The 67291-nt window shown below is 56.9% G+C and overlaps 5 protein-coding genes across 6 annotated transcripts; 4 read left to right on the top strand and 1 right to left on the bottom strand.

The window, feature by feature from the left end:
* The first annotated feature begins 4304 nt into the window (after positions 1-4304).
* On the top strand, positions 4305-8070 carry DMRTC2 (DMRT like family C2). Its single transcript, XM_068993249.1, has 8 exons — positions 4305-4528; positions 4617-4771; positions 5054-5130; positions 5430-5610; positions 5766-5892; positions 6657-6717; positions 6866-7037; positions 7958-8070. Exons 1-8 carry the CDS (start codon positions 4305-4307, stop codon positions 8068-8070), a joined length of 1110 nt encoding a protein of 369 aa, XP_068849350.1.
* A 5543-nt stretch (positions 8071-13613) lies between these two features.
* RPS19 (ribosomal protein S19) lies at positions 13614-21205 on the top strand. Its single transcript, XM_068993258.1, has 6 exons — positions 13614-13673; positions 14149-14219; positions 14469-14569; positions 19540-19723; positions 20242-20296; positions 21142-21205. The coding sequence occupies exons 2-6, from the start codon at positions 14149-14151 to the stop codon at positions 21166-21168; spliced, it is 438 nt and encodes a 145-aa protein (XP_068849359.1). The 5' UTR covers positions 13614-13673; the 3' UTR covers positions 21169-21205.
* A 6941-nt stretch (positions 21206-28146) lies between these two features.
* On the top strand, positions 28147-31432 carry CD79A (CD79a molecule). Of its 2 annotated transcripts, none has more exons than XM_068993256.1 (5): positions 28147-28222; positions 29604-29785; positions 30107-30244; positions 31135-31203; positions 31319-31432. In XM_068993256.1, exons 1-5 carry the CDS (start codon positions 28147-28149, stop codon positions 31430-31432), a joined length of 579 nt encoding a protein of 192 aa, XP_068849357.1. The 2 variants fall into 2 exon arrangements, with proteins under 2 accessions (XP_068849357.1, XP_068849356.1); XM_068993255.1 differs by having other exon boundaries at positions 29604-29903; positions 30126-30244.
* Positions 31433-32973: 1541 nt separating this feature from the next.
* Positions 32974-53494, top strand: ARHGEF1 (Rho guanine nucleotide exchange factor 1). Its single transcript, XM_068993222.1, has 30 exons — positions 32974-33046; positions 37609-37651; positions 37746-37829; positions 38681-38794; positions 40913-41011; positions 41278-41320; positions 41558-41804; positions 42452-42481; positions 42757-42856; positions 43011-43119; positions 43189-43218; positions 43457-43594; positions 44521-44626; positions 46490-46657; positions 46910-47055; positions 48850-48996; positions 49293-49375; positions 49600-49725; positions 49814-49928; positions 50054-50154; positions 50245-50322; positions 50532-50607; positions 50707-50874; positions 51381-51468; positions 51615-51701; positions 52044-52111; positions 52202-52288; positions 52662-52825; positions 52910-53012; positions 53266-53494. The coding sequence occupies exons 2-29, from the start codon at positions 37622-37624 to the stop codon at positions 52991-52993; spliced, it is 2916 nt and encodes a 971-aa protein (XP_068849323.1). The 5' UTR covers positions 32974-33046; positions 37609-37621; the 3' UTR covers positions 52994-53012; positions 53266-53494.
* A 957-nt stretch (positions 53495-54451) lies between these two features.
* Positions 54452-59280, bottom strand: ERFL (ETS repressor factor like). Its single transcript, XM_068993247.1, has 5 exons — positions 59214-59280; positions 56027-56261; positions 55518-55713; positions 55307-55424; positions 54452-54900 (listed from the first exon to the last, which is right to left on the bottom strand). Exons 1-5 carry the CDS (start codon positions 59278-59280, stop codon positions 54452-54454), a joined length of 1065 nt encoding a protein of 354 aa, XP_068849348.1.
* Positions 59281-67291: the final 8011 nt, after the last annotated feature.

Raw genomic sequence — 67291 nt, 5'->3', positions numbered from 1 at the left:
TTTGCCTGTTACTCCAGGTGTTTCTTGACTTCCTACTTTTGCATTCCAGTCCCCTATAATGAAAAGGACATCTTTTTGGGGTGTTAGTTTTAAAAGCTCTTGTAGGTCTTCATAGAACTGTTCAACTTAAGCTTCTTCAGCATTACTGGTTGGGGCATAGGCTTGGATCACCGTGATATTGAATGGTTTGCCTTGGAAATGAACAGAGATCATTCTGTCATTTTTGAGACTTCGTTCAAGTACTGCATTTCGGACTCTTTGTTTGACCATAATGGCTACTCCATTTCTTCTAAGGGATTCCTGCCCACAGTAGTAGACATAATGGTCATCTAAGTTAAATTCACCCATTCCAGTCCATACAGCATCGGACCTTGCTTCCATCACCAGTCACATCCACAACTGGGTGTTGTTTTTGCTTTGGCTCCACCCCTTCATTCTTTCTGGAGTTATTTCTCCACTGATCTCCAGTAGCATATTGGGCACCTACTGACCTGGGGAGTTCCTCTTTCAGTATCCTATCATTTTGCCTTGAGCAGCAGCCGCTTGGGCACAGGAGGGATGACAGGAGCTACTCCATGTTCAAGGTCAGGAGGGGCAACCGTGAGGAGATACCCCTCATCCAAGGTAAGGAGCAGTGGCTGCACTTTGCTGGAGCAGCCATGAAGAGATACCCCACATCCAAGGTAAGAGAAACCCAAGTAAGATGGTAGGTGTTGCAAGAGGGCATCAGAAGGCAGATACACTGAAACCACAATCAAGGAAACTAGCCAATCTAATCACATGGACCACAGCGTTGTCTATCAATGAAATTAAGCCATGCCTTGTGGGGCCACCCAAGACAGATGGGTCATGGTGGAGAGGTCTGACAGAATGTGGTTCACTGGAGAAGGGAATGGAAAACCACTTCAGTGTTCTTGCCTTGAGAACCCCATGAACAGTATGAAATTAGGTTTACAAATAGCTATTTATGGTATGTCCTAGGTACACAAAACAGAGATTTCCACCTTCAACTACAAAAGAACACATAAAAGGATGTGGTAGTATGGTGGGAATAGTGAGCTGAAGGCAACATGGGCATCCCTCCCCAAGACCAAGTGAACACGTAACACACAGGGGATGCATACCATGGAATATCATGCACTAGTTAGAAGCAACTGGTTAGCTGTACACATCACATGCACATGGATGGATCATAAAAACACTGTGTTGATTATTTTTAATAATAAACAGCTCAATGTCACTCGCATAAGTTAAAACATCGTGCATATAAAACACTGCACATCCAAGAACACACAAACAGACTAAAAGAGATATGCATGTGCCATCTGAAATGAGCACCTGTGGGACAGTTAGGGAATAAAAGTGGGGAACTGGGGATTACTGGAAATTAATAAAATGCTGTAGGTAGTACAAAGTTCTTAAGACTTTGAACTCAAAGACAGACCAAGGTTGGAATCTTTACCTCTCCACTGACTAGCTGTGTGATCTTATGCCTCCTATTGAACTCATTTATAAAACATATTAAAAATATATCTCATAGACTCATTATTAAGATTATTAGCATAAAGTGCCAGGCAAGTGCTAAGCTCTCCAAAATGTTGCCTGCCTGTTCCCCATCTCTCTCTCTCTCTCCACTATCTAAAAGATCAAGGTCAATCTCTTTAGCTGGCATTCAAGCCTCCCACATACAGGCCACCCTTCATCCCTCAGACGGTCCCCAAAGAACCTTTCCAATTTTGTCTAGTACTGCTCCCCTGCACAGCAGTCCAGATAGGGGTCATTTCTGCCATACTTTTCTGACCAGAATACCTGACACAGAGGATCTTTAACCCAGAAATCTGCAGCAAACCAAGAAGCCAACACCAGCAGAAAAGATGGGGCACGGAAAGGGGGAATGAAGGCAGACAAAGGATCAAAGGAGTTGGACTGAGCAGGGGACAGGGCACACACCTGCCTGGAATGCAAAACCACAGGCCCCAGCAATCTGGGTACAAGCACGGACACAACCAGAAAAGACCGGAATAAAATCCTCAAGAGAAAAGGGTTGAAGTAGTGATCAGAGGAGACACCATTCCTACAAGAGAAACCACACTGAAAAGGAGGAGCAAATTAATGGAACGGAAACTTGCAGGGAAAGAGAGGGCGAGCAGCAGCGAGAGCACACTCGGGAATGGCAGAAAAAATGAGAAGTTGGGCACAGAGATCGGGTTCTGGGGTGGGGAGGAGACTATCTGAGAGGCTCAAAGACAGAAAAGGAGACAGGGCAGGATGCATAGAGAAAAGGGGACAACACAGAGGATGGGGTGGGGAAACAGTGAGATGGGTCTAATAGAGATGCACAGAGAAGGCTACAATTACAGAGTGGAGGCCAGAGAATGGGGTGAAACCCGGGAGGAAGATGAACACAGAGGGTGCAAAGTGTTAAAAATCACAGAAGTATCTCGGGAACCAAAGACAGGGATAGGAGGGGAAGGGGGACAGTCTATGAGGGGATGAGGCATATGGAAAGAGGGTTTCAAAAATCAGCAGGATGAACAGGCAAAAAGAGAGACTCCAGAGAAGGAAAACGTCAAATTTAGGGAAATCAGCACGGACACAGCCAATAAGAGACACAAGGAAAGGGCCACAACGTTAGAAGGTGGGACCTGGGAGGGAAACAAGGATATCACAGGTAGGGGAACATAAAAGGAGAAATGTAAATCGTGAGTTGGGGTAGTGGGAGAGAAGTGAAAAAACACACGGGTGTCCACGCAGTGAAAAGCCGCTCAAGTCAAATCCTGGCCACCAAATGCTCCAGAGGCGGGGCGGTGCCGCTCAGGCCGGAGGACGAGACTGCGCATGCGCCGATGTGTCCAGGTCAACGTTCGCGGGAGGGCGGGCCAGGCGGCCGTTCCTGAGGGCGGGGCCAGCCTTGTACTGGAAGCGGTACTCGACGCCCCATTGGCCACCTCTCCCAAAAGGGGAAGAACAATTTGGGAAAGGCAAATCACAAGGAGAAGGGATAAGTGCGAGACTCAACTCGACGCGCTATTGGCTGGATTGATAGTCCAGCGCGAGGAGAAGCGGACCGGAGGTAAAGGGGTGGGCTGTCAGTGCAAGATCTTGAAGCGCATTGGTCGGTCTCCTCGGGGCAGGACTCGCCGCTTGAAGTTCATTGGTCCTTTAGAGAAGGGGCGGGAAAAGTGGCGCGAGCGCAGCCGTTCCTCACGCCACTGCCTCACCGCCTCCTTTCGCCTCCTCCAGATTGACTCTAACTCTGTTCCAGGCTGTGGTAACTCCGGACTGACGAGACTAACACGACCCCGCCCCTCCGTGTCTCTTCCCCTCCCTCTCTTGCTCTGGACTCCCCGCCCCAGGCATCCTCTCGCCTCCCCGCTCGCTCTCCTCGCGCCCCCTTTGCCCTTCCCCCGCCCCGCGGACCCTGGGCGCGCTCCCCGAGCCCCGCCCCCTCCCTAAGACCCTGGAGTGGACCCGGTGTTTGTGGGGGACAGCTCCAGAATGGGCTGCGCGCGAGGAACAGCTGAGTGGGGCGGTGGGGTGGTGGGGCGGGAGTGGCTCGAGACTACTTGTTGGGAGTCGGTGAAGGCGCGTGATGGCCGGGCGCAGCGACTTGCCCGGGTTTGCGTTAGTTTGGAAGGAGTGTGGGTGCAAGAGAGGAATTTGGGCCGTGGGGAGGGGGGTCTTTGGGCCTAGATCAGGGCCTGGCACGTGGAAGGGGCTCAGTAAACCTTTGCTGAGGAAATGAAGTAATTCTTGAAAGTGGGACAAGGGATTCTTAAGAATGATATATTTACTGGGGTGCAGGGGGGTCTGATTAAAAGAGCTGCAGGGAGAAGTTGAATTGTACGGCATACATGAGGGTTAAGGATTGAAAGGGGAGCATGAAAGCATGTGTGGGAATTGGATAACTGAAGGGGGGAAGGATGATAATTGTGGAAGAGGATCCCAGGAAAATCATGGGAATGGGGCGGTGATGGGGAGTGTAAGAACTGTTGCAGGGGGCGTTAGAGTGCCTGAGTGTGCCCCAAACTGGTATTTGTGCTTGGGAAGGTACAGATAAGCAGAGAATAATGTTTGGATCGAAAGATACATAAGAAAGGAAAGAGGAGAGAGGTTCTTGGAGAGGAGGATGCCCCAGGAAGGGTGAAGAAGGGAGAGAGCCAGGGGAGAATCAAGGGTGACAGCTGAGTCCCGGGATGGGCAAAGTTGGAAAACCCTTCAGGTGTGGTCTCCCAGAGGCAAGAAGGATAGTCAGGACAGGACCCACGTGACCACCCTGACCCTCCACTCCTGCCCCTAGATCCATGGACCCCAATGAAATGCCTGCTGTCCACCACTGCCCTTCAGACTCTGCCACAGGGGTTGAAACCAGAGCCCCCCAGGGCATGGAACTTATCCCCAGGAGAGCTGTCAGTCGCTCTCCAACCTGTGCCCGTTGCCGCAACCACGGTGTCACTGCCCACCTCAAGGGCCACAAGCGCTTGTGCCTCTTTCAGGCATGCGAGTGTCACAAATGTGTCCTCATCTTGTAAGTATGAGATCCAGAGAAGGGAGAGGATGGGCCTCATCTAAAAGGTGGCTGACTTGACTTTTGACTCACCACTCCCCCTTTTTAGGGAGCGCCGAAGGGTCATGGCTGCCCAGGTGGCCTTGCGTAGGCAGCAGGAGGCACAGTTAAAGAGGCACCTAGCCCAGGGACTCATGAGAGGGGCAGCTCCTCCCAAAGCTCCCAGCCGTGTCAAGAAGGGAGTCATTCGACCAGGGGTCCACTGTAAGTGTCACTGGCTGTGGCCAGAGGAATTTAGGCAGGAAAAGCCTAAGTAGGGAAAAGAAGCCCAGTCTTGCCACTGAATTGATGCATAATCTTGGGCAAGGAGTTTCTGTTCTCTGGGCCTCTCCCTCCCCAACTGTAAAATGTGATTAAGTGTTGGAAGGAATGTAATGAGATCAGGGGCTAGAAATGGGACAGAGGGAGATAAAAATTCAATTTGGGGCTGGAGTGGGAGGCACTCAGGAGAAAGAGCTCCCCAAAGCTCTCCCTGGTCCCTCACAGCTGGAAAGGAGAACATAGCACCCCAGCCTCAGACTCCCCATCATGTAGTTCCACTGGCACTGACACCTCCTGGAAAGGTAAGGAAGGCCTGTGCCAGCCCCACTGGCACACGGTCCCCCTGGGCCCTGAGGGAGTGACTCCTGTCCTAGCCCCTGTGCAGACCCCTTCCTTTGTGCCCTCAACACCTGGGTTCTAGGTCCAGCCCTGACTTGCTACGTAATCTTGGGCAAATCACTTCTATTCTATGGGCAAAATGATAGGGTGGGATTTTGCAGCCCTTCAAGCTGTGAAGTTTTGGGGTCCCAATTCTATCCTAGAACATTCCTTCTCCAGCCTTCAGCTTGACTCCAACCTGTGCTCCCTGCCCTTGCAGGAGAACTCTCGGGGCCCTCTGCTGCTCAGTCGTCCCCCAGAAGCCTTGCCCTTGCCCTGGACTCCAGTGCCTCCAGGCCCTTGGGCCCCTGGGCACTGGCTACCTCCAGGCCTTTCCATGCCAACCCCAGTGGTGTGCCGCTTGCTGTGCCAAGAACCTGCTGTCCCACTGCATCCTTTCCCTGGTAAGATGAATTCAACGTTAGTTCAACCGATGTTTGAATGGCTGTGTACCACTGTGTCAGAAAGAGAAGAGTGAAAGGATACAGGGTAGGAAAAGGCGAGACAGAAGCCATGACCTCTGAACACTGTGTACTCTGCACTCTCTTTTCCTTATTAGGTTTTGACCCTGGCACTGTCCTCCGGCTGCCCACTCATGGGCCTCTCCCAGCCCGCACAGGATCTCACCCAATACTGACAGCTTCTCTTTCTGGAGAATCCCAAGGGCCTTCTACCCTGCCCCGCACGTGAGTAGGGAGAAAAATACATGTGTTTATAATGTGCCTAACCCTGTGCTGGACACCATAGTAGATGATGAAGAAAAAAATCTCAGACTGTTGTGTGAGGCAGAGCTCTCCTAACTGTCTAGCTTTGAATCTTTGTACAAGTATCTTTACTTCACTGAGCCTATTTCCTGTTAGTAAATCAGAGACAGTACTACCTCTTGGTAATAATAAGAATTAGCAGTAATATATGGAATACACTTAGCACAAGCCCTGGCCTTAAACGAATAGTGGCTATTAAATCTGCTTAAACAGATAGGGTTGAACTGCCTGCTGACGTGAGGGGTCGGGGGACATGATGGTAAGAACTTCAGAGGCCTAGGAGAGAGGCCAGAGGCCATTAGACAGAGTTTCCTAAAGGTTGGCCAAGCTCCTCAAGTTCCGTGGGGATTAAGGAACTAGGAGGGAAGAAAATCAGACACTGGTAGGGCAGGAACAATCATTCAAATCCCTGTAGGTGTTTTGTCCATTGTTTTTTAAACTGACACCAATTACTTCCCATAATCCTTACAGTAGCTCTGGGAGTAAGAAGCTATAAGATGTTTCCATTTTACAGGAAAAAAAAGCAGGGCAGACAGAGAGAGGGACTTGCCCAAAGCCACAAAACCTAATGACCACAGGCACTCAGAATCGCAGATCAGAACACAGCAAAATCCTGTTCCTCTTTTCATGTATACATGTCTGTCAATGAGTTTAATCCTCCTGGCATCTTTTCTCCTTATTTCCAGATGCTCAACTCTGATACTCCAGCCCTGTGGCACCCCAGACCCTCTTCTGCTACAGCCACAGGTCCTGAAAAAGAAGTGGGATCCAGGACCCTGGGAGGAAGTTCAGCTTGGGGAAGGGAAGAGTAGGGAATAATGAAGTAACCAGGGACAGGGAGCCTCTGGAGGGTGGGTAGAAGTAGGGATTCCCAGTCTGCGTCTCTCCTTTGCAGGCCCCCGGACCCTCTCGCCTGACCTGGACCTCTGCCTCATCAGAGCGGCAGCTGCAGCGGGAGGCAGCTGAGGCTCTTGTGGGACTGAAAGATTCATCTCAGGCTCCCCGCCTGACTCCTGGCCCTGCCAACCCTGCCTGGATCTCCCTGCTCCATCCTTGTGGCCCACCAGGTAACCTGTTCTCTAAAACGAAAGGATGGGAAAGGCATGACTGAGAAACGGAGGTGCTGGAACAAGCAGGGACTAACCAAGGAAATCAGGAGGTCAGCAAGTTGAAGATCCCAGGCCCCACGCTTTTTCAACCTAGCCCCTTAGATTAAAGTTGAGAGTTAGTCAGTGAATTTATTTTTTTGTGTGCTCAAAAGCAAATGTCCAGTGCCCTGATATCAAGAAAAGTGAGGCCCTGAAAGAGGCCTGAGAGCATATAGCAAGTCAGTGGGCAAAGCCTGGTCTCCTCACTCCAGCCCAGGGCTTCTCTGGACCCACAGTGCCTGCTGAAGTCGAGAGGGACTGAGGAGGTATCAAGAGTCTGGCCTGGACCCTTGATAATTGCTTTTAAAGAGTTTCCTATTTGGCAACTTGCCTTTAAAGCATCCTATTTGGAAAACCTGGATGCTTTCACAAAGTTTAGTGATAAACTTGGAGAGATCTAGAAGAATCTTGAGGCATGAGAAACACCTATGGGGAAAGAGAAGGCTGAGATTTCTCCTGTCCAAAATGATGGGTTGGGCATGCAATGCAGGTGAGGAAGCTAGCCTGAAGGAACTGCTGAGACAGAAGCAGGTGAGTCTGGAAGGGCTTCTGATCATGGAGGTAAACAACCAACCATACATGAAGGGGAACAAGGGAATATTTCTGAGCTAGGCAGGGATGTATTCAGAGACTCTGAGCTTTAGAAAGATAAGTATGGTGGCTGTGATGGAGGGGTTGGATGAGGCAAGACTAGAAGTGGTAAAGTCAGTGAGGAGGAAGTGTTTGCTATAATCCAGGTGAACAAAGATGGGCCTGGATTAGATGAGGTAAAAAGGGAGGGTTTGCTGGGAGGGGAGATGGGTGTGACCTGGTCTTGCACTCTTCCTTCCTTCCTGTAGCTCCTGCTGGAGGAAGAGGATTCCAACCTGTTGGGCCCTCTCTCCGGCCCAGCCCAACCCCTTCTGTGGCTCTGCATATTGGGCGACTGGGGTCCATTTCCCTCCTAAGCTAGAAGCCCAGAGGTGGAGGCCCCGGGGGTAGAGGGCAGCAGCCTGTAGGCATTGCATATTTGGTTACTTTACTCACAGATTTCTGCATGGAATTTAATGTAATATGCTTCAGGCTCTTTTAAAGCTCTCAGATGCTTTGTTAGCTTTTGGTTCCTTTTGTAGCATGGCCATTTCCTTGGCCAAAGGTGGATATTCTCTTACCTTCTTTGGGTCCTGGGACCTTTTTAAATCCCCAACAAAGTTGTGCAGTTCAAGCTAACCAGTATCTAAATAGACTTCCGCATGAGTTCATGTTCCAGGGTATTCATTTGACATGTGATCCTGTATATACCTGTGCACTCATGTCTGCCTCCATGCATGTGAAAACAGAAGAGTATTTTCGTTTTGTGTCTTGGTTTGTGTGAGTAAGCAAGAAATAAACCAGTATTGTATTAAGCCACTGAGATGTGGGAGTTGTTTTTTTACCACAGCTTAACCTAGATAGCATAAAAAGCAGAGACATTACTTTGCCAACAAAGGTCCGTCTAGTCAAGGCTATGGTTTTTCCAGTGGTCATGTATGGATGTGAGTTGGACTGGGAAGAAGGCTGAGTGCAGAAGAATTGATGCTTTTGAACTGTGGTGTTGGAGAAGACTCTTGAGAGTCCCTTGGACTGGAAAGAGATCCAACCAGTCCATCCTAAAGGAGATCAGTCCTGGGTGTTCATTGGAAGGACTGATGCTGAGGCTGAAACGCCGATACTTTGGCCACCTCATGCGAAGAGTTGACTCATTGGAAAAGACTCTGATGCTGGGAGGGATTGGGGGCAGGAGGAGAAGGGGACAACAGAGGATGAGATGGCTGGATGGCTTCACCGACTCGATGGACATGAGTTTGCGTGAACTCCGGGAGTTGGTCATGGACAGGGAGGCCTGGTGTGCTGCGATTCATGGGGTCGCAAAGAGTCGGACACGGCTGAGCGACTGAACTGAACCTAGTCTATGCTGAGTGACAGAAAGGACTTGTTCACTTCACTCCTCAAAATGAAAGTCAGTTACTCAGTAACTACCACAAGTAACTACAAACTTGGATTTCTTTGTATGGCCAGGTAAGAAAGAGTGGTAGGGAAACACAGTAGGTGATTCACTGATTGAATAATTAAGTGACTGCTCTGTGCCAAGCATAGACAGTTTCCAGCTGTTCAGAGGGCCACAGGCTGAAATACCTACAGGGCCAAACAGATCATATAAATGAGTAAAGAAGGCCAGAGGAGCCCTGGCAAACTGAGAATGCGTGCCCCACCTAAGGGGGCAGATTCCTTTTGGCCCTAGTGAATTGTTGCCAGGCAGGAATGTGGGCTCAGTACTGCCATATCTTCTGATTTTTCAAGAGAAGCTGGAAAACTAGCTTTCTGTTTTACATTTCTTAATTTTCAAATGCTGGCTCAGTTTTTCTTTAAATCCTGTGCTGTGCTTAAATCCTATGTAGGTCAAACAAAACATACCTTCAGGCCAGCTTTGGTCAATGGAATGCCAATTTAATGCTCATCTGCTGTTGTTTAGTCGCTGTGTCGTGTCTGACTCTCTGTGACCTCGTGGACTCTAGCCTGCCACGCTCCTCTGTCCGTGGGATTTTCCCCGACAAGAATACTGAAGTGGGTTGCTATTTCTTTCTCCAGGGAATCTTCCCAACCATGGGATCAAACCCACGTCTCCTGCATTGCAGGTGGATTCTTTACCGCTGAGCCACCAGGGAAGCCCCAGTGCTGATCTAACATAATATTTTTATAATGGGGAGACTGAGACCAATCAGAACAGGAGTAATCAAGCTAGTCTTTATAAAAGGTTTTTCCTGAACTCGGGAGGTTCATGTATCTAAGATTTGAAGGACCTATAACAGGATGGTGACAATTATTTATTGAGTACTCACTGTATGTAATTCCCACATATCCTCACAGCAACTCTATAAGCTATGCACGATTACTCTGATTTTACAAATAAAGGAACAAGCTTAAAGAGACAAAGTGACTAGTCCAAGTATTTCAGGAGAAATTTGTAGGCAAATACTGAAGAAAGTTTCCTTTTCCTTGCCAGGCCCAAATCACTTGTGCTTAGTTGCTCAGTCGTGTCCAACTCTTTGTGACCCCATGTAAGCCGCTAGGCTCCTCTGTCCATGGGGATTCTCCAGGCAGGAATACTAGAGTGGGTTGCCATGCCCTCCTCCATGGGAATTTCCCAACCCAGGAATCAAACCTGGGTCTTCTGCATTGCAGGCGGATAAATCGATTAATAGATAATTTTTATAATACATAGAGTGAAAGGAGACAGACAGACATCCCAAGGGTTTTTCAAAAAGTCTTTGCTTTTGCATTCAAGATAGCAGTAAGTAATAATATCTTACTCACGTTTGTTTCTTAGTCCTCTGCAAGTTTTTCTTCTTGAACTGTTACAAGTATATGGAGACCTATTGAGCTATTCCAAAAATATGAAGATTTGGAGACCCCCATACCCATTCCCACTCTTAGAAGGGCCAAACAGAAAGTTCATGCCTGGGAGGAGAATTCTGCCTGGGCACTGATTCTGTTTCCTAATGTTACCTACACACTTCTTTTTATTCAAGATAATTGATGGTGATGGCATCCAATTACAACTTGCTATTTTCCAGTTTGGGGTCTTGAGAAGATGAGCTGCTTCTAATTCTAACAGATTACAGAGCAACAAATCTCAGGACTAGGACTCAGTGCAGGATAACCAAAGGATAATCTAAGTCGGTTCACACCTTCCTTCCCTGACCTTGTTTTAACTCAGATGTATGATTGCCCCTTAACAGACCTGCCTAAGCCTTGTGCCACGCTCTCTCGGTGACAAATAGCCAAGCTCCATAATCAAGGGAGAGGGAAGCATTGCAACATGCAACATGGCTAAGACCCTCCTGTTCAGGACTGACCAAAGGTCCCCAGTTCACCAAGCTCACACAGCTGGGAACAGTAAAAGAGAAAGTATAATTTGAGGTTAAAGGATGACATGAGAAAAGGGAGGGAAAAAAAAAAAGTGATGAAGACTGGAGAAAGGAGCTGGGGGCAGGCCACTCCTTATGGACCCATTTCTCTGTGGCCCATCTCCCCTTCTTGTCAGACTTGGCAGGACCTTTTACACTCCTGGCTAGATCTAGTTTGTCAAATTGTCAAGGCACCCCCATTGCTTCCCCAACCACTTCCCCAGGGAGAGAGGTGGAGGCTCTGCAGAGCGCAGGTGTGGGGGGAAAGGCAGGTTTACAGATTGTTCATGCTCCTACATGGCTGAAGCACCCTTCACCTGCAGTTGTGGGGAGCCAATGGGCTCTTGGCCTCTGACAGCCTTTGGAGATTAAAGCTAATAGACTGTGAGTACTGTTTCGTATGTTACTCCCTTTCCCAGCACCCATTACCAGGTGAGGAAAGGTGTTGCCCAGGTCCAACAGGGTACTGAGTAAATCATTCTCTTCTAAGCTTCCTTCATGTACCATCCTCATTCATGTTCTGCAGAAATCACCAATGAGTTTCCAGATTTGAAGCATCATCCTGCTCCTCTCCAAACAGACACCCATGTTTCACTTCAGGAGCTCCTTTTACATTCTGCCCTTTGGGATTCCACACTCTCTTTCACTCAGCCCTGTGTGAACCTGGTCCACTCCAGACTATGCTCCTTGACCAGTGTAGCACCATCATACCACCCACCCCTATCCAGTTTCTCTACTCAAATCCTCATTGCCTGATCCACGAGACCTCATCCTGCATCCCTGTCACATTGAGTGGCTGGCTCTGCAGCCGCCAGCGTATATTCACATAGACAGTTCTATAACCCGTGCCCTACATAGACCCTCATCCTTTTCATCTGACTTAATATCTCTAATAAGCCCCTTAGACTTCCTTACATTCCTCAGGGGCCCTTGGCCCCTACTTTACAAGCCTAATCACCTTAAGCTGGGCCTGTCCAACCACGTCTTCCACCCTAACAGAGCTTGCATTCAACTCCTCTCTGGCCACTCAGCATAAATGACTAAACACGTTGTCTTGATTCCTTAGGAATTTTTTTTTCTCTACAAAGTTAATGTACTGTAACATGGCTTCTCCCCTCTCCACGACATGAACAACTTCCCACCCTCAAACCATTTTTTGAGTTTTTTTCTTTCAAGCAGTTTTTAGGTTCATAGCAAAATTGAGCAGAAAAGTAAGAGCTTCCATATTCCCCTCGCTCCCCAAAGCCTTCCCTTCTATCAGCATCACACATCAGAGTAGTACGTTTGTTAGAATTGCTGAGTCTACGCTGACACATCGTAGTTTACATTACGATTCATATTTCAATATTTTCTCCTCACAGCAAGTCAGCAACTTCATCAAACCACAGGTGTGTCCTCTGTGTTCTTGGACTTTAGCCGAATTAACCTAGATAATGCATGTAACACACTATACATGTTTACCTGTTCTTTGCAGAGTGAAAGTGAAGTCGCTCAGTCGTGTCCGACTCTTTGGGGCCCCGTGGCCTGTAGCCTACCAGGCTCCTCTGTCCATGGGATTTTCCAGGCAACAGTCCTGGAGTGGATTGCCATTCCCTTTTCCAGAGGATCTTCCCAACCCAGGGCTCAAACCCGGGTCTCCCCCATTGTAGACAGACGCTTTACCATCTGAGCCACCAGGGAAACCTACTCTTTGCAGAGTAGGCACGCAAAAAACATTTGCTGACAGAATTAGTATGTGTGCACTTTGTCTGAAGAGGGGCTTCCCAGGTAAAGAATCTGCCTGCAATGCGGGAGGCCTGGGGTTTGATCCCTGGGTTGGGAAGATCCCCTGGAGGAGGGCATGGCAACCCACTCCCCTATTCTCGGCTGGAGAATCCCCATGGGCAGAGGAGCCTGGTGGGATACAGTCCATGGGGTCACAAACAGTCTGACAGGACTGAGTGACTAAGCACACACACATGTCCGAAGAGACTCGGGCTTTAGGAACAGAGCTGAACTTCGAAGGTCCCGCCTCTGCTTCTCTGTTCCTGCCCTTTGCTGCTCCCCGCCTCCAGGGCCATGGTGAAGCAATTTCCGCCCTAAAAAGGGTGGGGCTTCCGTCTCCTGCTCTCGCGAGTACTGCTGGTCGAGAAAGGGCAGGCTGGCCGCAATTCTTCCGTGTCTTTCCTCTGGGCTCCCGGTCACAGTTCCGCCCTTACTAGGCCCACCTTCGGCCAGAAAAGCCACTTTCACTGGGAAAAAGGGGTCGTCCCTCTGGAGGCGCCGGTCTATTTCCTGCCTAGCCAGCTTCCCCGTAACTTCCGCCAGGAGATACAGCCTCCACCGCTATTCGTTCCATCCACGATTGAGGCAAACGAAGCTAGATTCCCTCCTGCTCGAGATTAGAGCTCCTCACTCTATCTCGCTGCAGGAGAAAGAAGAGCGAAAAAAAAAGCCTCCGCCCTCCCACCCAACCCGCCCACGTCCGCGGAGGTGAAGCCGCCTTTGCCCTGAGAGAGGTGGTGCCACCTTTTTTTGTAAGCCCGTTCTCGCGAGCTCTCGGAACTCTCGCGATAACCGACGCCCGACTTGTGCGCCCGGGAAACCCCGTTCCTCCCTTTCCCCTTGCTGGCAGCGCGGAGGCCGCACGGTAAGAAGAGTGCTGCGGCACGACCCGGGCGCGGGGAGTCGGGGCTCGGCTTCCGAGCCCGAGGCACGTGCCTGGGGGCTCCGGGGCACCGGCGTGGGGCCACCCCGCCCCCTAGAGCCGCGGCCACGTGCGAGCGACAGGCCCGGACATGTCTGACCCGCGCGGTCCGGGAACCGCGGCTGGGCCAGGTGGACACCCGGGAAAGCGAGGGCGGGGTGTGGGGCAGAATCGGGGGTTGGTGACGTACAGCGTCTTGACAAACGGGGTCAGGCAGTGTTACTGCGCCCCAGAGAGACCGTGGTCGTCGGTAAGCTCTGTAAGACCCGCAGGCGCCGGGGCCTCTAAAGCGGGGAATTGCAGTAAGGCCTTCGGAAAGGAAAGGGAGTGCGGCGGCTACGTCGCCGTAGGGCTGGGCCCCGACCGTTGGCAGTCTTCTCTATCCATTCTGTGTTCTCATGCTCGATTTTGCCCGCAGATGCCTGGAGTTACTGTAAAAGACGTGAACCAGCAGGAGTTCGTCAGAGCTCTGGCAGCCTTCCTCAAAAAGTGAGTGTGGGGACTGGGTGGGGGCTCTGGGCCCGCGGGCTTTCTTTTCCTGGCTGGAGAGGCTTGTTGGAGGTTAGTGTGGAGTCCACTCTTTCTGCATGAGGCCTGGGTTGTGTTTGAGTTTGAGTGTTTTTCCTTTTCTGGGGCACATTGGGCTCCTAGTGATGTACAGTTGTGCTGACAGAAGGGAATTGGGATAGAGTTTGTGGAGGCTCCTGAATTGTGCCTTTCTGGCTGTCCTGGTCCCAGGTCCGGGAAGCTGAAAGTCCCTGAATGGGTGGACACCGTCAAGCTGGCCAAGCATAAAGAACTTGCTCCGTACGATGAGAACTGGTTCTACACACGAGCTGGTGAGGAACTGGGGCCTTTGGATGGGGAGTGGAGGGCTGGGCGTCCCCTTTGTGAGTTCTTACTTGTTCCCCAGAAATTCCAAGAGAAATACTTGACTCTGTCATTGCGTGCCTTGTGTGACGTAAGGTAATATTGTGTTGTGATATTTGTTCATTTGTAAGCGATTTTACGTTAGGACCCTTGCTTTCCTCGGAGCCTGGAGGGAATCCCAGGGACAATGAGTAAAGTGTTCATCTTTTGCCTAGAGGTAGTTCGTTTTCTAGACAGTCGTTGGGCTTTCAATGGTTTTTTTCCTGTTTTCATTCAGGTCATCACGCTAGCACCTATCTCCTCTTTAACAAGATGTTCATAACAAAGGGGTTGGAAATGTGACCCAGTTATTCTAAATCTTGACAAGTACTGAGAAGAAAACGTTATTGTCACCCTGTACCAGCTGCTTCTCTTACCTTTTTATTAATCCTTCAGTAAGGACTGACTTAAGTATAGCTCCTGACTGCACAGCGTTAGTACTCTTATCTGTCTTTTCAATGATTGAAGTTTCTCCAAGCAGTCACCCCCATGAAGCTTGCCTTGGGAGTGGGGCGTGGGGTTCAGCCCTGGATTGTGCCAAGGCAGCAGCCTCTGCACAGGCCTTCGCTGCGGGCTCCCAGCCTCTCCACTCTCAAGCCTTCCTCCTCTGTGCAGTGGGTTCTGTCCTGACCACAGCTTGTCTCCATGTGGAAAGTAGGTGGGAAGCAGCGTTTAGAAGTTGACAAAACTCCGGCATGACTTTGAGAAGAGTTGGTCTTGGTCAGGTTGCCCAGTACCTCAGAACATGAAGTGTTTTGTAGTCTGAGCCCTGATGACTGTGAGGTGAGTGGGGTGGGTAGCTTATCCACCTGCTCACTTCAATGTTTTTAGAAAGAATGATGGGGAGTGGGACAGGGTGGACAAGACCACCACTGCCACCCCATCCACCCGGCTTGGGAAGCAAGGTTTGTATGGTCCTGACTGCTCTTTTGTGATGCCCAAAATTTGGAGAAAGACTAGAAGTTTTTCTCATTTCGTGGGTGAGTATGTGTGTGTTGTGTAATCTGTACTTAACAGAAATCTCCCATATAGGGACTGGTGGTAGCCGATTCGCTCTTGTGTCAGATTGGTTAAGACATGAGGTGTGCCTGCTCCTGAGACCACAACCCACTGGGCCTTGTCATCGCTTGGGGAGTTAGTGGTGGGCAGCTGTCTTCCCTTGGCTGCATTCTGTACTTTGCGTTTCTAGGTGCGGGAGGTGGGAGTTGGGGGAAGGGCGTGGGTAATGCACACCTAGTTGAGCCTGCTGGTCAGCTCCGCAGTTGCTGTGGCCCCTTTGGCTGAGCCTGCTGGTCAGCTCCGCAGTTGCTGTGGCCCCTTTGGCTGAGCCTGCTGGTCAGCTCCGCAGTTGCTGTGGCCCCTTTCTGTCCAGTGCACCTTCCCTAACACCTCACACTGGGTGTGCGTCCTGCCCTGCTGGTCTCCCTTTGGATTTCTAGAACCCCCTTTTGACTGGACTTTCCCAGCTGCCCTAATGGCACAGATAATGGTTCTAGACCAAGGTTTGTTGGGGCGCAGACACGGTTATTCGTTTACAGTCACAGCAGAGGCCAGAGTTGGAGCTATGACAGACTCCTTAACAGGACCCTTAACAGGACAAGTTTGCCAGCCTCTACTGGAATCGGGAGTGCTCCCGCTGAGTTTGTGTAGTTCATACTCTGGAGGAGGAGAATCACAAGATAACTTGTTTGCCCAGGAGGAGACTGAGGTACTGACCCTGGGGGGGTGTGGCAGGTTGATCTCAGGTGTAGATTACAGGGGCAGGGTAGGTGACAGGGTGCTCTGGAAGAGGTGCGGTTATCTGTAGGGATGAATCGCCTCTAGGCAGTGGTGGTGGGGGGAGTGTGAGGGATGAGGTGTGGAGATGAACCGTTTCAGGAGAGCAGGGACCTCTGAGGGGAGGAGCGGGGTCAGGGGAGACACTAAGGGCTTTGAATGGGGCGCTGCATTGTGGGCTGGGTAGACATGAGTGCTCAGATGGGCCTGCTTGAGAGGGAGGTAAGAATACAGTGTGTGTCTGGCAGTGAGTGAGCCACTGCTGGATGGGGCACCTGAATCCCTTCTCCCGGCCACCACCACCCCCCCATGCCATACAGCTTGCAAAATCTTCGTTCACTGACCGTGGATTGAACCCAGGCTCTGGGCGGTGAAAGCACAGAGTCCTAACCCCTGGACTGCCAGAGAATTCCCACTGAATGCATTTCATTGGAAGGTGGAGGCCAGTCCCAGTCTGAGTGGTTTCCTTTTCCCGTCTTACGATTCAGTGGGTCAGGATGGAGCCATGAGCGTGAACTTAACACGGGCTGTTGGTTTGCTAGGCTGTGAAGACTTGTTTGGTCTGCCATTTGCCAAGTGGAGTGTGACCTGCCCCCTCATCCACTTTGGGGACCAACAAGACACCTAGTGGGGTGTGGGGCGCTGCGTGGTCCTTCCTCTATAGTTTGAGGTAGGAGTGACTCGTCATCCGCGTCTCCCTAGAGGGAGCAGAAGGATGCCTTGGAGGGGTTGAAGGAAAAGCCATTTGTGGCAGCCCCTCGTTCACTGAGGCCATCATAAACACCATTGGGGTGGCCTGGGTTTGTGCCCTTACAGCTCTACTTCAGGAGGAGGGGCTGGGGCCTCGGCCTAGGTCTGAAGGGCTGCAGAGAGGAGGTAAAAGGGGTCAGTGTCTTTCTGTAGAACTCAATATTTTGACTGTTAGTTCCAACTTGTGAAGTTAATACTCTTGCTGTCCCTTGTAATGGGGTCAGAAAAATAATCTGCATGAACTGCTGTGATAGGGGGGGCCCTGGTACCTGCCACACCAGATGGTCGGGGGGAGGGGGCCATTGCCATGCCACTTGGCTTATGGGACTTAGTTCCTCAATCAGGGGTCGAACACAGGCCCTTGGCAGTGAGGAAGCAGCATCCTAACCGCTGGACCACCAGGGATGTCCCCCGCACCTGGTAGTTGTAGTGGTGTTAAGTTGGGCTTTGTTGGAGTTTGTTCTCTGCTTTTTGCTGCTGGGACTGGAGTAAGTTGTCCCCATGAGTACCGCGCCACTGACCACTAGACATGGGTGGGCTCTGTCACAGCTGACGTGGAGCCATGTTGGGGTTCAAACCCCAGCTACCAGGCAGCTCACCCCTTTCCGTGGTGAGATTGGGGCTCTCCTGGTTCAGCAAAATTCACGTCTAGTGTGCAGCCTCTTCAGGTGTTCGTGAAATCAGGGGTGTTCGTCTTAACCCTTCTGTGGGGCTCTCATTCCTTCCACAGCCCAAGTGGAGAGCGGATCTCCACATGGAACCAGGGCATGGCCAGACAGGTTGGGGTGGGGAGGTGGCCACTGGGCATTTGCACTGGTCTTGGAGGCCATTTCTCCATGAGGTTACTCCCCTGGCAGAAAGGTTGTTGAGGGAAGGGGGCGTTTTATAAGAGGTGAGTCTTTTGATCCTGGTAGTGGGTAGGCTGCTTGATGCCTGGAAGAGGGGCAGAGCCCTGGTATAGAGGATGGCATGGCTTCCCTGGTGGCTCAGACAGTAGAGCATCTGCCTGCAATGCGGGAGACCTGGGTTCAGTCCCTGGGTTGGGAAGATCCCCTGGAGAAGGAAATGGCAACCCACTCCGGTACTCTTGCCTGGAGAATCCCAAGGACGGAGGAGCCTGGTAGGCTACAGTCCACGGGGTCGCAAAGAGTCGGACACGACTGAGCGACTTCACTGGCACCTACAGGCAGGGGGTCACAGTGCAAATCATGGAGACAGAACCAAGGAGAGTGACGTAAAGGAAGCAGGGCCAGAGGCAGTGACGCCAGGGAGAGGCTGCTCAGTGGCCCTGGGGGAGCGGCGGGAGTTAGTGCTCCATGATAGGCCCCTGTAGCCTGTATCCGTATCTGGAGGCGGGCCGACAGTGGGCTGTGTGCAGGAACTGCCCTGGGAGGGCAGCTGGAGGTGAGGAGGAACCCACCCCCAACCCTGGCTCTTGACAGGAGGGTCGTGGACATGGCCCAGTGCCCTGTGACTCTTGGCAGCAAGTCATTATTGAGAGAATCACTGCTGACTCATCTTCAGGACCAGGGAGAATCTTAATGTGTGAGGAACTGAAGAGTCCCTACCCTTGAGCTTTCAGCCAGGTGGGGCCATGTGGTGGCCAGCATCTGGGCCCCAGCTCTTTCAAACCTCAGTTGCTCCCTGAGGTAGAAAACCACAACCATCTGTCGGGCTGTCTGTCTCCAGAGCGGCCACACTATCAGGCTGGCTCCTGAGGCCATCTTACTACTCACAGGAGAGAGCATAAAAGCAGGTGGCACAGGGCCTGGCGGGCCAGTGTTCCAGTTGAACAGGAGAGATTTCCAAGGAGACTGGCCAGGGGACTTGCCCGAGCCAGTCTAGGGACCAGAAACCCCAGCCCATGGAGCAGGTTGACGTACCTTCTAGGTTGGGATTGTCCACGGCGTTAGGATGTCAGCACCGCTGCCACTGGGAACCCGAGCTCTTCAGGGCAGCCCTGGGACAGCAGTGGGGCAATCAGTAGGTCCTTTCTGCAACTCTCCAGCCCTACGGAGCTCCCAAAGAGCTGTTTGTGGACAGCCACGGCTCAGACGTTTTCTGGGCTCCATTCGTGAAACCTCAGGTCCACCTCACCATTTGGCTGGGGCAGTAGCGGCCAAGACAGTCCCGAGGGCAGCAGGAAATGCTCGGTTGCGTGGCTGCGGCAGCCCCTCCACTGCCGGCCCCCCAGGCTCCTGAGCCAGGGGCAGTGGAGCCTTGTGTGCGTTCTCCTGTTCTCATTTCCCCAACTATAAGACGGGGAGACTCTGCTCCCTGTGGAATTCAGTGTGTGACCCTGAGCAAGGCCCTTTCTGTGGGCTTCTGTGCCTTCTGTGGAAGGGTTCTCAAGCCTCCCTTCCCTCCCACCCAGCTTCCACAGCACGGCACCTGTACCTCCGGGGTGGCGCTGGGGTTGGCTCCATGACCAAAATCTACGGGGGTCGTCAAAGGAACGGCGTCATGCCCAGCCACTTCAGCAGAGGCTCCAAGAGCGTGGCCCGGCGGGTCCTCCAAGCCCTGGAGGGGCTGAAGATGGTGGAAAAGGACCAAGATGGGTAAGCCAGCGAGGGGAAGCTGGGCACGTGAGGGTGCTTGGGCAGATCCCCAGTGGTGCCTCTATGGAGGACCACCCCCCTCTGCCCATCAGTGAGGTGTCAGGTGTGTCTTGGCCCTCGGGCAGGCAGGGGGTTCAGAAGAGAGAGCAGCCGAGGGGCCTCGCCCCGACCTCTCTGGCTGACTACTCCAGGCTCCAGGAAGGTAATTTAGCGACTGTCCGCTTTCATTAGCCTGCTCGTTAACTTTTCCCAATTGATTTTTCGGGGCTTTTGATCTATTGCTTGCAGAAACGACACCCCATCAGCTCAGGACGAGGGGGGGTTCCCACTGCAGCCTCCAGCTTGTTGGAATGCAGCCGACTGGGGACCTGAGTGGGACTTGGCTGGCGTCGTGAGGTCCTGCGGCCAGGTGCCTCCTTGGGAAGCCTGGCTCGTGTCCAGGAGAGGCCTGGCCAGGACCAGGGATGCTGGTGAGAGTCCACGCTCACCTGGGCCTGCGTGACCCTTCTCTCCCACAGGGGCCGCAAACTGACGCCTCAGGGTCAGAGAGATCTGGACAGGATTGCTGGACAGGTGAGTGGGGACTTCAGTCACCCCCCGGGGGCCTCTGGAGCCTGGATTTTGACAGTTTCCTCCTCTGGGTACAGGCAGGGAAGCCGGGGGTGCAGGAGAACATTTCTAACAGACTTCCCGTCATGGGGGCTGGGAGACAGGTTGGAATGCGGGGCCCTGGGTGAAGGGACGCCCAGGCCTGGGTGCAGCCAGCTGGTCCTCTTCTGCAGGGCACGTTCCCTCACAGGCCGCTCCGTCTCCCCAGGTCAGCCTTCTGATTGTGACTGCAGGGTTTCTTCCTTACTCCTGATAAGGAGCATCAGGCAGGGTGCCACAGAACCCGGCCTCCATGTGGAGGCCGACTGGCTAGACACCCTGGGCCAGTTTCCCTGTCTGGGGTAATGCTCTCAGCTACTTCACAAGGTGGTGGCGAGGATTCTTGAGCTACAGCAGCAGGAGCCCCGGGGCCTGGCATGAACCTGTTGTTGGTTTTCTTCTTTGTGTCATTGACTTAGTAAGGGCCCCCTGGGAGCCTTGGACTGGAGTCCCTTAGTTTCTCAGTATCAGACAAGAGTGGCATATTCAGCCCTCTGGGAGCGGGAGGTGGCCTGGCAGGGGCAGTGCAGGGCCCGGCACCAGCAGCTGTGTGGACTGAATTGATGGACAGAGGTCAGAATCATACTGCAGTGCTCTCGTGAGTCCCAGTTTCTGCTTCTGTAAATGGGGGAAGTGCCGGAGGCTGTGAGCCTCTGGTGAGATAAATACATAGGAAACCACAAATCAGGAGGCCTGGTGCCCCCTGGTTAGTGAAGCGCCCGAACACGGCGCCACAGCTGATCGTAACTATTTATCTATCTTTCCCACAGGTGGCAGCTGCCAACAAGAAGCATTAGAACAAATGATGCTGGGTTAATAAATTGCCTCGTTCGTAACCCCAGTCTGGGTCTCCTGTTTTGGGGAGTAGGGCAGGAGGACGGAGTGCTTCCCTTCCCTTGTGAAAGAGGCGCCAGGGGCTTCCTGGATGGCTGTGGTACTCAGCAGCCCCTGAAACCTGAGGCCTGGCTTCCAGATTCAAACAGGTTCTACCCCAAGTGGGCAAGGTGCTGGTGCACGACCCAGGGCCTTTGCATCTCCGCAGAGCGAGTCTCAGAAAAAAGAAACTGAAAGTTCAAGCAGTGGCCCTGCTGGAGCAAAGCAGGAGGGCCCCTGGGGCTCAAGTGCTGCTTCCCTGGAAGGAAGTGGGCGGGCAGGCAGCCCTGGCGACCCGTTGGTGCCTTCCGCCCAAGGTTTTGACCTCTGCCTCGCGTGCACTTCTTTTCCCTGATCCACATGGGACCCTTCACTTGGGATCTCTAGCCTGGGCCGTGCTATACCCCCCTCAACCAGGGGAAGCTGCAGCATGGGCCCAGCTGGGACCAGGGTGTTCAGACCTGCACAGAGGCTGCGGCCTGGGGCCTGCTCCGTGCTCTGCCCCCTCTGGGTCTCCATGGTGATTGACTCTTGGCACTGATGGGACCTTCCCTGGTAGCTCAGTCAGTAAAGAATGCTTCCCTTGCAGAAGGGAACAGCTATCCACTCCAGTATTACTGCCTGGAGAATTCCATGGACAGAGGAACCTGGTAGGCTATAGTCCATGGGGTCACAAAGAGAGGACACTGAGCAGCTTTGACTAATGGAACAGGAACTACCTGTGCCTGGGCCCCTGGTTGAAGTAGGACACCCTTTTAATCCTAGAGGGAGAAGCCTTGCAACCCTAAAGACCAGGCCCATCTCCGAGCTGGGGAAAGCTAAAATGCTGATGCTAAACTGGCTAGGCCACAACCCCTGAGGTTCCTCCACCCCAAGTTACCACTGAGATCAGACCCAGTGCCACACCTGACTTCTGGACTCTAATGACGTGGGTTTGCGTTCCACTACTGCCCATAATTGCTACGACCCTGAGCAGCTTACCCTCAGCTTGCTCTTGTTTGTAAAGCTACTTCTGCCTGAGGGATTCTGGGAGGTTCCCTGTCAGCTCAAAGCAGCATACCTGGTGTACGATGATGTTCAAAGTGAAAATATCAGACTGCAGAGTCATACACCTTTGGCACTACTGCCCCCCAGCTCAAAAGTTGTCAGGGCTGGAAGTTACTGATGTGAACACTGGACTAGAGCCTACCAGTGTGTTTCTACCCAAGTACTCCAGTTCAGTCACTCTAGTGTCTGAATCCTTGTGACCCCACGGACTGTAGCACTCCAGGCTTCCCTGTCCATCACCAGCTCCTGGAGCTTAAACTTGTCCATCATGTAGGTGGTGCCATTCAGCCATCTCATACTCTTGTCTTTCTGCCTTCAGTCTGTCCCAGCATTGGTCTTTTCCAGTGAGTCTGTTCTTTGTATCAGGTGGCCAAAGTAATCGGAGTTTTAGCTTCAGCATCAGTCCTTCCAATGAATATTCAGGACTGATTTAGGATGTGCTGGTTGGATCTCTTTGCAGTCGAAGGGACTCTGAAGAGACTCCTCCAACACCAGAGTTCAAAGGTGTCAATTCTTCAGCATGCAGCATTCTTTTTGGTCCAACTCTCACATTCATACATGACTCCTGGAAAGAAACCATAGCTTTGCCTAGACAGACCTTTGTTGGTAAAGTAATGTCTCTGCTTTTTAACATGCTGTCTAGGTTGGTCATAGCTTTTCTTCCAAGGAGCAAGCGTTTTTTGATTTCCTGGCTGTAGTCACCATCTGCAGTGATTGTGGAGCCCAAGAAAGTCTGCCAGTGTTTCCATTGTTTCCCCATCTATTTGCCATGAAGTGATGAGGCCATATGCCATGATCTTTTCTGAATGTTGAGTTTTAAGCCAGTTTTCACTCTTTGATCAAGAGGCTCTTTACTACTTCTTCCCTTTCTGCCATAAGGGTGCGTCATCTGTGTATCTAAGGTTACTGATATTTCTCCCAGCTGGAATCTTGATTCCAGCTTGTGCTTCAGCCAGCCAGGCATTTTGCATGATGTACTCTGAATATAAGTTAAATAAGCAGGGTGACAATATACAGCCTTGACATACTCCTTTCCCGATTTGGAACCAGTCTGATGTTCCATGTCAAGTTCTAACTTGCTTCTTGACCTGCATACAGATTTCTCAGGGACTTTCCTTGTGACTCAGCTGGTAAACAATCTGCCTGCAATGCGGGAGACCTGGGTTCGATTCCTGGGTTGGGAAGATCCCCTGGAGAAGGGAAAGGCTACCCACTCCAGTATTCTGGCCTGGAGAACCCCATGGACTGTATAATCCATGGGGTCGCAAAGAGTCAGACACGACTGAGAGACTGAAGTACTAGAGGTGCTGTGTAACCACATCACTTAATACTTTTGTGAAGTAGGTGCTCAAACGCACCCACTGTTTCAGTTTAGTTCAGCCGCTCAGTTGCGTCCGACTCTCCGACCCCATGAACTGCATCACACCAGGCCATCCATCACCAACCCCTGGAGTCCACCCAAACCCATGTCCATTGAGTTGGTGATGCCATCCAACAATCTCATCCTCTGTCGTCCCCTTCTCCTGCCCTCAATCTTTCCCAGCATCAGGGTCTTTGCAAATGAGTCAGCTCTTCACATCAGGTAGCCAAAGTGTTGGAGTTTCAGCTTCAACATTGTTTGGAGATGGGAAAAAGAAGTCACAGGATGCGTGATTTTCCTCATGACCTACAGCTAGGAGGTGGCAAAGCCGGCATTTGGTAGCTACAGCCAGCTACCTGGGCTGTAGCCCCTGAAGGGCTTAGAAATGAGGAAAATGAGACCCAAAGTGTTTCACTCCTGGGCATGGCCTTGAGCCAGTCAGTCCTTGTTTGGGACCTAAGTTTCCTCTTTTGTCGATTGAGAATGAAGTTTCCCAGAGTCGTCCTGGGGATGCAATGCCAAGCATCTGGTTAGCTTGCCCAGTGCCAGATACCAGGGGTGCTGGGTTAAGTGGGTCGTGGAAGTGCCCAGACAAACCAGCCTGCCTGAGAGGGCCTGCGATGCGGAGGCTGCACCGCTCTGGCCACTGGGGGGCAGTCAAGGGCCTGAAAACCAGCTTGGCCAGGAAGGATGCTGAAGGAGGTGAATTCCCAAGGGGTGGAGCAACTGGACCACCCAGGTATCTTCCTACGCGGGGGTCAGAAGGAGGAACTTTAGTGCAGAGGGGCTTATAACCCGCTATACAGAGAGGAGCCCAACAGAACAGCTGGATCCCTGGAGGGAAGCAGGGAGGGTCCGAGGGCCAGAGAAGAGGAAGTGTGTCCTAGGAACCCTGCTCTGTGATATTCTTACAGCCTCACAAGGCAGAGGGGTTGTGCCCAAGTTACAGGAGGAGAAACTGAGGCTCAGATGACCAGAGCTGAGATTCAAACCCAGGAGGTGTGATCTCTTGAGGCCCACGTTCTGTGTGGGTGACATTTGAACTTTTTTTAAATTACAAAAGACTTCAACACGCAGAACAGTATAATAGTGTAACAAGGACCCATGAACCCACTACCCAGCTTAAAAAGTAAAACGACCTAAATCTAAGAGAGACAAAGCCTTCTGTGTACCCTTCCCCCAGAGGGAACCCCCCCCCTTGCGAGTGGGGTGTCACTCCCCTGCATGGGCTCACCCCTTTCCTGCACACACATTTCCCTAACAGCACACATTGCTTTGCCTTTTGAAAACAAGTCAGCTGGATCCTGCCACAGTCCATTTCTTCTCATTTTTTTGTTGGTCCTGAGATGCAGCCCTGTTGACAAGTGAAGCTCAGACTCTTCTGCTATGTGCTACTTTATTGACAACCAATACTTTGGCCACCCAACGCGAAGAGCTGACCCACTGGAAAAGCCCCTGATGCTGGGAGAGGAAAGGGATGACAGAGGACGAGAAGGTTGGATGGCATCACCGACTCAATGAACATGAGTTTGAGCAAACTCCAAGAGATGCTGAAGGACAGGGAAGCCTGGCACGCTGCAGTCAATGGGGTCGCAAGGAGTCAGGTACGACTGAGCGACTAAACAACAACAACCAGCAGCCCACTCCAGTATCCTTGCCTGGACAATCCCCGGACAGAGGAGCCTGATGGGTTACCGTCTATGGGGTTGCAAGAGTCAGACACAACTTAGCGACTAAACCACCACCACCATCAGTTCAGTTCAGTTCAGTCACTCAGTCGTGTCCGACGCTGCAACCCCACGCACTGCAGCACGCCAGGCCTCCCTGTCCATCACCAACTCCCAGAGTTTACCTAAACTCATGTCCACTGAGTCGGTGATGCCATCCAACCATCTCATCCTCTGTCGTCCCCTTCTCCTCCTGCCCCCAATCTTTCCCAGCATCCAGGTCTTTTCCAGTGAGACAGCTCTTCACATCAGGTGGCCAAAGTACTGGAGTTTCAGCTTCAACATCAGTCCTTCCAAAGAACACCCAGGACTGATCTCCTTTAGGATGGACTGGTTGGATCTCCTTGCAGTCCAAGGGACTCTCAAGAGTCTTCTCCAGCACCACATTTCGAAAGAGTCAATTCTTCAGCACTCAGCATTCTTTTTGGTCCAACTCTCACATCCATACATGACCACTGGAAAAACCACAACCTTGACTAGACACACCTTTGTTGGCAAGGTAATGTCTCTGCTTTTTAATATGCTGCCTAGGTTGGTCATAACTTTTTTTCCAAGGGGTAAGCCTCTTTTAATTTCCTAGCTGCAGTCACCATCTGCAGTGATTTTGGAGCCCCCCAAAATAAAGTCAGCCACTGTTTCCATTGTTTCCCCATCTGTTTGCCATGAAGTGATGGGACCGCATGTCATGATCTTACTTTTCTGAATGTTGCATTTTAAGCCAACTTTTTCACTCTCCTCTTTCACTTTCATCAAGAGGCTCTTTAGTTCTTCTTCACTTTCTGCTATAAGGGTGGTATCATCTGCATATCTGAGGTTATTGATATTTCTCCTGGCAATCTTGATTCCAGCATGTGCTTCATCCAGCCGATTTTTTAATTTTGGGGGATGCTTGGACTCTGCATATAAGTTAAATAAGCATAAGCAGGGTGACAATATACAGCTTTGACATACTCCTTACCATAGCTCAATGTATACATTCATTCTCCTATAAAGGAATTTCTCATGTTTCCCAGTTTCGGCTGCCAAAAATCTCCCTGCCATGAATTTCTTCCTAGGTGTCCCCTTACGTGTGTATGTCTTATATGTGTGTGCACATGTGTGACATGGTCCCCTAACAGCTCACAAACATCTCAACAACTTCATATCATTCCACTCCCCCACCCCTCAGGCTTCATTTTCCTCCCACTTGACCTAAAATGATGTTCAAAGGAACCTGGGCACACGTAAGTGACTTGGAATCCCTGCTCCGCCACCAGAGTGTAACACTGAGCAAGTGGCAGATGGCGCCCCCTCTGTGATGGCCTCAGTTTCCCCCCTTTAAATTGGTGGGGGCTGGGGGCAGTAAGTGGCTGAAATGAAAGAACACCAGGAAAGAGCCCACTGTGGCCCTTGGATGTCAGGAATATCATCTTAAGTCACAGCACCAGGGAGATATTTTCATCCTCATCTCTTGGATTAAAAATGCTGAACCTCAGGGACTTCCCTGGTGGTCCAGTGGCTAAGACTCCATGCTCCCAATGCAGGAGGCCTGGGTTCAATCCCTGATCAGGGAACTAGAACCCACATGCCACAACTTACGAGAGTTCACATGTCGCAATTAAGACCCTGCGCTGCCACATAAAATGATACATACATATTTTTTTAAATGCCGAACCTCAGAAAGGAAAGCCATCACGTAGGCACAGAGTTGGTGAGCCTGCCTCATTTATTCCTCATGTGTGTACGTTAGTCGCTCAGTCGTGTCTGACTCTTTGCGACCCCGTGGACTATAGCCCGCCAGGCCCCTCTGTCCATGGACTTCTCCAGGCAAGAATACTGGAATGAGTAGCCATTCCCTTCTCCAGGGGTTCTTCCCGCATCTCCTTATATGTGTGTGTGCATGGGATTGAACCCTTGTCTCCTGCATTGGCAGGTGGGTTCTTTACCACTGAGCCACCAGGGAAACCCTTATTCCTCATAAGCATTAATAATAACCAACCTTTACTGAGCACCTATCCACGTGCCGGGGTCCTGTGTTCAGCGCTGTGCATGTACAACCTCTTTTGTTGGAAAAATTCTCTTTTCCAACCCCAAGAAGGGAGGACACAGAGGCTTAGGGACTCCCCATGCTCCAATGGTTAAGAAGCCACCCTGCAAGGCAGGGGATGTGGGTTTGAGCCCTGGTCAGGAAACTAAGATCCCGCGTGCCATAAGGCAATAAGCCCATGGCCACAACTAGAGAATCTGTGTGCCCCAACGAAAGATCCCGCATGACACAGCAAAGATCTCATATGCTGCGACTAAGACCCAATGCAACCAAATAAATTAATAAGTATCTAAAAAAAAGAAGTGAGGACACAGGCTCGGAGAGGGGACAAGTTTTGCCCGAGGCCAATGAGAGGCAAAGACCAAGCTTGGAACCACCACCACCCTTGACTGCCTGTGTGCAGCAGGCCCCCCAAACCCTGGCTCCCTCGAGCAGGGCGGGTTTCCTTTCCAGTGACGAGCCAGGCCTTGAACCAGTCTCTTCCCCCCACCCAAGCAGCCTCCTCTCAGGGGAGTTGTGGTGGCCACAGGTGCAAGAAGCAGTTCCTCTCCACTCACGGCCTGAAGCCTCCCCCACCAGGGGCTTCCCCCTAGCCTGCCAGCCAAAGGGCCCAGCAGTGGGGCCAGTGAAGCCCGTCTCCGCAGGGCCGGGCAGGAAGTGGGGCGGGGTTTGGGGCTCAGCGAGGTGGGATCTGGTACCCCGGGACTGCTGCAACCCAGACTAACCAACCCACTGGGAGAAGATGCCTGAGGGTCCCCAAGCCCTGCAAAGCCCGCCTGCCACCATCTTTCTCCTCCTGATCTCCGCTGCTGGCCTGGGTACGTGGTTAGCAGGCAGGTGCTGGGGGAGGCGGTAGTGGGAACTGGGAGACTGTTGAGAGGGGCCCCAGGCAGAGGGGGAGGGAGAAGAGCTGGCAGGAGGCAGGCTAGAAAAGACCCTGTAGAAACTGCATCTGTCTGCTTGATTGTCTCAAACAGGCCGGTGGGAGGCTGGAGGGGGCTCAGCGAAGTTGAAGGTGCGTCCTTTGCCGGGTGGAGGGAGGCAGGGGCAGGAGACACCTTCCCCAACCGCTCATCTCCCTTGAGCAAAATAAGGAACTAAGGTTGCCCTTGACTGACTGAGCTCCAGAGCTGGGGGCAGGGAGGGGACAGTGGTGGGTAGCAGTCAGCTTCAAGGGGGAGAAAAATCTTTCTCCTTTTCTGCCTTGAATCCTAGTCCTCACCCCCTACTTAGGGAACCCCCTTCTCAGTGCTGGGGGAGTAAGTGACCTTCCCCCTGGCCCTCCCACACAATGCCAGCTGGCAGGGCTGTGACCACCCTGTTTGACCAAGGAGTTGAGAGAGGCGTCCAGTCACCCCAAATTTCCACTGGGAGCTGAGACTGGAGTGACTCCTCAGGTTGCTGTCTCTTACCCCACTTCTTCCTTCTTCTCTCTTCCCCACCTCTCCCCTCCTCCCTCCAAAAGAGGCAGAGCCAGCCATGCGGACTGGCCCAGGAGGAGGGGCACAGAACTGGGCCTTCCCCCGTGCCTGGGCCGCCCCATCTCCTTCGACCCAGCTGAGGCCCTCCCAGCCCTAACCAGCCAGCTCAGCCCAGTCCCTGACCTCACCCCTGGCCCCCAGCATGACACAAGCAAGCCAAGGAGAACGAGGGCCGGGCCCAGGGTCACAGGGCAGGGCAGGCTCACAAACTGGCAAGAAGAGGCCCAGGGCCAAGGGACGCCTGCTGCTGTGGGTTGCAGCTGGCCCACTGGTAGAATGGGTTGATGACAGAACCGATTTCTATGGGTTCTGTGATAGTTATACAAAGTAAGTAAAGTGCCAGTGTGACGCCAGGCAGGGGCTGGGTGAGAAAATAATCCAGGAGGGCCTTCAGGAGGAGGTGATGCCCAAACTGATTTTGTAAGGAGCTTCCTGGCCTGGGGCACTGCTAGTCCTAGGGAACTGCCTATTCAAGTGCCAGTGAGCTCAGAGGGGGTGGAAGCACAGAGCAGGGGGCAGAGGGAGGAGGTGGCTCTGGAGGGGCAAGTGGGGACACCTCCCAGCCCCCCCTCCACTTTGGGTGTGTCACTCACACTTCTCCACACCCCACCCCACATACACATATACACACGCAGCCAGGAGTCCTGCAGCTACCAGGGGCCGCGCTGGGTCAGTGTCCCCGTTGGCTGTCCCCAACCCGCCTGCCTCCTCTCTGCAGGCCCCGGGTGCCAGGCCCTGTGGGTGGAGTGGGGCCCACCCTCGGTGACGGTGAGCGTGGGGGAGGAGGTGCGCCTCCAGTGCATACACAACGGCAGCAACAGCAACACCAACGTCACGTGGTGGCACGTCCTCCAAGGCAACTCCTCATGGCCCCCTGTGATGCATCTCGGGAGCCTGGGTGCCGGGGGCGAGCTGATCATCAAACAAGCGAACAAGAGCCACAGGGGCATGTATAGGTGTGAAGTCAGTGACGGCAAGAAAATGCAGCGCTCCTGCGGGACGTACCTCCGCGTGCGAGGTGAGTGCCATCCCGTCCATCCGTCGGGAAGGCGGGATGGAGCCCGTGCCGGCATCGCCTGCATCTCGGGCATCCTCGGTCTCCGGCTCTCACGCAGTGGCCCGTCTTCTCACCTGCAAAGCGGGAGCGGCTTCCAGGGTCTTGGGCCTCGCTGGAGGGGGCGTGGCCTAGGGGCGTGGCCAGCGGCAAGGTGGGGCTCTGAGCCGTATTCCCTCCTCACAGAGCCGCTCCCCAGGCCCTTCCTGGACATGGGGGAGGGCACCAAGAACAACATCATCACCGCTGAGGGCATCATCCTCCTCATCTGCGCCGTGGTGCCTGGAACGCTGCTGCTCTTCCGGGTGAGCCCGCCCCCCAGGCCCACCCCGCGGGAACTAGAGGACCCCCAAGAGTCCCTCCCGCCTAGAACTTGGCAGAATGGCAGCGCCCACCTCCCAGGCGCCGAGGGCCTAAAAATTTAATAGAATGAACGCATTCAAACTGTGCTGGGACCAGAGGGGCGTCCTTGCTCAGTCTCCCCTCAGGGTTGTCTTCACCTCTGGCCCCAGGGATGCCTCACTGGCTCCCTCTATCCAGGAGGGCTGTACCCTTCAGATGTAGCCCAGGACGGGGAAGATGGGAGCTGGTGTCATCCCGGATGTCTGACCCCCACCGGCGTCTCTGGCATGCCTGTGGGCTCAGCCGCTAAGCGGTGTGTCCGGTTCTTTTGCGCCCCGTGGCCTGTAGCCCGCCAGGCTCCTCTGTCCATGGGATTTCCTAGGCAAGAATACCTGAGCTTCCACAGTGGCTCAGCAGTAAAAGAATCCACCTGCAATGCAGGAGACGTGGGTTCCATCCTTAGGTCGGGAAGATCCCCTGGAGAAGGGAATGGCAACCCACTCCAGTATTCTTGCCTGGAGAATCCCATGGACAGAGCCTGGCGGGCTACTGGCCACAGGATCGCAAAAAATGTCAGACACAACCGAGCGACTAAAACAACAACAAATTCTCTTTAGGCCACAAGACAACTATAGCCACTTAGTATTATTGCTCTCACTATTTGTGGGGAAGAATAGGCAGTGGGGACAATCAAAAGGACACTGGCTTGGACCCAGAGTGGCCCGCCACTTACAGGCTATGTGACTCTGGGCATGTCCCTTAACTCCTCCTGGCCTCCACGAGGGTCTGAAAACACGATCTCTATCTGCCCGCCCTCCGCCCCCACTCACTGAGGCTCCCCATCCCACAACAGAAACGATGGCAGAACATGAAATTCGGGGCTGATATCCAGGATGACTACGAAGACGAAAATCTCTATGAGGTGAGTGGAAGGTGGGGGCAGGTCTGCGGGGTGGGGTGGGGTTCTCCTAGGGCTCCTCCTTGAGGCTGGTTGGGGGCCTCTGGCACTGATGCCCACCACCTTGTCTCCGCCCCAGGGCCTGAACCTAGACGACTGCTCCATGTATGAGGACATCTCCCGGGGCCTCCAGGGCACCTACCAGGACGTGGGCAGCCTCCACATCGGAGATGCTCAGCTGGAGAAGCCGTGACCCTGCCAGGCTGACCCGCCATGCACCCAACCCGTGTTTCACCCTACTTCCCCCCGAAGCTGCTCTCTTTTCACAATCTTTCCTGGGAGTGTCCCGACTCAACTTCCCCCTGGGACTGTCCACTCTTCTTCCCTCTAGGTCATCCTTGTCCTCATCCCCTCCACACACCCTAACTCGATCCTCCCCTACTGCCTTCCCCCGGCTTCCCCCACCGACCCACCCACCCAGCGGGTAATGAGCCCTTAATCACTGCCTCTAGGGGAGCTGAACATAGCAGCCTCCTTAGTGTCACCTCCCCGATGCCTGCTCTGTCACGGCCACTTAGTGATAATAAATCCTTCCCAACGGCAGACCTTCGCAGGAGTCATGGATCTCGTGGGGACCATTCCCCTTCCTTTTCTGAAACCAAGAAATCCAGGACCTCAACCCCCTCCTCCCCCAGCCCCTTCCCACTCCCCACACCTGGGACCAGGTAGCCAGTCTAGGCCATCCCCTGAAAAATCAAGTAGTGTCTTGGGAAGGGTCCTACCCCAGGCTCTGTGCCTGAGCAGAGGAGGACACAGGGGGGGTCCCAGGTAACTGGTTATATTCATTTACGTGCATCTAAGTCGCCAAAACACAATGGACTGTCTGCTGGGACTGGTACCAAATCCTGACCATAGCCACACCTGTTCTCTGCAAGTGGACTTGTAAAACTGGGATTTGGAGAGCTTGTGGCAGTAAATTGGGGATGGTGGGAAGACCTGGAGGGGATGACAGAGAAGGACAGAGGTACAGTGTGTCTGAGCTACAGAGGGGAGGGAAATTGAGACAGAGATAAGGACAGAGAGACAGAGTGAGTGAACTGAGACACCGGGGAGACAGGGCATCAGAGACAGATGCCAGGAGAGACAAAAAGGCAAGAAGGGTCCACTGAAAATGGACATGGAGAGGCTGACCCCTGAGACTCTAGGAAAAGCAACAGATGGGGAAATGACTGATGGTGATGCAGAAAGATCCAGACCCAGCGATGGGGAGAGAAGCCTCTGAGACAGAAAGTGACAAAGAGTTGAAAAGACAGCAGGGAGAAGCAGAGGCCCGGGAGCAAGAGGGAAAGACCACAAAGGAGCAAGAGAGTCAGAGACAGAGGCAAAGAGAAGAACACGGACAGAAACACACAGAAGCAAAAACAGAGACCAAGAGACACACAGAGACTCAGAGCAGGGGCGGCCACACGCAGGTGGGGACGGACGCAGGGCCCCCAGCCTCGCCAGGGAGGTGATGGCCGACGTCAGGCAGATCTGAGAAACGTGGTGCCCGCGCCCTGCGGAGGGACAGACTGACAAAGCCGGGAGAAGCTAGGCGGTGTCCGGGTGGGGCCGATGCCCGCAGGTCCAGGGCGGAGCGGGGAAAGGAGGGCGGGGCCGGCGGCGAGAAGGGGAAGGAAGCGGAGGTGCCGGGCGGGCGCGGGGCGCGGGCAGGAAGCAAGGAGGGGTGGCGGGGCTGGGGCCTCCGGAAAAACGCCCCAACTTCCTGCCCCGCCAGAGCCAGGAAGCGGGAGCCGGGACACCGGGCCCGGGATCGCCGAGCCCGACCTCGGGCGCCCCGCCGGTCACCACCCCGCGCGGACACCAGGTACATCGTCCCTGGCCCCGCCCGGCCTCCCTCCCCTCGGCTGCTAGGGGAAGTGGGAAGGAGGAGAGAGGGGGCTGGGCGCTGCTGGCAGTGGAGGGGCCTCCTACCGGCCCGGCTGAGCCAGCAGCCGCCCCTCCCTGGGCCTCAGTTTTTCCATCTGTCAAAGGGGACAAAGAGAGGAGAAGTAATACTTGCTGAGGGCCCGGAAGGTGAGATTAGGGCTGCAAGCCCGGGGTCAAAGCTTCCCAACCGTCCGGCGGAGGACGGATGATCACTCCCATTGCACGAGTGGGGAAACTGAGACCCAAGGAGGAAAACCTACTCGTCCCAGGGCACGCACATTGTGAGACTGAGTGGAGTTGGGATTTGAACTCGCAGGTGCTTTCAGCCAAGCGCCGTCCTCCAAGCCTGCATACTTTGGAGCCACTCAAAGGGGAAAGTGGCAATAGGCCATAGGCTGTCTTGAAGCTGAAAGTTGCAGAACGCGTTTGAAAGCATTTTTTGGAAAGGTCTTTTTCTGGGTTGGGTCAGGAATTATACCCTAGGAAATAGGTTGTAGGGGACAAAAACTGGAGATCGTTCCCCATTGTACAGATGGGAAGACTGAGGCCCGAAGAGAGGTATTTACTTTTTCTGCATGTTAGATAGAAAGGATTTTATTTTGCAGGATTTTGTTTGCCAAATCCAGGATTTTGTTTTGCAGCCCCAGCAGAAAGTGTGCGGGGGTGTCTGGGGGGGTGGGCACTGGCGGGAGAATTAATGTATAGGCGTTGGGAATTCAAACGGTTCCACCTTAAAGCGGCGAGATAGGACGGGGACCCCAGTCTGGGGCGGGGTGGGGGGGCGGCTAGGGGTCGGGGCGACTCGGTGATCTCGGATTGAACGAACACTGATCTGGGGGCTGGAACTATCTCCGCCTCCGGCCAGGGGGCGGGGGGCAGGGGGCGGGGTCCAGGAGAGTGACGGGGGCAGTCGATATACGGAAACGCCAGCCCTCCTAGACAGGCCAGAGCGGCCCTATCTGGCCTGCGTGGCTCAGCGGAGAGCTAGAGCGGCCGGCAAAGAGGAGTAGAGTTTTCTGGGCTGGAGCCCGACAGGAGCGGGCTAGAACGGCTGGCGGGAGGAGTGGAGCTGGACGCAAAGGCCTACTCTTGGCTGGCTAGAGCGACTCCGAGTCGGGGGTGGGGGAGCCCGAGCCGGCGCGCGGAGGCTTCGGTTCTGGCTGCTGCGGTGCTTCGCCTCCGACCTGGAGCAGGTGAGGGACGCGGCCCCCGGCGGGCGTCAGACCCTGACACCACACGTCCTCCCCAGCATCCCTGACCATGCACGCTGCCAAGTCCCGTGTAGGATTTAGGGCCCGTGTACACCCGCCACGTCCGACATATGATTTGGGGCTTGTGTAGACCTGCCACGTTCCATATAGATCACTAGATCCTACAGACCCTCTAAAGGGTCCTGATGACCCCGCGTGGGGGTGTGGCTCCTTACAGAAGGGGGGCTTCGATACATCAATAGCATCTGCTAGAATCCGGGGCCCTGTGGACCGTGCGTCTCGGGGACCACCAAACTCCCCTATAGAATTCTGTACCCCTTTTAAATCTCCAGAGGTCCCACACACTGGCTTCTTTCCCTTATGGACTTAACGATCCTGTGTGACTTATGGTCCTGTGGACCAAGGGTCCTTGTAGACCACCATGTGTCAAGCAGAATCCGGGGCCGTAGGCATTCCAAGGACTAACCTTGACTACTCTGTGTTTTAGTTTCTTTAAGGCTCCCAGAGGTTCTTGGAGACCAGGGTCATCCACTTAATATCTTATAGTCCCTGAACTGTGAGTCACTCAGTCGTGTTCGACTCTTTTCGACCCTGTGGGCTGTACAGCCCGCCAGCCTTCTCTGTCCATGGAATTCTCCAGGCAAGAATACTGGTAGCTATTCCCTTCTCCAGGGGATCTTCCTGACCCAGGGATTGAACCTGGTCTTCCTCATTGCCGGCAGATTCTTTGTGGTCTAAGCCGCCAGGAAAGCCTGATGTAGACCCTGAGCCCTGCATAATACGCAGGCGCCCATGTAGTCCTTGCGCATGCCCACTTTGTTCTCGGACCCCCACCGTTAAGGACCTTGTCAACCTGCCCTCATCTCCACAGCCCCATGCACACAGCATCCTCTCTGCTGGACCGCAGGCCTTGTCAGTTGCCTTTAGATCCATCTGACCGCTTCCACCTATCACTCTCTAACTTTGCAGGACTCCTTCATGACCCATCTTTAAAAGAGCCACCCTCCTCCCCAATCCTCTCTGAGCCCAGGCCTCTGTGGAGCAGCTGAGTCCAGTCTGAACTCCTGCCCAGGCCACGGTGTCCACGTACCCGGACACCATAGGGAGACCTGGTATCTCTCAGCTTTGATTGAGATTTCAGTTTCCTAAGGTGGGCGTGTGGATTGCCCATGCTCTCAAAGCAGCACATTCTGGGAGTTAAATGCATAAACTCTGGAGCCAGCCTGCCTGGGTCAGAATCCTGGCACTGCCTCTTATAAGGTGTGCCTCAGTTTCCTCCTCTGTAAAATGGGAATAATAGCAGTAATAAGACAACTGCTCAGGGTCACTGAGAGGATTGAGTTTATACCTGTCAAGCACTAATACTGTACTTCATGGCACTTAGTACACATTACACGTTAGCTATTATTTCCTATCGTGGTGATGAGGCATGAAGGAAGTAATACATATCAAGTGCATGTTCCGAGGCCTGCCTGGCACCTAAGCATTTGCTCAGATAAACCTTTGTCCTTGCCCTGGCCCTTGTGGAATCACCCCTGCCTCTGTCGAACTTTTTCCACCCACCCCTGAGTGGGATGAGCGTGGACCCTCCGTGTCCATGGTCATGCCTTCCAGCCCAGAAGCTGCAGCTGGTGGCCTGGTGAAGGTTTTCTGTCTCGGATGGGAGTAATAATAGCTTGGGGCTGCTTGTGGTTATGAGGCTTCAGTGAGTTACTTGTGAGAAGCACTTAGAGCAGCGCCTAGCACACTGTAAGTGCAGTGTAGGTTCAGCTCTCATAATAAATAATTACTACTATTCTTCTGCCTTGGTTTGCAACTTTATTTATGTGAACATTTAACAATGCTCAGATCTGAAGTCACCCAAGCTTGGATGTTGGACAAACACACTTTATGGAAAAGAATCAAAATGAGGCCTGCTTGGGTGAACCCAAAGGATGGCCCTTGGACACTCCAGAAGGCATCACTGTTTAATGACCAGAGTCAAAAGGCCGGCTGCCGTTTATTGAGTGTTAGGGAGGAGGCCAGTGGAAGAGGAGAAGGATGGGACTCAAGCGACGAGGGTTATAAATAGCTTTGGGCTGTGGGGAGAACCGCCCCCCTCGTGGTACACCCCACCCGTTTCCACAGCTCCTTCCTGCCTGACACACGGGCTCAAGTGGCATTAGTCAGACTAATTAAGAACACCAACGATGTTGGTGGGAAGACACAGGGAGAAGTGGAGATTCTAAGGGAGACAAGATGAGAGAGACAGCGAGAGATGGGAGAGAGAGGCGAGACAGCGAGCGACACGGACAGGTCGGGGACAGTGGCTGCAGGGACCAGATGTGGGGAGACAGAGGCCGAGAAGAGCGAGGAGGGGAGACGGAGAGCAAGAGAAGATAGCGTGGGGCCTCGGCGGATGTGGGGGGAGGGGAGGCAGAGACGGTGGGGAAAATGAGCCGAGGCTGAAGGAAGGGAGAGCGAAAATGAAGAATCAGGGAGGAAAGAGGCAAAAGACAGGAGGCAGACTCAAGGGAGAGACAGCCAGGGAGCAGCAGCTGGGGAGAGGCAAGCTGGCAGACAGACAGACGGGACAGGTGGGTGTGGGGTGAGGGAGAGAGGCACCTGCGGGGATGAGCTCTCTGATGGCCGTCCCTTACTTTCTGGGATGGGAGCCGGAAAGATGCAAGGGCCCCGAGGGCGAGAAGTGGCTTTGAGGCCTCTTGATCCCTGAAGGAGGAGGGTTCGCAGTTTTGTTTTCTTGAGAGAGAGCTGGGGGTTGGGGGATTTGCTATTGTGATTTCCTGTCACAGGAAGTGGGGCTGGTGGGTTCAGAGGCAACATCCTGCCCCAAGCCTGTCGCAGGTCAGAGGCAAGCCCCCACACCCCAGTTGTCTCCCTCCCAGCTCCCCTCTAACTTTTCCAACTCTGTTGGCCTGCAAGCCCAGCCCCCCTACGGCCCAACTCCCCAAGCCCTCCTCCCTTACTTAGATCCAAGAGCCCCCAGGCCCTTCCTTCATCAGGAGACCCCAAATCGCAGGCTCTTGGGCCACAGCTCTCTCATGGACCCAGGCTCCTGGCCTCCAGCTCCCCCCAACACGCGGCTCCCTGTCCTCAGGCTCCCCGCCCTGGCTGGCCTCTGAAGGGCTCTTTGTCGCCACACAGAGGCCCCATTGAGCTGTGGAGGCCGGGATGGGGGGGTAGAGGAGGCTGTTTACTCACCTTCGCACCTGGGCCAGGAATCTGTGAGTAACCGCCCTGCTCTCCCCACCTCCCACCCTTCTAACCGCGGCCCCTCCTCTTCCCCCAGCCCGGCAGTGCCCATGGAGGCAGAAGACGTCGCCCGAGGGGCGGTGAGTGGAGAGGGCCGAGGGGTGAGGGAGTTGGGTGGGGGGCGCTGTGCGGCGGGGAGCAATGTGGGCTGAAGCCATCCCTCCCCTTCCACAGGCCCCAGGGCCCCCCCGACCCAGCCTGGTGCCCGTCAGCATCATCGGGGCAGAGGACGAGGATTTTGAAATTGAGTTGAAGACGGTGAGAGGGACGTGGGCTGGAAAAGCCTCTGTCTCAAGCTCCCCGGGGCCCCAGCCCTCAAGCCCCATGCTCAGCGTCTGTGCCAGCTTACACCCTGTTCTCCATCCTCTGATGCTGTCATTTGGCCTTCTGTCTCTGCCCATCTCTCTCTCTTTTTTAAAGATGTATTTAGTTTATTTTTTGGTTGTGCTGGGTCTTCATTGCTGAGCTCGGGCTTTCTCTAGTTGTGGCGGGCGAGGCGGGGGGCGGGGGTGGGCTTCTCAACTGCGGTGGCTTCTCTCCTGTTGCAGATCACAGGCTCTAGGCACGTGAGGCCTTCAGTAGCTGCTGCACGTGGGCTCAGCAGTTGAGGCGCCCGGGCTTAATTGCTCTGCAGCATATGGGGTCCTCCCAGACCAGGGATCGAACTGGCATCCCTTGCATTGCAAGGCAGATTCTTAAGCACTGGACCAACAGGGAAGCCCCCATCTCTCTTTCATCTTCCTAATACCTCCTTCCTCATCCCCTCACCCCATCCTCAGTGCCTCCTTTTGATATCACAGCACAAGCTGTCAGCCGGTTTCCTCTGATCGCAATTTTTATCGCTGCCCACTCCCCGTAATGACAGCACAGATCCTCGTTCCATCTCTCCTGATTTCTCTCTTCACCACCCACCGTTAGAACATGAAGTCTCATCCATCCTCCCCACCCCTTGACTGGCCACCATCCCAGCAGTGGCACCATCAGCACCCCCACCCCCCCCCCCCACCAGCTTGGATCCTTTCGGGGAAGTGCCGGGGAAGAGGGGCGAGAATCAAGCCCCAAGCCCCTCCTCTGTCCCCCTCTGTCTCACTCCCATCCCCACCCCACAGAATCCCGAGGAACAAAACAACCAGTTCCAGAACCTGGATCAGGTGAAGCGGCGCCCGGCCCACCTCATGGCCCTCCTGCAGCACGTGGCCATGCAGTTTGAGCCGGGACCCCTGGTGAGGGCGGGGCCGGGGAGGCACGGGGGCGGGGCCGGGAGGCACGGGGCGGGGCTGGGACCAGCCGCAGTGTTCAGTGCATTAGGCCCGTGAGGATGGATGTCAGGAGGGTCTGGGAAAGAGACCCAGAGCACACAGCTTGAGAGCCAGGAAGCCAGCCATGGGGTCCAGACAAGGTTGCACCTGCCAGTATAAATTTCTGAGCAAAGCAGGGTGCAGTTTCGCAGAGCAACGGAGAATCCAGCAACCTGGAGAAAAACCATGCCCCAGCTGCTCTCCCATGCCCATGGCAGCATCACCCGTCAGTGACAGCGCCCTTAGCCCCAGAATCTTAAGTTTTCTGCAGGTGCTTCCAGTCAGTGCTTCAGGGCTGGTGGTTGGGAGAATGCCAGTAGCCTTCTCGGGCCTAGGCAGCACAGCAGGCCCTGGTCCAGAAACAAGGAGCCTGCTACAAGCAGCCTGCGAGGCACAGAGGACATAATGGATGCTACAGAAAACTTGTATCAGGCAGAGAATACCGGGGTGGTGTGGATGCAGAGCCATACTATCTGGGAGACGCCTACAGAGTCTAGAGAACCCGGCAGGTGGCTTAGGGAGGAAGAAGGCTGGGTGCTGGCTGGAGAGGGCTCTGTGGGTTGGGGTCCTGCCCCATGAGGACCCCACACAGCCCAGCATAGGCCGGGGGTTGGGCTTAGACCAGGGCACTGCTCTGTACTGGACGTGGGCCGTAGTGCTGGTTGCTCAGTCATGTCTGACTCTGCGACCCCATAGACTGTAGCCCACCAGGCTCCTCTATCTGTGGGATTCTCCAGGCAAGAATACTGGCGTGGATAACCATTCCCTTCTCCAGGGGATCTTCCCAACCCAGGGATCAAACACAGGTCTCTCACAAAACAGGCAGATTCTTCACCATCTGGAACCTCCAGGGAAGCCCCCTCCAGAAAACAAGGAAACTGATGGAAGTGGCAGAAAGGGATCCTGGGTGTGGCGGGGGGGAGGGTGCAGAGAGAAGGCTGTATTGACTGACACCAAAGTTTCAGAAACAGGAAATCAGGAAATTGCCAGAAAAATGCTCTCCCCCCAAGCCTTCCCTAATGCCTGGGGGCACTGGCCCTCTGGGCAAAGGAGTCCCCCTGCTGAGCCTGAGTGTTTCTGGAACTTGCGCTCCTGGAACTTAGCCCAGGGATTGTGCTGGTTGCTGTGTCCCTTTCCAGATGCGGAAACTGAGGCCTCGCCAGGGCCGGGGTGTGACTAACGTGACCCAGATGGCCTTCGGCGTTTTGAGCTTTGTCCTCGTGCTCTTCTCTCACCTCATTGGCTGGAGCGGCCGGGAGATGGTTGTGGTCACCTGGGCTGTTTCCTGTTAGCCTCAGATGGAGTTTTTATTTTTTGGGGGGGTGGGGAGGGGGCAGGCATAGATTCCTGGGGCGAGTCCTTAGCCGACTGAGAGCATGTCCCTCACTGGATGAGAGTCTGCCAGGAGCCAGGACAGGTTGGAGGCCCCACAGCATTGCCAGTGTCAGCCAGCAGAGGGCTCCTCCATGGGCAACCTCAGGGAATGCTTGACGAATGAATGAGTGAGCGAGCGTCACTTGTCCTGTTTATGTGCTTACCCCCGCTGTGCGCTAGGCCCTGAGACACCGATGAATCAGAACCTCCTGGCTGCCACACACACACACACACACACACACACCCTTGAGTAACACAGTATTGCTTTGCAATGGAGAGTCGCAGAGACAGACTGCCAGAAATCCAGTCCCAACTTTGTCGCTTACTGTTTTCTCATTTGCAACACGGGATAATGGTGGTCCTCCCCATGGTTGAACAGATTAATGCAGGTAAAGGGTTTGGACAGTGTCGGGACGCACTGAGCCCTCTTAGTGTAGCTGGGGGCGGTGTAACAGCAGCAGCAGAGAAAAGACAGACCAATGAACCATTTCACAGGAGAGAAAATTAAGGGAACGGTGCAGTGGCCCCGGGCAGCTGTGAGGGGGTCAGGTGTGGGGATGGGGGACATCGGGGAGCACTTCCCAGAGGGTTTGCACCCCGAGGCTTTCCAAGGGGCAGTGCAGTTTGGGTGGGGCGGGAAGAGGATGGATCACGCTCTGTGTCCCCCAGCTCTGCTGCCTGCATGCGGACATGCTGGGCTCCCTGGGCCCCAAGGAGTTCAAGAAAGCCTTCATCGACTTCTACCACAGCTTCCTGGATAAGCACTCGGTGAGAGACACCTTCAAGGGGGCCCCCATCCCCAACCCCCTGGGCAGCCACCCTGCTCCTCCCAACCTCCACCCTGCTGAGGGCAGCGTGAAGGGAGGCCTGGCCCGCCCGGTGGGAGACCTCGTGCCAGCCCGGCTCTCCATCCACTGCTCCTCCCATCAGAGCGTCATTCCCACCTGCTGCCTGGGCCACCATCCCTTCACCCCATCATGGCTGCCCCTTCACCGCTGCGTCCTCCCCTTCACTCCATTCTCTCTCCTGAGCAGATCCTACGAGTGATGGTCCCTCCTGCTGTGGCCTTTGAACTTGGTAAGAAGACGAAAGGGGACTTTGGGGTGAGGGAGAGGTCTCTAGCAGGGACCAGGAGCCCCCTGGGGTGGGAGGCCACGCTCTCACCATGGTCCCTGGACAGCAGAGATGCCTTCCTGTCTCGTGGCCACCCCAGCCCAAGGAAGCATGGTTGTCAGAGTCCAGGGGTGGGCAGGGTTGGGGCGGACTCACGGCCCAGGGAACTGGCCCCCAGCCCGGTCCCCGTTGTCCCCGCAGACCGCACGCGGCCTGACCTCTTCTCTGAGGACCTCCAGCGGCAGTTCGTGCAGGAGGTGGTGCAGAGCCAGCAGGTAGCCGTGGTCCGGCAGCTGGAGGACTTCCGCTCCAAGAAGCTCATGGGCATGACACCCTGGGAGCAGGAGCTGGTCCAGCTGGGGGCCTGGGTGGCGCGGGACCGTGCCAGCTACGAGGCCCGGGAGCGGCACCTGGCTGAGCGGCAACTGACCCACCTGGAGGAGATGCAGTGAGTGGGGCAGGTCTCTCCTTAGCCCAGGGGGCACCCTCTGCTATCCCATCCTCGTCCCATCCGCTTCCGGACTCCCTCTGCAGCTTCAAGGGTCATTTCCACGCATTTGGTTTCCTCTCCAGACTTCTGGGGCCTTTGTGTGCACACTTCAGTGATGTCCAACTCTTTGCAACCCCACGGACTGTAGCCCATCAGGCCTCTCTTGTCCATGGGATTCTCCAGGCAAAAATACCAGAGTGGGTTGCCATCCCTCCTCCAGGGGCTCTTCCTAACCCAGGGATCAAACCTGTGTCTCTTAACGTCTGTCTCCATTGCCAGGCAGGTTCTTTACCACTGGTGCCACCTGGGAAGTCTTCGCATTTTCACCCATCTGGTGTTGCATCTTCCCTTCCCAGCTTGGGGGTCCCTCCCAGTTCCCAGGTCCTGTCTGTGGTCTTGCATTCAGGCCTGTGCTTTGGGTCCTGCCCTTGCAACTCCCCCCACCCCAAGTGAGGGTCTCTCCTCCAGCAGTTGTCTGTCCCAGATGCTTTGGCAGAGTGGCCCCCCCATCCCAGCTTTGAAGGGGACAGTGAGTGACCTGTTGTGCTGCGTAGTCAGGGACCCCAGGCTTAGCACATTGGTCACAGACTTCTTTCTTCTTACAGGCACACCATCTCTAACGATGAGGAGAAGAGGTGATGGAAGCAAAGAGGCCGGTGGGGAGTTTGGTGTCACGGCCCGAGGAAAGGGTGGGGGGAGGGGTCTAGCTGGGGGCCTGGGCGTTGAGCTGCATGCCTGGCTCCATTCCCTAGAACCTCCTCTCTCTCCTTTTGCTCAGATGCTCAGCAAGAAGTGGTTGTGGGGTGGGGGTGTGAAGTGGGTGGAGGGGAAGCTGTAGGGGTGGCGGGGTCCCTGCGTCCTTGGGAGCCTGCATGTCTGTCCGTGTGCCCTCACTGCCCCCTCCCCACAGTGCCGCCGTGGTCAACGCCATCAGCCTGTACATGCGGCACCTTGGGGTGCGGACCAAGAGCGGGGACAAGAAGTCTGGGAGGAACTTCTTTCGGAAAAAGGTGCTTCCCTGAGCGCCCAAACCTGGCCTTCTCCTCCCCAGAGAGGGCCATCCCTCCTGCCCCCCTGGGAAGCCTCTGCACCCCTGAGGTTTGAGCCCTCTGTTGACATTGGTCCAGAAATGCCCAGCTCCGCCTCCCCCCACCCCTTCCCCAGATGATAGGGAACCGGCGGTCAGATGAACCGACCAAGACCAAGAAAGGCCTGAGCAGCTTCCTGGATGCTGCCCGCTGGAACCGGGGAGAGACCCAGGGTGAGGTGCCCAGCCTTGGCCCCGCCCTGACTTCCCCATGTTGCCCCCACCTCACGGTCCCATCTTTCGTTTCACCCCCAGATATTCGAAACCCGAAGGTCGAGGTTGATGGTAATGGCCCTGAATCTAGAGCGTCATCCATCCTGGGGACCTAAGAGGGGAGGTGGGGGGACCCACAAGGTCTGAGGGAGGAGGGGCAAGGGGCTGGGACTCCTGGGTCCGGGGGCGGAGGAGGGGTCTTCTGGACCATGGGGAGGACCGAGCAGAGCGGCCTGTTAGATCCCTCGGCCCTTGTGGATTTGAGTCGCTTGACTCTCATACTCCATTTTCTCCCTCAATACATCCCCAGCTGAGAAGCCGGGCCTTACAGAACGTAAGGGAGGTCAGGGGGCGCCTTCCCGGGACCGGAATCTTGGAGGCCCTGGGCAGGACAGCCCCGGAGTTTCTCCACATCCTCTGTCTGGGGACAGCCCTGACCGGGAGCCAGGTGAGTTTCCTGGACCCCCCAGCAAAACAGCCCCTTGGTCCTCCGCCCTCCCTGCTCCTTGTCACCAGTGTTACCGATAACCACATCCTTCCCCTGGTTTACCCTTTCCACGGCTTTCCTCCTAAGCTCTGACCTCTGTCCTGGTGATGGATTTCCCCACCTCCTTGGACTACATTTCCCATCAGCCCCCATGGTGTCATTTCCCAGAACCCTCTCTGAGTCCATGGCCGACCAGCCCGCTTAGACGGTGAACTTGGCTGCTCTATGGAAATGTCTCCCACTCCTTGTGTGACCTCCCCGCCGAGAAGGCGACTTGGCCAGGGCCTGGGTTCAAATCCTGGTTCTGCAACTTGCTTATGTCAGGTCTTAGAAGCCCCTCCTCTCTCTGAACCTCAGCCTCCTCCCCTCCAAATGGGATACATTCTCTTCCCACAAGTCCCAGGGGAGTGCTGGGAGAATGAATGAATGTGGAGGCATCCAGTCTCCTCTCCAGGTGGGAGACTGGCACCCCAGTTTTGCGACATCTTCGCCCACTGGGCCCTGGCTGCCCATGGCCATGTTTTCAGAGCTCTTTCCATCTGTCTGCGTATGTGCTTAGCCGCTCAGTCGTGTCCGACTCTTTGCAACCCCATGGACTATATGGTCCAGGGAATTCTCCAGGCCAGAATACTGGAGTGGATAGCCTTTCCCTTCTCCAGGGCATCTTCCCAGTCCAGGGATTGATTCCAGGTCTCCCGCATTGCAGGCAGGTTCTTTACCAGCTTCCATCTGTCTGTCCCCCTAAAATACAGAGCAGCCACGTGGTGTCGGCCAGGCAGTGGATGGCTCAAGGAATGGAGGCCCCCAGGGTGTAGGGGGGTAGGGGTCTCACCACCACAGGGGCCTTCCAGACAGCCTTGCTTCCCCCCTCAACATTGTCCCTGCAGGTGTTGATGCCCTCCTGGAGGTGGGGGACCCGCCTCCGCAGGGCCCAGCCAGCCTGGACGCCCCAGCGCCGCTAGAGAGCACGGAGGAGGCTGCCGACACAGAGAGGTGCCAGGGGCTGGGCGCGGGCTGGGTTGGGGTGGGGTGGGGGCGATGCGTGTTGGGAGTCGTGCTGCCACTGCGCCTGCCGTCCCCGGCCGAGCCATCTCCACTCTGCCCTGCTCCCCCCTCTCCGCCTCCTCACCCTTCCTCCTCCGCCCCGTCCTCCCTCATCTCTCCTCATTCCTTCTTCCTCCTTTCTCCTTCCCTTCTTCCTCTCCTTCCTTTTTCACTGATTTTTTTTTCTCCTCTCCCCTTGCTCCCTCTTTCTCTCCTTTCCTCCTCCTTCCTCTTCTTCCACTTTACCCCCTCTCAGGTCTTCCTGGCCCCTCTCCCTCTGCCCCTACCACCACCCCATCTTCCATCCATCCCCCCCAATTCTTAAGCCTCCAGCCCAGCCTCCTTGCTCCTGCCTCCCAGCGCCCCCTCCCTCCCTCCCCCTAGCCCTCTGTGCTCCATGCCCGGGGGCCCTGTCCCCCTCACAGTTGGGGGGCAGGCTCTGCCCCCTGCCAGTCCTCGTGCCGCTGCTTTGGGGACCCTGTGGTGGGTGGGGGAGGTGAGTCGGGTTCCCTCTGGGTCCACCTCTGACCCTGTCCCCCTCTCTCCCCAGAAAGTGGAAGAGGTGGGTGCCTGGGCCCTGGGTAGGGGGAGGGCTAGCCCCTCCCCCATTTCTCCCAGCCCCTCCCCTCCCCCCAGGGGCCACCCCTTCCCCTACACCCCTGTGAGGGGTGGGTGGGGACACCACCCTCCCAGCCGAAGAGCTAAGTATTGAACCCGCTCCTCCCCGCCCTGGCCTCCTGGCTCTGCCCCCATCCCCCTGCCTCAGGGAAGGGAGGGGGCAGTCCTTCGCTCCCTACTGGGTTCCCCGTCCCTGACCTTCCTCCACCAGTTTCAGTATCCCTTCTGACCACCCCCCACTGCCCCTACCCCAAAGTTACACTGGTCCTCCTGACTCTCTCCTCTCTTCTGTTGCATGTTTGATCCCTGTCCTGGTCTCCCCGCGACTCTCCCTGTCCTGGTTTTCCCCCGTCTCTCCCTGTCCTGGTCTCTCCCGACTCCCTGTCCTGGTCTCTCCCGACTCCCTGTCCTGGTCTCTCCCGACTCTCCCTGTCCTGGTCTCCCCCCGTCTCTCCCTGCACTGGTCTCCCCGCGTCTCTCCCTGTCCTGGTCTCTCCCCGTCTCTCCCTGTCCTGGTCTCTCCCGACTCCCTGTCCTGGTCTCCCCCCGTCTCTCCCTGCACTGGTCTCCCCGCGTCTCTCCCTGTCCTGGTCTCCCCCCGTCTCTCCCTGCACTGGTCTCCCCGCGTCTCTCCCTGTCCTGGTTTCCCCGCGTCTCTCCCTGTCCTGGCCTCTCCCGTCTCTCCCTGTCCTGGCCTCTCCCGTCTCTCCCTGTCCTGGTCTCTCCCCGTCTCTCCCTGTCCTGGTTTTCCCCCGTCTCTCCCTGCACTGGTCTCCCCGCGTCTCTCCCTGTCCTGGTTTCCCCGCGTCTCTCCCTGTCCTGGCCTCTCCCGTCTCTCCCTGTCCTCCTGGTCTCTCCCGTCTCTCCCTGTCCTGGTTTCCCCGCGTCTCTCCCTGTCCTGGTCTCTCCCCGACTCTCCCTGTCCTGGTCTCCCCCCGTCTCTCCCTGCACTGGTCTCCCCGCGTCTCTCCCTGTCCTGGTCTCTCCCCGTCTCTCCCTGTCCTGGTCTCTCCCGACTCCCTGTCCTGGTCTCCCCCCGTCTCTCCCTGCACTGGTCTCCCCGCGTCTCTCCCTGTCCTGGTCTCTCCCCGTCTCTCCCTGTCCTGGTCTCCCCGTGTCTCTCCCTGTCCTGGTCTCTCCCTGTCTCTCCCTGTTTCTGTCTGGGCCTGATTCTTTCCTGGCCTCGGGGTCCAGGCTGTCAGGGCGTCTGGGGCGCTCAGAGAGCCTGCGGGTGAGTGACCGCCGCCGGCCTTCCCGGGGTAGCCTCGGGGCTAAGGGCCGGGGTGGGGGCCGCTCCCGGAGCGACGTGGACATGGACCCCAGCTCCGCCACGGCCGTGCTTGGCCCTACCCGTCGAGCCACGTACGTCACTGCCCCACCCCCTCCATCCACCAAGGCAGCCTGCAGAGTCAGGGAGGCCCGGGTGGGGGATATCGGATGCTGAGGTCACTGTGGGCCTCCAGTGGTCACAGGAGAGGGGTGAGCGGCTGCTTTCCAGAGATCTGGGGGCCGGTCTACAGCTTGGGCCGCCCTAGGGGATGGGCGTGGAAGGAGTCAAAGGCTCTTTCCTGGGATGCCCTGAACCGGGGACCTGACGAGGCCTCTGTCCCACAGCCCGGAGCCTGGAGACGAAGGAGAGCCGGGCCGCTCAGGACTGGAGCTGGAACCGGAGGAGCCGCCTGGCTGGCGAGAGCTTGTCCCCCAGGACATTCTGCACAGCCTGCCCAAGAGCCAGGTGAAGCGGCAGGAGGTCATCAGCGGTGAGTGCCACCCCCTTAGCCCACCTCTGGCAAAGACAGATGCAGGGGGATGGCCATCTTGGTGTTGCTTACACCAGAGGTTGAAGGCCGCCCAGTTCCCTCAGAGGGCCATATGTTAGCTAAATTGTAGAACATCCCAGGGAACGAATGGGCAGGCAGCTGCTGGAAGTGACGTTTCCAAGGAATGGTTTTCTGTTTTGGCCATGCTGCACGGCATGTGGGATCTTAGTTCCCTGACCAGGAATTGAACCCACACTCCCTGCAGTGGAAGCACAGAATCCTAACCACTGGGCAACCAGGGAAGTCCTCTCTAAATGATTTTTTGTAGTGTGGGACAGTGTTGACGTGCACGGCCAGAAACGGTCTATAAAAGCTGCATTTCTAGGAAAAGCCTTTGTCTCCTTGTTTGTGAAATGTGGCTAGTGATAACTCCTCCCTTAAAAGCCCCACAGAGATGAAGATGAGAGGATTCGTGCATTCAGCCCAATGATGGGTCCAGGGTCAGAGCATTCAGCTGTGACTGCTGTTACAACTATGATCTTAAGCAGTCAGGGGAGAAAAAGATTCCCACCCAGAAAAGTTTGGGAAGATAATATATTCTTAGCAATGCTTGCTTCTGAGCTGAGAGATACCATTTTTATCTTAATCCTTCCCTGTGATTTCAAATTGTGTCTGTGTTGAGGGAGGTTTGCCAGATGTAGAGTGTTTTGGGAAGCTCATTTGGAAGTTAATTTACAGATTATTTAATGGCTGAGAAGGATTCTCATTCAGAAGTTTTAGGGCAGTGGATAGATGCCCTTTGGGTCACAGATCCTTCTGAGAGTAATGATCAAAACATTCCCAGTGCCATCTGATAGAACCTTCTGGAATGATGGTAACATGCAATAAATATCTGTAGTTTCCAACATGGTAACCACCAGCCACATAACAGCTGTTGAGCATCTAAAGTGTGGTGAGCACAACTGAGAGCTGAATTGTGCATTATATTTCATTTTAATTAAGCAAAATTTAGAGTTGCTGGCATGGCTAGTGGCTACCATGGTGGACCGCATGGCGGTTTCTCTCACCAGAAACACATGCTTAACGTACAAAATCATGCATTTAGTCTCTGGGGATTTGGGGGATCACTGGAACTCGGGCATGCACCCCCTGGAGGCCCCTGGATCCCAGGCCATCAACCTGTCAGAGTCATTGTGCCAGAAACAGCCTGAGAAACTTGCTGGATGGTTAGACTTGAAACGCAGCTACACGCAGTGAGGCGACCAACTTGTCCCCGATTTGCCTGGGACTGTCCTGGTTTGGGGCCTTCCCAGGTGGCACAGTTGGTAAATAATCTGCCTGCCAGTGCAGGAGATAACGGAGACATGGGTTCGATTCTTGGGTTGGGAAAAATCCCCTGGAGGAGGAAATGGCAACCTGCTCCAATATTCTTGCCTGGGAAATCCCATGGGTGGAGGAGCCTTGTGGGCTACAGTCCATGGGGTCACAGAGAGTCAGACATGACTGAGCGTGCATGCCCACACGACCTAGTTAGCACTGAAAATCTCATGTCCTGGGAAGCCCATGGTATGCGGCAAACTGGGACTATTGGTCCCCTTGGCTGGCTGCAGCCGCCATATGAGAAAGACAGTGGGGTGGAGGAATTCTCAGAGGCTATTTCAGGGGCGAGTGGCTCCACCCAGAGTCATCCTTGTGCCATCCCCTCCCCAGCCTGCCTCTGAGAGGGCCCCCCTACACCCCCAGAGTCTGCATGCTCGCCAACCCCAACTGTTCCTCTGTCCACTGTCCCCGCAGAGCTCCTGGTGACGGAGGCTGCCCATGTGCGCATGCTCCGCGTGCTCCACGACGTCTTCTACCAGCCCATGGCGGAAGGGGGCTTCTACTCCCAGGAGGAGCTCCAGAACATCTTCCCCAGCCTGGATGAGCTCATCGAGGTGCATTGTGAGTGCGGGGCTGTGGCCTTCCCATCGTTCCGTTGCCTTGCCGTTGACCCCGACCGAGCAGCCTCTGGTCTAGCACTGGGGAGGGCCACACTCCAGATCCGAGAGCTCACCTCCCAGGGGACACATCATCAACAGGCATGGGGCGGGGAGTCGGGGCGAGGGGGCGGTCACCGGCCCCAAGGACCCGACACACCTACCTGCAGTCCAACCCCCCACTCCCCAGCACCAGACCAGCTCTGCATCCGATCTCGGGGACCCTGACAGAGCACCGCCTTTCCTCTCTGCTCCCTACAGCCCTATTCCTTGATTGCCTGATGAAGCGGAGGCAGGATAGTGGCTACCTCATCGAGGAGATCGGAGATGTGCTGCTGGCCCGGGTGAGAGCGCCCAGCCTAGGCACCGCCCACTTGCCCCTCCTCTCCCCTCCACTGCCCCGCCCCTCCACTCCACTGCCCCGCCCCACCCCCTCCTCCTGGCTGGGGACCTGGAACCCAGGCCCGGGGTCTCAACCTTACCCGCATCCAAGCCCCAGGGGTCTGGGGCTCTAGCCCTGTCCTCCAGCCCACCTGAAACACCCTCCTTGGCCTGCCTCTCGCTGTAGTTCGATGGTGCTGAGGGCTCGTGGTTCCAGAAGATCTCCTCCCGCTTCTGTAGCCACCAGTCCTTCGCCTTAGAGCAGCTCAAAGCCAAACAGCGCAAGGAGCCCCGGTTCTGTACCTTCGTGCAGGTGAGGTGGGGTGGGAGGTGGTCTGGGCTCCAGGGTCCCCGGGGAGGGGGGCCGGTGTCCTGGTGTCTCAGAGCTGCTGTTCCTGCAGGACGCTGAGAGCCGGCCCCGGTGCCGCCGGCTGCAGCTGAAGGACATGATCCCCACGGAGATGCAGCGTCTGACCAAGTACCCGCTGCTTCTGCAGAGCATCGGGCAGAACACAGGTAGAGAGAGCGGCCCCACCCCGTCCTGCTGGACCCTGGCTCTCCGGCCTCCAGCCTTGGCGTCGGGACCCGGAGCTTCCAGGGTTGGGGTTCACCCCGGGGCCGGTCTCCCCCTTTGCCCACAGAAGAGTCGGTGGAACGGGAGAAAGTGGAGCGGGCGGCCGAGTGCTGCCGGGAAATTCTGCAACACGTCAACCTTGCCGTGCGGGACATGGAGGACCTGCTGGTGAGCTGCACAGGGCCCTGGGCCAGGGCGGTAGGGTGTGCATGTGCAGAGGTCCGTGGAAGCTAGTGACCCTCCCTTCCCTGCCCCTAGCGGCTCAAAGATTATCAGAGGCGTCTGGATTTGACCCACCTGCGGCAGAGCAACGACCCCATGCTGATCGAGTTCAAGGTGCCCTCCCCGCTGCCCTCCCCTCCTCTCTGCCCACCCTCGGCATTCTCTGATAGCACACCCAGGAAGAAAGAGGGGCCCCTCAGCTCTGACCCCACCCCCCTTATTTCCCAGCGGGGAATGAGCTGACCTGACCGACGCCCCGTGGTCATCCCCACCTTGCCCCACCCCACCTTCACCGGCCATCACCCCTTCCTTCCTGCCTCCAGAGCCTAGACATCACCAGGAAGAGGCTGATCTACGAGGGCCCACTGACGTGGCGGGTGACGAAGGACAAGGCTGTGGGTGAGCGCCAGGGCAGCGAGCAGGGCGGGGGTGGGGGTGGGGGCACCTCAGGGCCAGGGTGTCAGGTGGGGGTGCTGAGCCCTGACCCCCAACCTGCAGAGGTCCACGTGCTGCTGCTGAATGACCTGCTGCTGCTGCTTCAGCGCCAGGACGAGCGGCTCTTGCTTAAGTCGCACAGCCGGACGCTGACACCCACGCCTGATGGCAAGACCATGCTGCGGCCAGTGCTGCGGCTCACCTCCGCCATGACTCGCGAGGTGGCCACCGGTGAGGCCCCGGGCACGGCCGTCCCCAGGATGGCGGAGGAACCCTCCGAAGAGCTGGGCGCACATGCTCTGCGCCCGGGGGCGGGGGGGTAGGGGGGATGGCTGGCAGCCCTGAGGATGAGGCGGGGTAGGGGGACCCTGGACAGGACATGGCCGGGGTGCCAGGCTGGCTTGTGGATTTTAAGTTAAATGGGAAACTGCCCCCAGGTTTTTGCACAGAAGAGCTGCTAGTTCTAAGCAGTATTTTGAAAAAATGCCCTGGCCGCCTCTTGGGGGCCATAGGGAGCAGGAATTGAAACCTGGTGGGGCCGTGATGTTGGGAGTGGTCCTGGAAGTCTTGTAGGTGGAGCAGATGGGGCACTTATTTCCTGATTAGATGAGGGAGGGTTCTGGAGGGGGACAGAGTGGGTGAGCTGAGTCCTGGGAGCCCTAAGGTCGTGGGGGACTTCCCCAGGGGCACGTTGGGGTGACCCTGGCTTTGAGCCTCGCTTTTGCCTCCCCTTGCAGATCACAAAGCCTTCTATGTCATTTTTACCTGGGATCAGGAGGCCCAGATATACGAGCTGGTGGCGCAGACGGTGTCCGAGCGGAGGATGTGAGTGGGTCTGGGTTCCTGGAGTGGGTGGAGGACGAAGAGGAGGAGGCCCGGGCCCCAGGGTTTCTGGGGACAGGGAAGGGAGGAATGTCCTGGCCCAGGGTCTGGGGGCTCTGACGGCCCAGGGGGCTGGCCTGTCTCCTCAGCTGGTGTACCCTCATCACCGAGACCGCCGGATCCCTGAAGGTCCCCGCCCGCACCTCCAGACCCAAACATCGGCCTGGCCCCAGCAGGTGAGGGGGCCAGGAGAGGGAACTAGAGGTCAAGGGGCAGCCTCCCCGTGTGTCCCCAGAACCTGAGCTCCAGCCCAGTCTCCATGTGCGTGCATGTGCACGTGTGTCTGTGTGCATGCACGTGAAGGTGTGTGCACCCACCCCACCACAGCCCATCTGTCTCCAATCCAGGCCTCTCTGTCTTCCACTGGCCAAGCCTCTCTGTCTCCCTGTCTCCCAAATTCGACCTCTGTCTCTATCTCCGGACCTCCCTGCCTTCCCCACCTCCAGCTCCCTGTCTCCCTGCCCCTGCTGCCTACCAGGGCCAGGGTGGTGGGATCACCCGGCACTTGCTCCCCCCAGCACCCGCGAACCCCTGCTTAGCAGCTCCGAAAACGGCAATGGCAGCCGAGAGATGCCCCCAGCGGATGGTGAGCCTTGATAGAGGGGTGATGAGTTGGGGGGAGGGTTCCACAGGAAGCCTGGCAGGGTCTGAGCCCCCTCTCCGCTCCCCGACCCAGGTCGGATGGAGAGACTCTTCAACTCCCTCCTGCCCTTCTCCAGACAAGGCCTCGAGGGCCAGCTCGCCGCCAAGGCCCTTCAGAAAGGTAGCTCAGCCCCACCCGCGCAGGGCGGCCACCGCCTGCCCCCACACTGCTTTCCCACCTGCCTGTGCTCAGGCGCCGGAAGCAAGCCCACCCAGCCCACCACATGCACAGCCCCAGGCTTCACCGCTGTCCTTGGTGGCCCCAGGTTGCCTCCTGCAACCCCTGCCCCTGACCTTCAGTGCAGCCTCTCCCCGGGTGCCCTCCCCCTCGGCCCCAGCTTCACACCCCTGCACCCCTCCTCGCATCCCCCAGCCCCTTCCGCAGGTCTTGCTAACCAGAAGCTGCTTCCCACCGTAGGCCCTCACCCATCCCCAGCTACATCTCCCAGCCCTCGCCCCCCCACCTCTGACTCTGTCCCCTTACCCCTGTCCAGTGCTGACCCTGAAACAGCTCCTGTTGCCTTCAGAGGAAGACAGCGGGGCAGGGCCTCCCCTCGAAGGGGATGGGGTCCCAGGGGGCAGCCCCTCGACCCCAGCACAGCCCCAGGAAATTCGGGAGGAGCTGCTCAGCCTGGAGGAGACCATTAAACAGCTGGAGGTGGTGTGGCCTGGGAGTGGGAGCAGGGAGGAAGGGGCTGACTAAGTGGAGGAGCCCTTCTCACTGATGATCCCCCAAAACCAGGAGGTGGAGGAGGAGTTTTGCCGCCTGAGACTCCTCCTGTCTCAGCTTGGGGAGAACACCGTCCCCCAGTCTGGCTGTACCTGAGGTCCCCTGCCCCAGGCAGGTGAGTGGAGGGCCGGGGGAGCCGGGCACAGTCCAGAGAGGAGGCGCCCGAGTGGCCGCATCGGACGCTAACGGCTGCACAGCCTCCTCCGGTTTCTCTCCCTCCGTCTTTGACTTTCTGCATCTCCCCACTCCGCCTCCTGTCTCCACCTCTGTTTCTCTGGCTCTTCTGTGCTGCTTCCCCACCCTCTCTTCCACCCTGTCTCATCTCTCCTCCCGTCTCCCTTCTGCTCCTGCCCCTCCCCTGCCCTCAGGTCTTTCGCAAGAAGGAGAGGGCCACCCACCACTGCACCACCGTGACTACCCAGTGTCTCCAACCCCAGGGGCCTGAGGAGAGGGAGCCGGGCTGCCCCAGGCCACGCCTTGTGGGGGTGGGGGGCGCCCAGATGGGATCACTGCCCCCGGCCACCTCCCGCTGGCTTTGGCCTTCTCTCCCTCCTACTTGGGGGACTCAGGGCTTCATTCCGGGGGGGCACCACCTGGCCCCCATTCCTGGGCCATCTCAGTATTGCCTGGGTGGGGGGGGGTGTCCAGGCCCTCCAACCCCCACCCCCAAGTGCCTTTGCTCTGTTTTTATACCCTGAATTGGAGGTTTATTTTTTAATATATATTATCTAAGGAGAGGTCTGAGTGTGTGAGGGCAGGGAAGGGCCCCGGAATGGCGTCTGGAAACCGCCCCCCCAAGACAGTCTGGCATTGCTTCCTCTGTCTATCCCACCGCATCGCCTCTGCGTTCATCAGATTCCGTGTCTTAATGTTGATTCCCCAGGGCCGCCCCCCGCCAACACACACACCCCTTCATCAGATTCCGTGTCTTAATGTTGATTCCCCAGGGCCGCCCCCCGCCAACACACACACCCCTTGTGGCCCCCACCCCCAAGCCCCCTTGGTCACCCATGACGATGCTGGGCATCCAGCATCTCACACTTCTTTCTGTTCGTTTATTTTTGTAGTAAATCTCGGGGTGGCTGATGGGGGTTGGGGGAGGGGGCCCTCCTGGGTGGGGGCTGGGGGCGGGGTTATTGCTCTGAGCTCCCTGTCCCCAGGGGGCCTGTCGGGAGGGGTGGGGGGGGGCGGGCGTCAGCACTGGGGCCGGCACGGGGGAAACAAGGCCGCACAAACACTCAGGTCACAGCACAGGGGCAGGTGGGCAGGGGAGAGGCTGGGCGCCATATTGCACTTCAGGAGAGGGGGGTCAGGTGGGGACCCCCCCACTCAAACTGGAGCCTGGGGAGGAGGCTGGAGGTCATCGTGTCCCCTCCCCTCGCTGGAGAGGGGAGATGACACCCCCCAGTCTGGAGCTGGGGAAGAAGCCTGGGGCAGTCATGCGCCCGGGCCCAGCCTCCCACAGGACATCAAGGGCAGACCGGACCACAGAAGAGGCCCCGCGGGCGGCCGCCCTGGTCTCCGCCCCAGCAGAATCCATCTCCCTGCAGCGGCTCAGCTGCCAACCCCGCCTTTGCCCGCCTTGGCCTTGGGGGGCACAGGGAGGCCCTCGTCGCCGTCACTGTCAGAGCTGCAGCCACTGACGTCGGTGATCTCCAGCTCCGAGTCGCTGTCTTCCTTCCCGCCCAGCACGGCCTCTGGACCCCCGGCCCCCGGCAGCGCCAGGCGCTGGGCCACAGCCAGGCTCGCGGGGCGCTCCGGGCCCAGGCCCTCCCCAGTGGCGGCCAGCAGGGGCGTGGCAGTGGGGCCGCCCCCTGCCCCTGCTGAGGGCAGGTGGCCCAGGGAACTGGCCAGGGGGTTAGGGTAGAAGTGTGGTGGGTAGAGAGGCGGGGGCAGCTTAGGGAAGGGGCCAGTGAGGTACGGGCTGAAGTTCCAGGGGTGCTCGGGGAAGGCGCGGCCGAAGTGCCCCAGCAGGCCAGGGGGCTTGGAATAGCCAGTGGCACCTGGGGAGAAGGTGACATGCACAGAGGGAGTCAGGCAGGCCGGGTCATTCCTCCCTGCCGTGTTCCACCTGATTTCTCCCATCGTCCTCCCACACGGCATCTCCCCACCCTCACATGGCTCCCCTCATCTCCACCTCCCTGGCTGCCTCCCATTCATTTAGTGCCCCCCAAAAGCTCTGCTGTCAGCCTGACCCCTTCTCCAGCTTCCCTCCTCTGCTGCACCTCACTCACGTTCTCCGGCTTCTAGACAAGCACACGCGCGCGCAGCCTCGCCCAGGGCCGCCTCCCTGCGTCCTGGCTCCTCCCCCTTTTATCTTTACCCATCGTCTTCCCTCACACAGGTACAGCATGCCTGCCCACCCCTCGCCCCCACCCGGGGGGCACCCCTGGACTCCCAGGCCCTTACCAGAGCCCAGGAATGGGAAAGGGCTGTCTAGGCGCAGTTTGTCTGTCTCGGGGGTGAAAAGGGGGGCCCGGGCCCCCGGCTCTCCCAGGCGTGGAGCAGAGAACAGGGTCTGCAGGGTCTAGAGAGGGAGGTGAGGGAATAGGTGCCACTCAGACAGGCTGCTGCCTCCCCAGGAGGTTCAGGGCTTGGGGACCCCAAGATCCAAACTCACCTCGGGGGTGAGGGGAGGAGCATCTGGCCCAGGGGCTCCCCCAAAGGGACCAGGGGTCAGCAGAAGCGGGGATCCCGTGGTGGCAGCCGCCACATCCAACAACGGGTAATTGACGAGCACAACTTTGCTGAAATTGAACTTGTAGGTGAACCTCTTCCCTTTGGTCTTGTGGAGAATCCGCTTGTTGTAGTAGTAGCTGTGAGCAGAGGGAGGACACTGATGGAGAGGTGAAGGCAGAGCCCCCAACACTTGCTTGGCGCCCAGCACAGAGCACAACAGCTTGGGGAAACTGAGGCCGAAGTCACAGGGCCAGGCAGGGGCTGGGATCTTGCCCTGTGTGGCTCCAAAGTCCAGGGCTGGACCTTCACTCCCAAGTGGATACTTCTGGTAGCTACAGGCACAGAGCCCTGTGCACTGGGATCCCATAGGGTTCTGCCCCCAGGAAGTTGAGGGAAAGCCCCCAGAGGGACAGTGAGGGGAGAGGGGCAAGGTCCCCAGCCCCTCCTCACCGCAGAGCCCGGCTCAGCTTGTCATAATTCATGTGAGGCTTGCACTTCCGGATGCCCCAGAGCCGAGCCACCTCGTCGGGGTCCTTGATGACGAACTCCCCGTAGTCCCCCTGCCAGGCGATGACGCCCTGGTATTCCTCCTTCTGCAGCAGCTCCAGGATAAAGTGCCACAGCTGGATCTGCCTGGAGCCGGGGGACGACTCCGGCTTGTAGGCCCAGTCCGGGAAGGCAAAGCCTGGGGACGGGAGGCAGGGAGCTGCCCTGGGTCAGGGCGCCGAGTCGGGGACTCGGGCACCCGGAGGCGGCCCCCTCTCCCCTGACCCCTAGTTTCTAATGAGCAGCCTCAGGCATCTTTGGGGAGCATCTCCACATCTCCGAGTCTCCACACCCCACTTGGTGTCCAGTCCCCAGATTGTCCAAACAGAGGGAGAGACCTCATCGTCCGGGGGCCCTGGGTTGGCACTTGCAGCCCAATCTCCTGCCTTGGCACAGCTGGGCTGGAGGGTGGCAGGGACCAGATTCCCCTGTCCTTGACATTGTGGAGAGCCTGGGAGGGGCTTGCAGGAAAGGGCACGCCCTCCACTGCATTCTCCTGCGCTGCCCCAGCCTGGTCCTGCCCCAGAGGTCTGATCTCTTGTGGACTCTGAATGGCCCCTGATTCCTGCTGTCTCCTCCCTGTCCCTTTTCCATCTCTCCCCGAAGTTCACCACCCTGCACCCCTCCACCGCCCCGGCTGACCTCACCCTGGAACATACAGGCTGGGCCTGCGTACATGTGTGCCTCCGTACTCGTCTGTGTGTTTATACCTATCAGTTCCCTGTGTCCCTGCCCTGCCTCTGTGCCATGTCCGTCTGAGAGCACGTGTGTGTGCAGATGCCCACACACACAGCACACAGCCTGTCACACACAAAGCACACACAGCACACAGCCTGTCACACACACACAGCACACAGCCTGTCACACAGACATCCACTCACCCTTGAGGCACCCCCTGGCTACCAGAGAGCCACACTCCCGCCGGAGCATGACACTACAAACGTGCCACCAAGGCATTCACACCAGACACACACAATTGCACACCTCAGGCCCCTCAGCACTGGGACCCACTGCGATGAGAAAGACACAGAACCCCAAAGGCCCAGATGAAACACCCTGTGGAGGAGACCGTGAGTGCTGCACCAAGATGCACGTGTCGACCTTACAGTCACACCCCCATGACACCCTAACAGTAGAGCAGCCCCTCATCCCCACCCCTGCCACAAATATCCAACTCTTATTTTTTTTGGTTGCCTTCTGAGATCTTAGTTCCCAACCAGGGATTGAACCCACGCCCCCTGCAGTGGAAGCTCAGATTCCTAACCACTGGACCTCCAGGGAAGTCCCACAACCAACTCTTAGCATCCACAGCTCCGATGAGCACTCTGCGCCCCAGTGTCCAGACACACAGATGCTAGGTGGAGACTGAGGGGCTCACCCACCCCTACGTCTCACCGCCCACCCACAAGGCCCCAGGCCCTGGGTCCCACTTCTCCAGTGCCAAAGCCTCTGTCCCCGTCCCCCTCCTCAGAGACCCCAGACCCAGGCATGGAAACAGAACGCAGAATTAGGCCACAATCCGCAGAGAGCCCTGCAGGAAAGGAAGGTGGTTGGGGTGGCGAGGGCAGGGTCTCTGAGCTGGGAGACTATTGGTATCCACTTGCTGGTGTGGTTCCAAGCAGTTCCTTGCCCTCTCTGGCTTGTTAGAATTTCAGGGATGGGAGGCAAGGAGAAGCAGGATCCCAGCCAGGCTGCCTGGGGTCTGCCCGAGGCTGGGGAAGGCCAGTTTCCTCCCTAAAGAGAATTTCTCAACTGCGTCTGGGGGCTTTCTCATCTAAGAAGACAGCCAAATGAATCAACAACACACGAGCTCTGGCCCATTCCACACCTGGGACACGTCCCAGCGGCTGTATCACACAGACAACGCCCAGCGACCCTGAAGATGACAACACAGACACACAACCCGGCCTGTCCTCCATGTGTGTTCTCGGGTGTGCTGTACGTGCCAACACACAGACACAATGAGAGGGAGGAGGACCCGCAATCTCAGCACACAGACACACATGCACACCAAGACACACAGCCCCCAGTGCGCAGCCACACTCAGTGACACACAGAACCAGCCCCACGCCCCAAACACAGACACAGCCCCTGACACACAGGCCTGGGGGACCCCCCTACACAACCCAAAATGCAGTGAGATTAGACCTCCGTTTGGTTCAGAATGCCACACACCACGGAAGGAGCAGTCAAAGGCTTTTCACCTACTGAGGCAAGCTGGCAGACAACACCCCCGCACAGAGAACCCAGAATTGTGGACAGTCAAGAGTCCCAAAGACACACAACACACTCAGTCTGGGAACACACTTAGGTGACCTCGGACGTGCAAGGACAAGCAGGCAGAACCAGTTCAACAAAGAGATGGACATACACCTCCCCGGTGCGACCCCTTCTTCTTGGAGGGTGACATAGACACACACACCAGGATCCTAAATAACCAGCACGGAGTCTGTCTCATCTCTCATTTGGTGTTGTGGTGTACACACACACACACACACCCCTCTCCCTCTCTCTCACTGCCCATCTGTGGAGCGTGTGACTTGGACTCCAATGCACGTCCAGGTCTTACTGTCGTCCACAGCCCTGGTCTGGGTGTCCACTTCCAAGCAAACCATCCTCTTTCCCGTTGCAGCTGGTTGGGCCGCGTCTCTGTGTTCCCCTGCCTGGGCCGTCCGGTCTGTCCACTTGTCCACCCGCGCCTGGTCTAGTGACCCCCCTCGTCCCCAGCCCTGCGCCATCAGCGCCCGTCTGTCTCAAGTCTCCCTGCTTCTCTTTGCCTGCAGGTCCTGGGTGGAAGCAGACTGCGGCCAGCCGAGACCCCAGGTCTTCAGGCCCCAGCATCCTTGTCCCACTCAGACCTCCACACCTCACCTGTCCTCCAAAAGACCCTCGTGTCCCAGCAGGCAGGTGGCAGGGACATCTGGCCATGAAGTTTTTAGCCAAGTTTCTCATTAAGGGGTTGGATTCACGCGACTCTGACCGAGACCCCGGGCAGATGGAGGAAAGACAGAGAGAGATGCAGAAAGGAGGGGCCAGAGGACTGGGAAGGCCCCAGGCTGGGGAAAGGGTGGGGCAGGTCTGGGCCAGTTACCAGGGGTCCAGAGAGCCGGCAGGGCGGGTGGGGCGAAGAGAAGGTCGGAAACGCAGCTACAGTCCATGGTGGAGCCAGCCCTGCAGAGAGGCCAGACAGACAGACGGATGAGGACAGGATGGAGCAAGCAAGAGAGACAGACCCAAGTCAGTCGGGGGCTGGCACTGCGGGGGGACGTCCCCCTCCACCCACCCAGGCCCTGGCCGCCCTCGCCCCCTGCATCCTGCCCCCCTCCTCCCGCTGCAGGCACCCCTCTGCCCGCTGGTCCCGCCATTCCCAGTCCCTCCACCGGCCCTGCGCCTGGTCCTTCCCTCCCGGCCCGTCCTCCACGCAGCCTCCCCTTCCTCTGTGCCTCACCACTGACCGCGGGCTCCCAGCCTCCCTCCGCACTCCTCGCCACTCACTCACTCACACTCCCGGCTCTCACTCGCGCCCCGCACCGCCCCGCACCGTCTCTGCCGCTGTCTCTCCATCCCTCGCCTCGCGCCTGACCTCTCGGGGTCCGTCTCTGCGTCTCGGGCTCTCCCTCGGTCTCCCTCTGTGGCTGTCCCCGGTCTGTCCCGCTCCCCACCTCTGCGCCCCCACTTCCACCCCGCCCGGTTGGCCCCCGGGCTGGCTGGTCCAGCTCGCGCACCGCCCCGCGCTCTCATCTGTCCGCCCAGAGCCAGCCAGCACCGGGCAGGCGGGCGGGCGGGTGGCCTTCCGACGGGCTGGGAGGGGGCCGGCCCAGCCCCTGCCGGCCCTGCCCTCCGCCCCACCCACCCCACAGAGCGGCCCCCAGCACCCGCAGGAGTGCTCCCTCAGACGCCCTCCTTAAACCCGCTGCCCCGCTCAGACCCCCGCCACTTGGGCCTGCCTCCTCTGCAGACGCCCCCCTCAGACAGCCGCTTCCCCTTAGGTCTGTCTCCCCCCATATGCCCCTTCCCCTTGGATCTGCCCCCCCACTCAGACAGCCCCACCCCTTGGGGCTGCCTCTCCCCACCCCCCAGCCACCTTGCAACAGGTCCCCCCTCTCAGACCCCCACTCCCTGGGACACCCCTCTCCCTGGGTACCTCATTCTCAGATACTCTCTCACCCCCTGCTCATCCCAGCCTCTCAGACCCTTCCCGCCCGCCAGCCCTTCTCCCTCAGATACCCCACCAACCCCGACACCACCACCGCCTTCAGACACCCACTCCTTCAGACATCCGCTCCTCTCAGACGCCCACCATCCCAGACACCCCAAGCTCCAGATCCTTCCCCCGCTCCAGACCCCACCTCTCAGAGGCTGTGCTATCTTCATGCTCCCTCTGGGGCACCCACCCACCCTTCCCCTCTACAGACACACCACCCCTCTCACACGCCCTGCCTCTCAAAGACCCCACACACTCCAGAAACCCGCAGCGCTCCCCCCATAAACCCCACCACCTGGACACCAGAGGAGCCTTGGCAGCCCACTCCCCCCCCACCCCCAGGCTTGCCCAGTCGCCCCCCCACGGCCACCCTCAGGCCAGCCGCCAGCCTCCCCCTCCCCAGCACTCAGGCTCCTGTGGGGGCAGCCCCTCCTCCTCTGCCCCCAAACCCTCCTCTCCCCCCAGCTCCCCAACTTTCTCTCCGTCCCTCCCTCTCTCTTCCTCTCCATCCTTTCTCTTCGTCGTCTCTCTTCCCTTCTCTGTCTGCCCCCACCATCCCTGGCCCACCTTGCTGTCTCTCTCTGGCCTGTCTTCTCATCCCGCGTCCACCCAGATGTCTCGCCCCGTCTTTCCCCAGCAGTCTCCCCCACTCTGCCTCTCTCCCTCCATCAGTCTCTGTATCTCTGTCCTCCAGGACCACGCCCCCCCCCATGTCTTCGGGGTCTGTCCCTCTCTGTGCCCTGGCCCTTCTCTGTCTCTCCCCTGTGTCTCCCCAGGTCTTTTTTCTCTCGCCATCTGTCTCTTCTTCTCCCATCTCTCATCTAACTCCCATCTCTCGGTTTCTCTGCCCCTGTCGCCGCCTGGCCCATCTCAGTCTCTCTTCTCTCCCATCTCCCCACCTCGCTCCATCCACCTCTTTCTCCCCCACCTCGCTGGCTCTCTCTGCCTCGCTGGGCCCCCCTCCCTCCTCCTTCACCCCCCCACCCCCTGTTGGCCCCTCTCATTTCCGTGTTGGTTTTGATTTCTCTTCCCGATGCTTTCAACTCCCCGCCGCCTCCTCCGGACACGTTATAACGAGGAGCCGTGGGATCGGCGCTCCGGGCCCTGCTCCCACGCTCCCCCCGCGTCTCTCGCACGCAGGCACGCGTCTCTGCCATCTCGAGGTCTCTGCCTGCCACTGCTCCCCTCTCTGTCCCCCTGCCTGGGTCCTGTTGGCCCCCAGCCCCTCCTGTTCTGCCCCCTTCCCCGAATGTCTGCCCCTGACTGTCCAGGCACCAGGGTGCCCCATCTCCGCTTCCCCATGTCTCTCTGTCTCTGGGTCCCCACGTCTCCGGGGCTCCACACCACCCTGTTTTTATGTCTGGGGGTCTCCACCCCAGTCTCAGCGTCTCTGTCTCCCCATCTCCGCATCTCTGTTTCTGTCCTAACATCCCGCATCTGTCTCTAGGGACCCCTTTGATCTTGCCCTGCCCCTGGCGCCCCCCTGGCCCCATCGATCGCTGATCGACCGACGGAGGGCGCAGGGCCTGAGGGGCCGGCCAGGGCAGCGGGCCTGGCAGGGGCCTGGCTGGATGGCTGGACAGACGGACAAACACCCAGCGACACCCCCCCTTGGCTGCAGAGGAGGAGTGGCTGCAACTCTGCCCCTCCCCACCAGTCCGCACGGGGCGGATGGGGACTCCGGGCAAGCTTTAATTTTTAATTTTATTTTGCTTCCTCCACACACCCCCCCCCGCCCCCCCCATCTCCACTGCCGGCAGCCATGGCACCGAATGTGTGTGTGCGTGTGCGCAGCAGTGCGGAGAGGGGCTGGGCCGGCAAAGGCTGCCTCCCCCTCTTCCCTGCCAAGGAGCTACACAGACCCACACAGCAACCCAGACACACATGCTACAATGCCACACACACGACACCGACACAGCTCAACAAAGCGACACACACCACACTGGCACACACAACACTCATCACAACGGTGTGTGACGCACATGTTAACCAGCTCATGTACACCAAGACTGCCACAACCAACACCATCACGTAGCCCCTGTCACACAGCAACCCCGGCACACACACCACCAGGTTACACACCACACAGAGACATCCATGTCAACACACATGGATACCATCATGGTCACAGACATCGACACAGAGACAGACACACAACTGCACACAGATATATGCAACACACACACTGATTCAGGCCCTACAGAAACAAAGACACACAATCCTAAGTTATAGACAGACACACACTGACACAGACGCACCACCAAACACCAAGGTTCATGAGTACAGGCACACAAAGCTGCAAAGTGCACACCGACACAGTGCCAGCACAGACGCACACGCACACCCAGGCACACCCAGCAGCACAGCCAAGCCAGTCACACACAAGTGACGTGAAAGCACACATTCACACAGACAAGCCCCAGAGACCGTGTGTGTGCACACTCTCCATCGTGCAAGGAGACAGGTGCACGCACAACGCCAACACAGCCAGCCATCGCCAGGCCAGCAACACACATGGCTGCACACATACACACAGAGCCACACTCAGACCCACAGCCCAGCTGGATGAGGCTGGGTGGGGGTGGAGTGGGCACTCAGAGATGAGCCCACTCTGGGGTCCCAATGCTCCTGCCATCATCTGTCCAGCTGTCTGTCCATCCACGCATTTGTGGACACCCCCAAGCCCAGAGGTGTGTGAGGAGGGTACTGAACCAGGCCTGCTTATGCGGTCGCCTCTCTCCAGTGGGTCTCTCTCTCATCTGTCTGTTGGCCTCTATCTCCAAATGTCTCCATCTCTTTGTGTCTCTGTTTCTTGTCTCTGTCTCTGCACATCTCTGTCTCTCCCCGTCTCTCTTTGCTTCTGTCTCTTCGTTGCCCACCCCCATCACCCCGGCCCCCTGGGCTGGGGTTTAACCAGTTGTTTTGATTTCTCTAAGCTGCTCCGGCTGCCTCGGGAGCCGCCTCAGGCCTTGCACCCCCACCCCAGCCCCTTCATCCCTCACCCAGCCCCCCCACCTCCCCTTAACACAATCTGCACAAGTGGAATGAAAATTGATTTTTTTTTTAAATTTCATATCTTCTCCAGGGCTCTGTCTAAAGAGGAGAGAGACGCGGCCCAAGACCCTTCTCCCGCAGCCCCCGCACACATGCACGCACACACACACACTGACAGGCACACACATCACACCCGGACACATAGATACACACACACACACACACACCCCTTGGTGCTCCATCTGCACCCAACTGGGTACACACGCCTCCATATACCACATACCCATGTAGGACAGACCTGTGCACACAGCAGACACACAGGAGACTCCCTCTGCATGCACACTCTCTCTCTGGACACACACGACTAGGCACTCTTCACACACACCACACATACACACACACTGTCCCACCTGGGTGCACACAGCCGGCCGCCTACTCTCATACACTATGTTAGCACACACTCCCTGCATAGCTGTCTGTACAGACTATTCCACATCCAAAGGTACACAAACCTAGGCCCCAGGACCTCCCATCACAGGTACCAAGGAGACCCCCATGGCTGTCCCGGGGAGGAAGGGGTCAGGAAGGTGATAGGGGCTCTCCTGCCTGGCCTTGCCCCCACTCCCAAGGTCACCCACTCTACCCCCGCCCACATCCACCAAATGGTCTGGCCTGACCACAGGCAGGGGTGTCCTTGTGTGTGTACACACACACACACACACCCTTGTCTCTAGTTCTGTCAAGGCCACACACTGTCATCCCCACGACCGCTCAGCTCGTCTGAGACTTGGCTCATCCCCACAGGAAACACAGGGACGGAAACACACAGGCACTTGTGACACACAGACCCACAACACACACAGTGATACCATACCCAGGCTGATACTCACACGGCATCAGAGATGCAGCCCCACACATCGCTGAGCATCAGTTTACACAAGCGGTGCACACGTCCACCACCAAACAGTCTCACATGAATACACAACCAGATACACACAGCCTTCCACACCCTTCAGGGCTGGCCACACACAGTCTCGTTCATGTAACCGTCATGAACTGATACTCCTTATCCAGCTCCCCAAATGGCCTCACACATGCACACACACCTGGCCCACGCCTGACCCCAGATTCAGACACGAGCCCACACACAACAGCACCTCCTGCACACAAAGGTGCCGCCACATACAGCCAGCCTCTGATGCAGCGGTCCGGGGGAGACTTTTGCGACCGTCCAGAGCTGTCCCTGTGCCGTGTCCCTCATACCCACGATCACCAGCCTGGCTCCTGGGGTCCCACCAGGGCGGCGCTCTCGCTCCTTCCACCCCGCCTCCCTGGGGCTAAGCCTGCTGGGCTCCTGGCTCTCAGACAGGTCCTCTCTTGGCCACTCAGACACGCCGTGTGGCCACCTGACCCGGAAACTCCAAACACGGCACAGCTCCAGGGCTTCGGGGGCAGACAGCTGAGCATCACACCCCAGTCACACACGTGGGCATAAACACGACACGCGTGGTTCAGTACAACCCCAAGGCCTCACGCACCCACACTTAGTCACTGTGCCCAGGAACACACACCTCTCCACACACCACGTTTACACAGGTCCCACGGTCCCACGAAAAGGCAGCCAAGCCCCCTCAAAGCATCACACACACCACAGACACACATGGTCCAGACAGCTTGCACACATGCACACACGCACACACAGGCGTGCACACACCCCCAGGAACCTCTGCCCAGGCTGACTGTGCAAGACGGAGGGACAGTTTGGCAGGCAGACGGGGCACCAGCTTCCAGCCTGGAGAAGGTGGGTGTGGGGTGCTTGGGAGGCACAGAGCCAGGGCAGGAACAGAGACCTCAGACCCACGCTCACACTGCCTGTCCCTCTGGCTGGCATCTCTGGGGTGGTATGTGTCTCTCTAGGTCTCAGTCTCTCTCCCTGAGTTCCAGTCTCTGCACGGATGTCTCTGGGGCTGCGGCCAGCGTTCCGAATGGTGTCAGGAAGGGGGGTGGCGAGGGAGCGTCCCCCGGGAGGTGGGAGCCGCAGTGCCACGCACCCCGCCTACCAAACAGCGCTGGGGGAAGGGAGAGGGAGGGAGGCGCAACCGCAGATGGACCCAGAGCCTGGGCTCTGCTCCCCCACCCCCTGCCCTCCCCTCCAAGACCCAGAGAGATGGAGCGGGCGCAGGGCTGGGGGAGACTGAGAGACACCCGCAGAGGGAGAGAGACAGAGAGACAGAGTGATGGAGAAAGGGAGATACAGGAGAGAAGGGGGGGCGGGGAGCAGCCCAGAGAAGGGAAACAGCCTGGAACAGAGACAGGGGAGACGCAGAGAGAAGATGGGAGGCCAGAGAGAGTCTCACCAAGACAGACAGGAGCGAGACACAGAGAGACTGACAGAGACCAGAGCCAGGGGCGGGAGACCGAGTTAGGGAAACCCGGGAAAGAGGAGTGGGTCTGAGAGAGGCTTCACAAAGTGAATTAGAGCTGGAGGTCACGGGAGAGAGCTGCTGGGAGGAGAGTCCCTGGGTCAGGGAGGAAGGAGAGGAGGGGGCAGAGATGCGGAAAATTGAGGGATTAGGGCAGAGGTACAGGAGCGGATGAGGGGGGCTGCAGGGCCCGAGGCCGGAGCAACGGGGGGGAAGGTCAGAGTCCTGCTGGCACAGGCAGACCCCAGGTGTGGGCTCACAGCCACCTCGCCGCCCACCTGGGCTCTTCTGCAGTCTTAGGGGAGGGGCCCAGTGTCGGGCGGGGCCCTGATCTAATTCCTGGCTGCCACCCCAGCTCCCAAGCCTGCCCCCTCCTCCTCCTCACCACCACCCTGCCCCAACCCCAACCCCAACTCCAGCCCCTGCATCCACCTGAACCGCAGTGGAGTTGGGGTTCTCTTCCCAAGCTGGTCCTCAACTCCTCCGGCTGAATCCCAGTCTCATCCTTACAGCCCCAGGCCCTGCACCACCTGGCCCCCCCGCCTCCCCCACTGCCGGATCCTCTGGCCCAGGCTCTGTGTCAGAGACAGTGGCAATGACTGTGGCGTGGTGAGGTGCTGGGGAGCGGGAGGAGGGACAGGACGCTGAAGGCGAGGGGGACCAGCTAGTCCCACGAGCCGCGAGACCACGGGAGCCCCTCCGGCCTGCACTGGCTGAAAGGCAGGGAGGTTGTGTGTCCTGCTCACGGGGCTTGGCACCAAGTATGTGCTCAGCAAATACTGTTGGATGGGAACTCAGGCTACAGGGAGCAAGGCAGGGAAACAGAGGGATGGTGTGAGCCAAGGAACAGAAAGGCAGAGACCCACGGAGAGCAGTGGAGGTGGGGAGGCGAGGCCCAGGGCGAGGGGGCAGAGAGGTGGGCCACCAAGGGAAGGACCCCTGTGTCCGGAGCCAGGCGTGGGGCTGGGCCGGCTGGAACCAGGTGCCTGGGCTTCGGGGAGCCCACAAGGGCCAGAGAAGGGCCAGGGTCCGGCTGGACTGGGGGAGGCTCGGGGCTCCAGGGGCATCGCACGGTGCTAATTCAGCGCCATCGATCAGACGGGATGAGAGCAATAAATTATTGTGACAAGATGCAATCCTGGCCCGCGCACTGCCGCCGAGGCAGATCGATCCCTGTCCCCAGCCCCACACCGGGTCCCATGCCCAGGCCTCGGCCAGCCGGGACACTTCTGCCCATCTCTCTCTCCATTCCCCCCACCACACACATGCTTCCACTGACAGCCAGGCAGGGTTGCAGCCCTGGGAAAGAGACAAGAGCAGAGAGGGACCCATGGAGGGAAGGTCAGCCCCTATCTGCCCTCCCCCTCACCAACAGCTCACATCCTCTGGCTTCCTTCAGTCTCTCATCCACACTATGACCTGGGAGGTAGCAGCTGCCATGATACCCATTTCACAGATGCAGAAACTGAGGCTCCGATCGGCAAAGTAACTTGGCCAAAGTCCCACAGGGGTGAGTGGTGATGTCTGGACTCAAATGCAGATCAGTAT

This window comes from Capricornis sumatraensis, chromosome 20, assembly GCF_032405125.1.
Source record: "Capricornis sumatraensis isolate serow.1 chromosome 20, serow.2, whole genome shotgun sequence".
NCBI lineage: Eukaryota > Metazoa > Chordata > Mammalia > Artiodactyla > Bovidae > Capricornis > Capricornis sumatraensis.
This window is presented reverse-complemented; position numbering and strand designations above follow the sequence as displayed.

Bases quoted from the DNA above. Each gene is read 5' to 3' on its own strand.
- DMRTC2 (XM_068993249.1), top strand. From the start codon at position 4,305: ATGGACCCCAATGAAATGCCTGCTGTCCACCACTGCCCTTCAGACTCT. The intron at 5,131-5,429 runs GTAAGGAAGGCC...CCCTTGCAGGAG, and splicing joins CACTGACACCTCCTGGAAAG to AACTCTCGGGGCCCTCTGCT. The intron at 6,718-6,865 runs GTCCTGAAAAAG...TCTCCTTTGCAG, and splicing joins CTCTTCTGCTACAGCCACAG to GCCCCCGGACCCTCTCGCCT.
- RPS19 (XM_068993258.1), top strand. From the start codon at position 14,149: ATGCCTGGAGTTACTGTAAAAGACGTGAACCAGCAGGAGTTCGTCAGA. The intron at 14,570-19,539 runs GTGAGGAACTGG...CCTCCCACCCAG, and splicing joins CTGGTTCTACACACGAGCTG to CTTCCACAGCACGGCACCTG. The intron at 20,297-21,141 runs GTGAGTGGGGAC...TCTTTCCCACAG, and splicing joins TGGACAGGATTGCTGGACAG to GTGGCAGCTGCCAACAAGAA.
- CD79A (XM_068993255.1), top strand. From the start codon at position 28,147: ATGCCTGAGGGTCCCCAAGCCCTGCAAAGCCCGCCTGCCACCATCTTT. The intron at 29,904-30,125 runs GTGAGTGCCATC...CCCTCCTCACAG, and splicing joins GACGTACCTCCGCGTGCGAG to AGCCGCTCCCCAGGCCCTTC. The intron at 31,204-31,318 runs GTGAGTGGAAGG...TCTCCGCCCCAG, and splicing joins AAGACGAAAATCTCTATGAG to GGCCTGAACCTAGACGACTG.
- ARHGEF1 (XM_068993222.1), top strand. From the start codon at position 37,622: ATGGAGGCAGAAGACGTCGCCCGAGGGGCG. The intron at 41,321-41,557 runs GTAAGAAGACGA...TTGTCCCCGCAG, and splicing joins TGCTGTGGCCTTTGAACTTG to ACCGCACGCGGCCTGACCTC. The intron at 49,726-49,813 runs GTGAGGTGGGGT...CTGTTCCTGCAG, and splicing joins GGTTCTGTACCTTCGTGCAG to GACGCTGAGAGCCGGCCCCG.
- ERFL (XM_068993247.1), bottom strand. From the start codon at position 59,280: ATGGACTGTAGCTGCGTTTCCGACCTTCTCTTCGCCCCACCCGCCCTG. The intron at 56,262-59,213 runs GTAACTGGCCCA...TCCCGTCCCCAG, and splicing joins GCCGGCTCTCTGGACCCCTG to GCTTTGCCTTCCCGGACTGG. The intron at 55,714-56,026 runs GTGAGGAGGGGC...CTCTGCTCACAG, and splicing joins AAGCTGAGCCGGGCTCTGCG to CTACTACTACAACAAGCGGA.